Source organism: Xenopus laevis, chromosome 5S (assembly GCF_017654675.1).
Source record: "Xenopus laevis strain J_2021 chromosome 5S, Xenopus_laevis_v10.1, whole genome shotgun sequence".
Classification (NCBI taxonomy): Eukaryota; Metazoa; Chordata; class Amphibia; order Anura; family Pipidae; genus Xenopus; species Xenopus laevis.
In genome coordinates, this window is record NC_054380.1 from 93,174,963 (window position 1) to 93,240,575 (window position 65,613).

The 65,613-nt window shown below is 39.2% G+C and overlaps 1 protein-coding gene and 1 pseudogene across 2 annotated transcripts; both read left to right on the top strand.

Moving 5' to 3' along the window:
* Positions 1-32,127: 32,127 nt before the first annotated feature.
* On the top strand, positions 32,128-51,980 carry lrrc15.S (leucine rich repeat containing 15 S homeolog). 2 transcript variants are annotated; one of them, XM_018265670.2, is made up of 2 exons: positions 32,128-32,492; positions 47,965-51,980. In XM_018265670.2, the coding sequence occupies exon 2, from the start codon at positions 47,970-47,972 to the stop codon at positions 49,725-49,727; it is 1,758 nt and encodes a 585-aa protein (XP_018121159.1). In that variant the 5' UTR covers positions 32,128-32,492; positions 47,965-47,969; the 3' UTR covers positions 49,728-51,980. The 2 variants fall into 2 exon arrangements, with proteins under 2 accessions (XP_018121159.1, XP_041420762.1); XM_041564828.1 differs by lacking the exon at positions 32,128-32,492 and adding an exon at positions 34,321-34,495.
* Positions 51,981-59,077: 7,097 nt separating this feature from the next.
* On the top strand, positions 59,078-60,433 carry LOC121394116 (annotated as a pseudogene).
* The last annotated feature ends 5,180 nt before the right edge of the window (positions 60,434-65,613 follow it).

The following is a 65,613-nucleotide window of genomic DNA, read 5'->3' on the forward strand; positions in this document are numbered from 1 at the left end:
GGTGGAAAACAAAAGATACTAAGAGGGAAATATACTAAAGGGCGAAGTGGCTAGCGCTAGCGAAAATTTGCGTCATTTTGGCACTTCGCCGATTTATTAACGGGTGCTGGCGTAAATTCACTAGTGAAGTGGACATACTCTAGCACTACTACGCACCCTACGCGAAGTTGCGCTCTGGCAAAGGGACGTAACTATGCTAATTCACTAAGTTGCGGATTTTACTGAACCTTACCTCTTGCGCCAGACTTGACTTCGCCAGCTCAGACAAGGCGAAGTGCAATAGAGTAGATCTTCAAATATAGTTGAAATTTTTCTCTAAGTCCCAAAAAACGATGGCATTTACATTTTTCAGGGTGATAGGCTGAAAAAGATTGAAATTTTTTTTTTGGGAACCCTCCTTTGCCCTACATTTCCTAACATATGGCACCTAAACTATTCAGTGGGCACATGTGTAGGGCAATATAACAACTCTATTTTATTTAATGAATGTTCCCCAGGCTTGTGTAGTGTAATGTAGTTTATGCTGCATATACGTCCATTGTATTTTAACTTGGCGCCGTATGCAAATTAGGCATCTCTATCGTGACTTCGATTTGGTTGACGAATCAACGCTATTATTATTATTATTATTAACATGTATTTATATAGCGCCAACATATTGCGTAGCACTGTAAAGTAAATGTGATTATACAACTACATCACATGAATTACATACATAGAATATATGGAGTAACAAACATCACAATCAATACAGGTACAAAGAGGTGAGGAAAGCCCTATGCATAGGCATACAGTCTAAAGGGAAGGGAGTAATACACAAGGTGTGGGAGTGGGCAAGATCGAAGTAAGTGGGGGAAAAATGTGGTGTTGTATGTGGTGTTGCGTTTGGTAGTTAAGCAGAGTGAGGGTAGGCTTCTCGAAAGAAGTGCGTTTTCAGAGATTTTTTGAAAGCAGAAAGGTTGGGAGAAAGTCTGACAGACCGTGGGAGAGCGTTCCAGAGGAGGGGTGCAGCCCTTGCAAAGTCTTGAATGCGAGCATGTGAGGAGGTAATGAGAGAAAAGTTGAGTAGCAGGTCAGTAGAGGAGCGTAGTAAGCGAGTGGGTGAGTATATAGAGATGAGTTCAGAGATGTAGGGTGGAGCAGAGTTGTGAAGTGCTTTGAAAGTCAGTGTCATTAATTTGAATTTGATTCTGAAAGGTAACGGAAGCCAGTGCAGGGATTGACAGAATGGCGAGGCAGATGAGGAGCGGTTGCTGAGGTGTATGAGCCTCGCAGCAGTGTTCATTATGGACTGGAGAGGTGACAGTCTCTGGAGGGGGAGGCCAATTAAAAGAGAGTTACAGTAGTCTAGACGTGATATGATGAGAGAGTGAATAAGAATTTTGGCAGCGTCTTGGGTGATAAATGATCGTAGCGCAACTTTCACTACCTTTCGGCTTCCTGGGCGCAACTTCTGATTTTAATGAATTTGAGCAGCCCTGGGGAAACTACGCCTGGCGAAGTGCGGCGAAGCCATTGCTGGCGCATTTTCGGCGCTTAGTGAATTTGCCCCTAAATGTTAGTTGTTATCCTATAATCTTAGTCTGAAATTCAATTCTTCTTGTGGGAAGATTGAAAAGACTGTTCTATTTTTATCTTCTGACGCAGAGGCAACAAAAGGGTAATGTTTACTAAATTGGACCAGAAACTGTGAGATGCATTGTTGCCTGCATTCTTCAGGCAGATGTTGCATCTTCTGCCACTACTTCAGGGTCTTCAATGTTTTAACTTTGCTTTGTTTTTTCTATGTGTTTCTAGATAAACTGTGAGAGAAAGCGCAGGCAGAGAACAAACCCAAGTGTTGGATTGGGTCAATTTTAACCATTTCTGCAATATTTACATTATTCTTGTCTTTTGGAAGATACAACTGTTTAGAAAGAGGTTATGTCAATGCTTTTTAGCCAAGAGGTATTTTCGGACATATTCATATTGCGATCTGAAGGGTAATCTGAGATTTCCCCACGCAATGGGACGAATGTGCTATGGTGCGGCTGTTGTATTGTACATTCCAAAGATACTGGTTCATGCGTTTGACTGAGTTCCCATAATTTGAAACAGCGTCAAATGCACTAAAAGGCTATGTGGGCTGCTCCACTCTTAATGATATCGCAATAAAGTGATATAGAGCTTTAATGCAGATCTCACGGGTACAACCAGATATAGAATAAGAGAATCAGCCAGATCATGTGCTTAAAGTTGCATTGGGTTGAACCCTAACTGCACCTGTTTTTGCTGAAACCTGTATATTTTTATCTATTACTAGCAATTGCCATCATTCATACTACCGACCTCTCCAGTGCTGCTTACAAAAATCTGGTTTGTTGGAGTAGTGTTTGTGTAGTACTGTATGTATTCAGGGACAAGGAATGAGAACCAAAGTTACAATGTGTTGTATCTTTGAGCTGGTAGTTTGATAGCTGGATGACGCAAAGAACGTACATTCATCTTTAACAGCAGTTAATGATTGCAGTCGCATACCATTTAATTAATTCTGCTTTTTCCCCCTTCCATCATGTTACAGTCTAAGCAGTGAGACAGCAATGACAAGTCTGTAGTAAGAATTCGGCTTTATTCAACTACCAGGGAAAATCTTGTCTCTAGCACTGTATCATTAGTATATTAAATATCCCTATATCCACTCTGTATTTGAAATCTAATGTTCAACATTGCAGTTGCTCTAGAGTTGAAACTGTGAAGGGAGTTCAAATGTTGCTTTGTGCCTTGCATCTCCATCTGTTGTGCTTTGTTACCTGTCCCCTTGCCTGTAAGGAAATGGATGCTGCATCTTTAAAAAAAAACATTGCTGCTGTTAGGTACCCTACTGTTAAAGAAAGAGTATACACAATGAGCTGTAAATATAGCATTGGTACATAGCTGTGTAAATCATTTTGTGATTAAAGCCATTTTAAATAAAAATATCAATGAACAGATGCGGTGCTTGTTTTCTTTTTGGTTGGCTCAGTAGTTAAATATGGACTCACTAATTCTTAATTCCCTTCATGCAGTTAAGTGTGCAACCCCACAAATCACCAAATCCTAAATGTTATTCATCCTGTCATCGGAAAACATGTTTTTTTCCAAAACGCACCAGTTAATAGTGGTACTCCAGCAGAATTCTACACTGAAATCCATTTCTCAAAAAAGCAAACTGATTTTTTTATATTCAATTTTGAAATCTGACATGGGGCTAGATGTTTTGTCAATTTCCCAGCTGCCCCTGGTCATGTGACTTGTGCCTGCACTTTGGGAGAGAAATGCTTTCTGTGCTTTCTGGCAGGCTGCTGTTTTTCCTTCTCAATGTAACTGAAGGAGTCTCAGTGGGACATGGGTTTTTACTATTGAGTGTTGTTCTTAAATCTGCCTGGCAGCTGTTATCTTGTGATAGGGAGCTGTTATCTGGTTACCTTCCCATTGTTCTTTTGTTTGGCTGCTGGGGGGAAAGGGAGGGGGTGATATCACTCCAACTTGCAGTACAGCAGTAAAGAGTGATTGAAGTTTATCAGAGCACAAATCACATGACTTGGGGCAGCTGGGAAATTTACAATATGTCTAGCCCCATGTCAGATTTCAAAATTGAATATAAAAAAATCTGTTTGCTCTTTTGGGAAATGGATTTCAGCGCAGAATTCTGCTGGAGCAGCACTATTAACTGATTCATTTTGACATTTTTTTCCCCCATGACAGTATCCCTTTAAATTCAGTTCCAAAAACACATTCCATGTACAGGGATGCGCACTATATCTGTATATTTATGCAAATAAAAGGATTTGTCCCACTCTCAATGCATCAGGCCTCGTGCATGCATTTCATATGCAACAACTGTCATAATGGCTTTTAGGAATTTAGTTGCTTTAATTTTAATATGCAAAATGGTAAAATACAGCTATTTCATATGTGACACTGTTATGGTTAAAGGAGAAGGAAAGGTTAAAAATAAGTAGGCTTTATCAGAAAGTTCTATATAGATACACCAGTAAACCCTCAATTAATGCTGCTCTGAGTCTTCTGTCAAAATAAACACAGCATTTCTTTCCTTCTATTGTGTACACATGGGCTTCTGTATCAGACTTCCTGTTTTCATCTTAAACCACCAGGGCTAGGGCTTGAGCATGCTCAGTTTGCTCCTCTCTCCCTCCTTTCCCCCCCTATCTGCTGTAATCTGAGCCCAGAGCTATAAGTGAGCAGGGAGAGACTCAGGGAGAAAGCGATGTCACACCAAGCTAATAAGGCAGCTGCTATCCTAAACAGAGAGAGTTTCTATAGCTGTTTACTCTGGTATGGTAAAGCATTCTACATAATAAATGTAGCATTCACTTGCACTAAGAATCACTCAGATCATTGGTAGAATATCACTGCATAAAGAATAAAAGGAAACTTGGCTAAAAAATATTGTTGTATAATAGAAAATGTATTTCTCAGTAACTTTCCAATATACATTCATTCAAAATAGTCAGTATTTTTGAAGTTATCTGGTAATGTAATTGCTACTAAAAGCATATTGTCTGCATAGCTGTATCTGTCCACTGCATTCCTGTACTTTACTCCTATTTCCTCCTGTACACCAAAACCACAGGAAGGTTAACTGACCCGTGCGTGTGAAATGGAACTTAAACTGTGAGCTCCAGTAGAGCAGGGAAAGATGCGTATGATAAACAACCTCTGTAAAGCTTTTTTTTAAAACGTTGGTGCCAAAGAAAACTAAACTAAAAAAAAAAAAAAAAACTATATCATTATTAACTAAATAAGTTGCTTTACATTTATATTTCTTGTGACCTTCCCCTCAGCTTCCCTCCTGCTAATGCTTTCAGTGGGCCTGACATCTGCAGGGCCAAAAGTAGGGGTAGACAAGAACAAAGTTATTCTTCTTTCACATACCCTTGGCCTAGACCCTTGTTCCACCACTGGGACTCAGACGCACACTCCTCCCTCTCTCCCCCCCCCCGAGCCTGAGGCATTAATATAAGCCTAGAGACTGACTCTTTGGTTTGTTTGTCCATGAGGGACTTGTGCGTGGATTCTTCAGGTACTCTATTCAACTATGAGACAATAGGAGGTATGAAAGGTATTTTAGGAACAAATTTAAAGGAAAACTAAACTTAACTAAAGAAGTAAGCTAGAAATGTTGTAAATTATGTTTTGTGCTTCTGTACCAGCCCAAGGCAACCACAGCCCTTTAGCGGTAAAGATATGTGTCTCCAAAGATGCCCCAGTAGCTCCCCATCTTCTTTTCTGCTGATTAACTGCAAATGCTCTGTGCTGCTGTCACTTACTGAGCTTAGGGACCGACCCAAAATATACAGTACACATAGAAGGTCACATTATAAGGCTGATTAGTAATTAGTATGGATAATTACTACATGGCAGCACAGAAACCAGTACAACTAGCATCAGAATTGAATAATCAGCCCTGTAGCATCAGCTTATATTACAGACCAACCTCATCTTCTGCTTAATACTTTGTGACGACCCCTAAGCTCAGTTTTTCAATAGCTGCTCAGAGCCCACTGAGCATGTGAGTATCGCAGACACTTTCCAAGATGGTGAACCCCTGTGACAGGTTTGAAGTCCTGAATCATTGCTGCTATTAAGAAGCTGAAACTATAGGCTCGCGCAATAAGTTCACTATATAAAATATGCCATTTTTAGCCATGTTCAGGTTAAGGGTTTAGTTCTCCTTTAAAACTATCCTTTGTCAAAGGGTGGAGGGGGCTTGGTGGTGGTGCATGACCCAACCTGAAACCTGTGAGATGGGCGGGTTCAGCCAGGCCTCCACTTTCTTTTTGCCCTCCCACTGACTACATCAATGTGACTCTGTATCATTTGCTGCCACCTCTGTATTTATATACATTGCTTGTCCTTCTGTTCATGTCAGAGAGGGGTGGACTGGCTGCCAGTATATAAGCATTGACAGTAGTTGGGTTGGGAGAGGGATAACTTTTTTTTTACAGACATCTCACTACTTGGCAGCTTTGTACTAAATAGTATTTGTTTCTATCTTGTCCCATAGCCCTGCGGAAACCCCAACATGACAAAAATAATTCTAAAACCTTGTACCTTACACATTAGAAATATTCAAATAAAAATAAGTGGACATGCACGGGCGCCCCAGCCATGAGGCGGGTCAAGAAACTTGCCTGCGGGTTACCAGGGGTGACATTATGGTATTACAGTAGCAAATAAAGCAGCAGCACTCCGGTATTTTTGAAAAATTTGCAAAACTTTACTCAAATGCCATAGGCAACATTTTGGGCTACACAGGCCCTTTGTCAAGCCATTAGGCCCTTTGTCAAGCCAATGGCTTGACAAAGGGCCCGTGTAGCCTGAATTGTTGCCTATGGCATTTGAGTAAAGTTTTGCAAATTTTTCAAAAATACCGGAGTGCTGCTGCTTTATTTGCTACATGTATACTTTGCCCTGGCAGGGGGTACGGCTTGCACCCGGGGCTGCAAGGAGCCTAATCCGCTTTTGAAGCACACTTTAACTACATTATGGTATTACAATCCAATTCAATACAAAAATGCTAGTCAGTAATAACACCAGTAGCTACAGTACAGTACAGTTGTGCAACGGAGGATAGAAAAAGGTTCGAACTAGCTTTGTAGAAGTAGAGATACTTTGCTGCTAGGCAAACCTATGCCACGGCTGCGTAAATGTGGTCAAGCCTTAGTTAACCAAGTTCTGACTGCGACCCGCCTAGCCATATCTTCGCACTGGAAGAACTCTATGCCGCGGACTCTATCTGAGATAGTTACTAGAATTAATGCAAACAGAACCTTTGAAGCGGGTATTGCAATGCTATCTAACACTATGGATAAGTTCACTAATATTTGGGCCATATGGGATTTGAGAGATTTCGTTGCCAATGGGTCCCAAGGAATCCACCCCCCTTCTATTAGCGAGGCGTGAGAGGCTTGGTGTGCCGTTCTATACTTTTACTTAGTGAAGGTGATTTGGTACACTAGTACAGTCTGTCCCGGAAACAGAGTACCGCTTCTATTTTGACTTAACGCACATCTATTCATTCTGATGACCGCTGTGGTGAACTGGGTTTCTCCCCTGGTTTCGGTTATTTGCTTGTCTGTACCTTTATCTGTATCCATTGTATATGTTGCTCTACAGAAATGTAATGTTGCAATGTTTTATGTGACTTTTGTAAAACCAATAAAAATCTAAGTTACAAAAAAGAAGTAGAGATACTGGGGCACAATTACAGCCATATAAACATATAATTAATGTGTGCATGCTAAAGCAGTGTTTATTTATATTCTAATTAAATACCAGTATACGCCAATACCGAGTAGTAACCAAATAAAGAAAATGTGTGTTTTTTTTTTAATTGGGTGAGTAAGCTTAGCAAAAAGAATGTAATTGGTAAAAACAAAACTTCCTTCCAGAAACGAGCTTACAGGTAAGGATGAACATGTAGGGGTTTACTTTGAAGAGTATTTTTATTAACTACCTTCTTCTTCTGAATAGCTCTGAATATCCAATAAGCAGGTGTAAGATGACAATGATTTTAATATCATTGGCTTATGCTGTTTAGTACAACAAAGAATCCAAATATGTATAAAAAAATAAATAAAAGAATAGGCAGCATGTGTTTCCACAAACTCTATTTATTAAGTTAGATGTCACTGTATTGTCCTTTCCAAATGCTCTGTGGTGAAAATAAGCATTGGTGAAATGTGTCCAACCCCAGATCCCCCCCAAGGCCTTGGCCCATCTGGAGATTCCCTGGTTACGTTTCTACATACAGCCATTTGTAACTTATTATATTAGTGAAAAAAAAAATTCCCATTATTCCTTATAAATACCACATCCACTGTTGGGTGCATGAAGTCAGGACACATTTAAGTACAAATCCTGGCAGCATTCCAGACAATTCTCGTAAATAAAAGGAACTGGCTCAGGCAATAACAACAATGCTCCAGACTTCTTGGGGCAAATTCACTGAAGGGCAAAGAGGCTAACACTAGCGACATTTCACCAGAAATCCAATCCTCAGGGACATCACAAAGGTGACAATTCGCTAGCGGGCGGGACCGTCGCTAGCATTTGTTCGCAATCTATCGCCAGGTGACTTTTCGCTCTAGCGAATGGGCATAACTCTGCAAGTTCACTAAGATGCGAATTTTACAGAACGTTACCTCTTTCGTCAGAGTTTTCTTCACCACCTCTGACCAGACGAACTGCTTAAACTAAGCTAAATCTTCCTCAAACTGATGTCCGTTACATCATATCCTGTCTGCCAGAAATTCATTAAAGTTGTAAAAATGCTGATGCAAAAGTCCCAACTAAATTTTTTTGTGTTAAAATTTTTTCCCAGACATTTGATGGGCATGGAACATTCGTTTTAGGGTGGGCTTATCTTTATTCAGGTTTCTTGGACATTTGTTATAATAAGTGGCCACTTCAAGCATTTGCACCAACATCTCTAATAAAGACGTCCATATGACTCGCCCTATTCAAATTGACCTAAGCGTAAGAGTACTAACGAAGTTTTGCTAGGGAGACACGATCGTTAGCATCATTTCACTTTGAAGCACTGCCGAAGTAACGCTAGAAAAAAGTCGCCAGAGTTTGGCTCCCAGGACACAACTTCGCATTTTAGTGAATTAGCGTAAATGCTGGCGACAATTCTCCCTTTAGTGAATTTGCCCCGTTGTCTTTTATCAAACTTGAACAAACACCTGAATGTGTGAAAAGTTGTTATTGTTTGAGACCATATATTGTAAACAAAGGTGTTTTTTTTTTATTGTCTACAAGACTGGTTGGGAATGCTGCCCAGATTTGTACCACACCCACTAGTGTGCAATAGTTATTGTGATCTGTAAATGTAACCTGGTTCTGGGCCTCATGTGCTAAGCTGTACAAAGTGCAAACAACAGCCCAGTTTTACACATTCCTCCCACAATGCAGACACAAATATGTACAAAGTGGATGTGATATGGATGTTCACTTGCATACCCCTCAATTGTACATGATTTTTTCGGCAAGTGAACAAAATGGCACAAAAGGATTTCTTTTGAACTTGTTGCCATTTTAGGACCTGTACCCATGTCATCTCCCTCTCTATGCTACTTCTGTGTGAGCCTCTGGTTCCAAGACAGGGAATCTTCAGGACCAGGACTTCTTCAGTTGACCCGCACCCAACCCTAACCCACAATGGTTGGCCAAATTTCAAATGGAACCTGCCCAACCAGTGGTCCACCCGCACATCACTACTTGGATGCTAAGTGCCAGACAAATAATGAAGGTGATCTTCAAATCAAATCTAGTTTTGTTTTGTTCCTAGTGCTTTAGCATATGTACAGGAGAAGTTACATGTTTCGGTTTTACTTACATTTGCTGTCACAAGTAGCAAATTGAATTTGCCTAGATAATACTCTAGGAATATGTGCGTGCTGAATATCTGTTTATGTGAATGGTTGTAGGAGGCCTCAGCTTTAGACAACAACTGCTTTTCATTATAAGGTTTTTACAAGAGAGACATTTGAGGTTTAGTTTGGCATTGGGATCTTTCAGGGAGCAGACTGTGATTTCATGATATCCCTGTCCCTTTGCTGTGTTTAAGCAGGCAGGGATATATCTATCATCTGTGTTGTTACCAAGTTACTTGAAAACATGTGGATAGAAAACTTGGAGAATAAGAAACGGTGGTTTGTGAGCCCAGGAGAGGAAATCAAGAGCTACAGTATATAAACCTCAGTGTATATTTTATTTTTCAGAAATGAATATCATGCTTTTAAAAAGCTCTCTAACAGGCGCTGGCAACAATTTATTTCACAGTATTCCAGTAAAAAAAAAAAAAGCAATACCTAATGTGCCCATGGCCAGCTGGATATTGGACACAAGCTTATGATTGGGTTAAATCATGCCATATTACTGATAACCCCAACTGTCTGTTTTGCTTTTTAGAAGTTTACATTTTTGCATTCAGTAATCTTTCGTGATGGCAACAGAAAGTCTTTTCTAATAAAACAATCACATAAATAATTACAGTTTGCAATAGTTGTAAAACAACAAACAGAAGCTAAGCAATAAAAGAATGGACTCAGGAATACATGTATGACTTTTACATGGCAATTTGCTTGAACCGGCAGTGTAACGTGAAGCTTTATTAATGCACAAAGAAAGATTAAAATTGTCATATATTTTGGCTGGAAATAAAAGGACAAGGAAAGTAGTACCCCCCCCCCCCCAGTAAGTATCATGCTAACTGCCTTGGTTTCAGGGCCTATGCTCCTCTAAGCACTGTCCCAGTGTACGTTCCCAGTGAGCACTTTGCAGCAATTTTCATTCGCTTTCCAGCACCGCTTGCAGTTCTCCAGATACTGATCAGTTGCAAGGGACCTCTTGTAAGTCAAAGAAGATGGTGACATTGCTCCCATAGGAAAAGTATCCCAGACTGAGGCATTTTTCTGAGGATCATAGGTTCAGTGTCCCCCCAATGAGTTAAAGGAGATACAGTGCCTCGCAAAAGTCTTCACCTCCCTTGGCATTTTCATGTTTTGTTGCCTCACAACCTGGTATTAAAATGGATTGTTTGAGAGTTTGAACCATTTCATTTTTTTTTTTATTGTGAAGCTAACAACAAATAGGACAAAATAAAAGAAATCTTCAGCGTGCATAACTGTTCACCCCCCCTAAAGTCAGTACTTTACAGAGCCACCTTTTGTGGCATTAAAAGCTGCAAGTCGCTTTGGATAAATCTCTATGAGCTTGCCACATCTTGCCACTGGGATTTTTGCCCATTCCTCAAGGCAAAACTGCTCCAGCTCCTTCATGTTGGAAGGTTTTTGCTTGTGAACAGCAATCTTCAAGTCTGACCACAGATTCTCAATTGGATTGGAGGTCTGGACTTTGACTAGGCCATTCATACACATTTAAATGTTTCCCCTTAAACTCGAGTGTTGCTTTAGCAGTATGCTTCGGCTCATTATCCTGCTGGAAGGTGAACCTCTGTCCCAGTCTCAAATCATAGGCAGACTGACACAGGTTTTGCTCAAGAATATCCCTGTATTTAGCACTATCCATCTTTCCCTCGACTTGGACCAGTTTCCCAGTCACTGCTGCTGAAAAACATCCCCACAGCATGATGCAGCCACCACCATGTTTCACTGTGGCGATGGTGTTCTTGGGGTGATGGGATGTGTTGAGTTTGCACCAGACATAGCATTTTCCTTGGTGGCGGAAAAGTTAAATTTTAGTCTCATCTGACTAGAGCACCCACATGCCTTTTGGCAAACTCAAAACATGCCTTCTTATTATTAACTTTAAGTAATGGCTTTTTTCTGGCCACTCTTCCATAATGCCCAGCTCTATGGAATGTATGGCATATTGTGGTCCTATGGACAGATACTCCAGTCTCTGCTGTGGAACTCTGCAATTCCTTCAGGGTTACCTTTGGTCTCTGTGCTGCCTCTCTAATTAATGCCCTCCTTTTTGGTTTTGGTGGGCAGCCCTCTCTTGGCAGGTTTGTTGTGGTACCATGTCAGAAAAGGTGTGTTTATACTGACAGATCATGTGACACTTAGATTGCACACAGGTGGACTTCATTTCAGTAACTATGTGACTTTTGAAGGTAATTGGTTCCACCAGGATTTTTTAGGGGCTTCATGGCAAAGGGGGTGAATACATATGCACATGACAATTTTCGGTTTTTTATTTATATATATATATATATATTTTTTTTTCTCATTTCATCGCACCAGCTTAGACATTTTGTGCAGATCCATTGCATCAAATAAGATTAAGAAACATTTAAATTACAGGTTGGAATGTATAGTGCTGGTTTTACTTTAGGCTAAAAATAAATATCTTTAAAAATGGCCCCTTTATTACCACTTCCTGTAGATCTGCTACCTTTTTGAATTATGTGAATCCGGCCAAGGGGCGTGGAGGATGGCATTGGGGTCGGATGATGTTGGGGGGTGGGTAAGTGATGTCAGGGGAGGGGCTGGTGACATCAGGGGAGGGGTGGATGACATGGCGATCATCGATTGGCTGATGCTATGGCATTAACTACAATGTCCTGTCCAGATTTTCAAATTAGGGGCGGACCATCCATCCCTCCCCCTGCCGGATTCACAGAATTGAAAAGGTGGCAACCCTAGACAGGGAACATAGCAGATCTACAGGGAGTGGCAATAAAGGGGCCATTTTTGAAGATAATTTTATTTTTAGCCCAAAGTAAAACCAGCACCATATATTATTTATTATTGCTTACAAGATTAGGGTGATTCTATATTCCAAAAACTGGGATGTCCAGGTGGATACTGGACAGGTGGCAACCCTATCACTGCCCGTGTTTCAAATGGTGGGCGAGTCCTAATGGTCCCTGTTAGAAACACAGTAGGAGGGAAATAGCCAGTCACAGCCCTGCAGTCACACAAGCAAAGACAGGCTTCAGTTCCCTACCAGGTCGACCTAGCTGCTGATTGGTTCCTCGGCTACATTGCAGTGTGCTGAGTGCTGCCACTGGAAAAGGAAGCAGAAGGAAGTGGAACAGATGGGCGGGACTAGTAGGATTTTTGTAGAATTTTTTAATACATCAAAACACTACTTTTTGAAACACCTTTCTCCTTTATTTAACATAGTATAATGAACTGGCACATTCTTGTTTTTTCATACAATATGTTTCCTTTAAATGTGTCATTTGAGTCACTGACATATTTTTTTGTATGCGGAGAGGAGGGGCACTACTAAGTCATGTGGTTCCCTGCCCTCCCTGTCCCTGCTACTGTGCCCTTTGTATCTGCCTTATGGTAACCCTTGGAGTGCCCAAGGCTTCCAAATACATGCAAACTTGTTTTCTGTGCATTATAACATGTCTGTTTTTTATTAACTCCTTTTGACAATTCCTGAAACATTATTTTATCACCCTGTGATGGGAAATTGTACTAATGTCTTAGATACGTTCCACTTCTCCTAATTGATAGAACATTTGGTTGTCTGTTTTATATATATATGTATATCTGTATGACAATGAAATTAGGCCTTTTCAATGGGGGTAAATGACACATTTATGGAGCAGAATAAGGTGAGGTTAAAAGACCACTGTGATTGGATTTTTATGAAATGTTGATGTGACGGTAATGGAAGGTAGTGAATAATTATTTTCCAAGAAACATGAATCAGGAAGTTAAATACAAAGCTAAATCTGTATTGGGAAATAGATATTAGCAATGTGTGTTTCTAATTCTGGGAGCAGTGTGATTATTTCCTTTTGGTTGTGAAAGTGCCGTGAGTTCTGCTACAACATACTGTTCAAAACAATACTACGATATTGTGGGATGGCTCTTTTGAAAAGCAATACACAACATTCAAATTTTTAAGTGAATAAAAAAAGTGAAAAAAATGTTTTCTTGAGTATGTTTCTGTCACAAGGCAAATAACCTGCTTGTATATTTTTTGGGGAAAGGAAACCTGAGCACCCAAAGGAGACCCACACAGAAATGGGGAGTAATACAACCTGAAATGTTCTTGAAAATAGGGTCCTGATGGGAATGGGATCAGACCTACGACTTGATAGTTGAAAGTAGGCAGTACTACCTATTGTGTCACCTGCACATTACTTCTTACATATTTATGTATAGTATACCACATAAAATGTATTGTTTAAGGTTGTATAATAAGGAAGCTGCTTGTTTACACTTATTTGTAAGGAAAGAGCATGGGAATCTACTTTTTTTTTACAATACTCCCCTTGTCCAACCCACACTGCTGTTATCAAAATCAATAAGCCTTTTTTTCCTATCATTTTGGCTGCCCATGAAGGCAATTATAAACTGCTTTAAACCCCCCGTGCCAATCACTTTGTCAACCTCCCACTCTTTTCTCTTTGTGCCCTGGCCTAATCTTTTACTTTATTCCCCTTAAATCCAGTGAGCCATTAGGCAGCAGAATGATGGTTAAAGTGCATTGAACCCCATCATTCTTGCAATATTTAGTGCAGTTCCCAAGGGCTCCATTGGCTGCCTAAAGAAACCAACACAATGTCTAACCCAAAGCACAAGTTCAATATGCCATGTGGAGAAGTTGTTTTCTAACCAATATTTCTTTAATAAAGATGAAACAGTGCATGCTGGAAAGTGTTGTCTCACAAGCAAGTGAAACCTCTCATTTACCCAGTGCAACACTTCCATATCTGGTCAAAAAAAGGCTAAAATGCAAATATTTGATGGGAATCTGCTGTTGCTGGAAAAATACCAATGATAAAGTCTTGACCGAATAATTTACAGGAAAAGTTTAAGAAAATATATCATATAAAACACTGGCAACCAAGTTTTCCCAGCTTTTAAGTACGGGTGGAGACATGGTCTTAGCACTTATTTGTTTGCCAAGTGGGACTCAACTCAACCTCTTGTAACAGGAGCTGGCCACTGAGTCACTGTCATTTCAATCCGCACATGGAGCTGGAGTATTGCCATCCTGTCTGTATTCCAGTCCTGTTTCCTATTGCTGCTTTGTGCTCCCAGTAACAGCACAATTCTCACTCTTGTGAAACAGGAATAACACATGCTTTCTGGAATTCTTTTAATAACAGGTTATCTCTGAAACCCCGGTATTTTTTGGTATGAGTCCTGCATGAGCAACCAGACTGCTTACGGCTATTTGCTAAGCTGATAAGTTTCCTATTTTTCCTGATGTTGGGAAATTCCAGCAAGAGAATGTTCTGTCCCCTGTGCAAGGTCTGAAATAAACACAAGCATGCCTTATTTAAATATTTGTGCATAGTCTATATAGTGCAATGTAATAAATGTTATTATTGGGAAAAATATGCAGTGTGTGAACAATTTTTCCCTTACCTGAATTTATTATAACCTTGCAAACTAATTAGCAAACCATCTAACATTGGGGAAAAAGTGTGCATTGTAGGTATAGACTTATTGCAGAAATATTTTTGTGCCAGAAATTGTGCTCCGTCTTTTATACAAAATCTTCATTTTTGTTATGCAAATTTTATTTCAGCATTTGTGTCTTAAGTTGTGCTATTTTTATGCTTCACAAAATTTTATATAATATGTATGGTAAAGAACATGGTACAAATGTAATCTAATTGTAATGATAAGCTTGATGTATACACAGCATAGAGTGCATTAATACTAGGATGCATCCCCTCCCCTGCACTTCATCTGATAGGTGCTACTCCTTATCAGGCCCAACATATTGCAGAGACACTCCTAATGTCCATTTCAGCGAACAGAATCGGTACGTGATAAGGGACTCTGCAAAGATAGTATGTGTTGGTCAAATGGAAAATGCTGCTTTAGCCACTTTAAATCACTTAGAGAAGGATTTTATTCCAATTTAAAGACATTTTAACCAATAACAATTGAAAATGATCAATTTGAATTAATTTAATCCTATTCAATTCTTCTTTAAATTGAAAGTTCTGATTAGGGTGCAGATTTATTTAAGTCCGATTCCGAATGATAAATTTGACTTCAAATTTTCAAATTGTTTCATTGGTCAAAGCTCACACAGTCAAATTTTAAACCACCAACTCAAATTTTAATTCGAATGGGAGATTAAGAGATTCAGTAGAATGAAAAGTCGAACTTTAACTAAAAAGTCGGAAATTTGAAGACAGAAGAGGCCAGAAGAGTATCGCTCTGTGGTGCTCACTGGTATAACCCCCGGCCGGTGCAGTTTTCTGCTGATAGGAGCACCGGTTCGGGGGTTCAGGTGAGTCAATACAATCACTTGGCTGTGCCTAACATTTGGCACCCCAAGGGTGCCAAGCCTTTCCTTCTCGATTAAAGCAACAAGCAGCATGATTTTTGTATTGAAAGTGCAACAGCAATAACATTTCCAGAAAAACATCTATAGTATAAGTGAAAAAGTACAATTCAATAAAGTACAAAGCCGGTACAGGTATGGATCCATTACCTGGAAATCCATTATCCAGAAAGCTCTGAATTATAGGAAGGTATTTGTCCTAGAGCCCATTTTAAGCAAATATTTATAACTGAAAAATTATGATGTTCCTTTTCATTATAATAAAACAGTAAAACATGGCAACTACGCTGCATTAATCCATATTGGTGGCAAAACAATCCTGTTGAGTTTATTTAATGTTTAAATGATTAATGTAGAGATCCAAATTACATAAATATCCATTATTTGGATCCTCGGGTCCCAAGCATTCTGTATAATATCCACCTACACCTATACAAGTTCAAGATTAAGCTGGAGTTCAATAGTTTTTTATTCTGATGACTTTTACACAAACTCCAAATGGCTGGCTAGAAATTGGGTCCCTCTTTTCACTGGAGTTGCCTAGAAAGTCTTGCTTGGACCTGGCAACAAGTGACAGCCATAGCTATGTAAGCCTTGATGGTCAGACTTTCCAAAGGATGATTATATCTTCAACAGAGGCTGCTTAAAGACTGGTTTATGGCTGAAGCATGACCAATTGACACACAAAGAAACTTCTGAGACCTGGAATGAGGCTTTCAATATGGCAACCTTACCATCTGATGTTCATCTGAATCCCTGACTATTTTCTTTATACAGTATATCTCTGATCATTGCCAGAGCTTTCATATCTCAGTTATTACATCTGGAGAGTGTGGCTAGACGCAAATATGCCAAAAATGTTATACTACATTTTATAAAAACCTGAGTCCATGCTTAATTAATAAAAACATTTTACTATGAAATACATACAGTTGTGCCATTAAGTTGCATGCTTATAATACTTGCTACTGAGAAAATATTCCATTATGGAGATTACGTGCCTTGAAAATGAAAAACGCTCCAAAACAAAGGTACTAGAGTTTGCAGCCCAGGTGCATTTTAAGGGAAAACATCTGGAAGGCTTTTCAGATCTCTCAGAGGGTGACAGGGAGGCCATACTTCATGCACTCTGCTTTATGAATCCCATACAAGTGTTTAGCAGCTGGCTCAGGAAAGGAGTAACTACTCCGTTTATTTAGCTGGGACCCATCTTATTTCACTTTTGCTCTGTTGCATTCAGCTTGGCAGTAATAATAATATATATTTTATGGTCAAAACGCTCAAATTCAATTTGTGAATTATCCAAACTTGATTCCAGTTTTAATTCGAAATCGAGTTTTGAGATTTATCACACTCTGGCCCTTTTAAAAAACTCGAATTTGACTATTCACCACCTAAAACCTGCTGAGTCCACGTATAAGTCAATAGGAGAGGTTTTCGGATTTGGACGTGTTAGTAGCCTTCCTGTCAAGTTTTTTCAAAAGAACTCGAATAGAGTTTAGTCAAATTCGATTCAAATTTGATTCAAGTTTTTGAGTCGGTAAAATTAGTCTGAGTTTAAGATATTCGATTTTTTTATTAAATTCAAATGTTATAGAGTTAAAAAAACTTACATGAATTTGAAATTCGACCTTTAATGAATGTGCTTCTAGGTGTTACCTCTGGGTTGCATTGAACACTAAAGCTAAAAGCAAGAGTACCATCTGAGGGTATTTGAAGTAAATGTAAAGATGTTTGTAACATCCAATCAGCGCCAGTCAAAAAGATTGTGCATCTATTCAATCAATAAAGAATTTCATATGTTTTTAAGAACCACTGGATTTGTAAGATGAAGTTCTTTATGGAATTAGCGTAGTTAATCCTTCCTAATAACAGTAAAGTGAGGGCCCACCTGGGAGGAAAGAGTCCATGTAACAATTGCTCTACTGGGAGCTGCAGGGAGTTGCTACTCCAAAAGTCAGCCTGGGTAGCAAAAATAATTCTAAGTAATTAAGAATTACATTTTCTAATCTAATTGTCTTTTCATTGTGGTCCACATAATTGTATGGGAACAACTGGCAAGAAAAGGTGACACACTTCAGGAGTGATGGGTGAATAAATTCAGCAGGCATGGATTTGTAGCAAATATGTTCTCGAAACTGCGGTGAAAATTTGCCGTCGGAAAATCTAATGCGACAAAAAAAAAAGCTAGGGATTCCGAACATTCTACAGACACATTCAAGAACCATAGCTGCTTTGTCTGTGGTCAATATTTTATTCACGGACTATGGGGTATATTTATCAAAGAGTGAAGTTAATAGTGAAATTCCACCACTAGAGTGAAATTCCGCCACTCTCCATTCATTTCTATGGGATTTTTATAGGCGTATTTATCAAAGGGTGAACTTTCACTTTCACCCATTGATAAATACGCCTTTCAAAATCCCATAGAAATGAATTGAGAGCTGCGGAATTTCACTCTAGTGGCAGAACTTCACTCTTTGATAAATTTACCCCTATAAGAGTGACCTTTTCACAACTTTGTTCTTATACAGATCATTGAATATTCATCTGTGTCAGGAAGTAGAAATGTTTTCCAAAATGAGACACACTTGCACTTTTTAAGCTTATTTTTCAGGTCCACCATCAGGAATCACAGGGCCCCATACTACTATGTTAGTAGGCCTCTCTATCCAGGTAGCCCCAATTATTAAGCCATTGGTTACCGGGGGAAGGGGGCTTGCTGGCAAGTAGGATTTTAAAACAAAAGGTCCTTGAATGCATGATCACTTCTCTGATCCACCAATCACTCCCCATTATGCTGAAAACCAACAAATAAATCCATCCAATGAGAATACTTTGATTAGTGCCCACTGCATGTTAGCTTGTAGTTACAGTATAAAACCACCAGTGCTGGACATGAACATGTTAATAGATGTGGAACTGGCATTTGCTGCCCACAATCTTAGAAATCATAGATTAATGACAGCAGTTATTTTATGTTTATTAAAAAAAAAAAAATATATAAAGAACAAATAAAAACTACAAACTGTGATTTTTTTTTTAAAGTGGATTCAGTTACAGGAATTATTTGAATTTTGCAACTTTTTACATTCAGCTTAGTAATAATTCTGCTTTCCTGTGATTTCATCGTTGTACCACATGATGCTTCCTGAGGGAATTATTGACTATCCAGAAATGGAGTGGGCCAACCGGAGGACTGAGTTTCTAAAGGACCTATTGTATCATTGCAATCACATATCTATCAGTTCCCCAACTGCACACATTAGGGCTCATTAAAGGGGAACTCCGGCTTCCAAACCAAAATTTGATAAAGAGGCATAACACAGAAACCCCTAATATACCATCACAGATACCTGTTTCTTCTAAAAGTATAAATAAATGTAATTTTCAATGCTGAAATCCAGCTGGTTAACAGTTCTTCTCTTTCTGCATCATTTGAAATCCTGGCAGGGGAGGAGGGACTAAACACTGATGTTACAAATTGCAGCAACCTCCACAGCTTACAGACAGCATGCAGGAACTACATGTAGGGGCCCCTATGGGTTAATCTGCCCTGCAGCTTTAAGGCCCCCACCTTTTTCTTAGAGTGATCTACCAGGAGAGGTGTGACAGCTTCCTGCTACACTGCACTATAGTGTGTGTAAGGAGTGGCCTCTTCCTCTTTGCCTCTGGATGCTGATCCAGCTGGATGTGCTCAGAGGGGCTGAGTACAGAAGGCCCAGAAGAAGGCATGTGTCCAAGTCGGGGACCAGGCAACCCCGTGCAGGAGTGATAGATTGGAGGTATCTCTCCCAGGCCATATTGTCTGTAGTACAGGAATCCCAGTGGAGAGGGAATCAGGAGAGATGATTGCCCTGAGGTTGATCCAGAGACCACTACCAGAATATGTCGCAGAGGTGAAGTGGGATACCTGTCAAGTCTGTCCCCTGGGAGTGTCAGCCTGTGTCACTCTAGGTGAGCCTGCCTGCAGATCTGTATGATCTCTCTATGTGCTGTTGCCTCAACTCCTGCGTGAGTAGAAACCTGATGTCAATTGCCTCGTGCATAGTTAAATAAACCAAGTCTTTTGTTATTGCACAGTAGCCTGTGGGAGTTGTAGTTACACTACACCACACCTTTAATCTTCCATATAGCGAAGGCCCTAACCTGAAGTGTTAGAGTCACGTGTAACCCATGCTCTAGTGCACTAGCTGGTGAATTAACCCCGTATGGCCCAAATAGGTGTTACATACATAACCCACAATGCATTGCACAGTGAAGTTCCGTTGCAGGCTGAGGACAAAGTAACAGTAGTCAGCCAGCTCAGCAAAGTAGTCAGACAGATCAGCAGAAGAGCAGAGGGCTAGGCTTCAGGAACTGTCAGAAACCATTAAAAACCATGATAATTTTTAATTGATGTATATTACAAAGTTGCCTGAAATTATGTTTACTTTTCAAAAAGCTTAAGTTATGTTTGTGTTGAGTTCCCCTTTAATGTCCAAAAGTGCAATTGACATGTTTTTTTTCCCCACAATGAAAGGTTTTCCACATCCTTGTGTGCGTAAAGTGTGTAAATTGTGCCTCACTGATTTTGCCACAATTTACTCAATTGCATATGCACTTAGGGTGCAGTTGCACTGAATATTTTCAAAGTCTGTCTTGTGGAATTTCTAGTGCTTGACATGCAAATGTGTGCCTTACTCTTTTGGTGCAACTGCACTGTGCCGATTAATTCAGGGAACTGTGGGAACCTGGGAGCTTGCTCTTGGTCAGGAGGTGGTGCCAGCTCCCTTGTGTCTATAGGCGCAGCAGCACCTGATTCAGAATAAAGGGAAGGAAAGACTGAGTGGCGTATGTGGAAGTGTGCGTTTTGACACCAGGGCTTTTAATGAAAGCGGTTTTACACACAACTGACTACAGGGAAAACAGATGATGTGGAGCTAAATTGACTGGTAAATCTGCATCCCTCTAAGGTGCTTCATGTCGAGTAGTACATTCATTTTGATGGCAGTGATTGAAGTGACTTACAGTGGAAGCTCAATTTTACATCCACTGATTTTAAGTTTCCCCTCATTTTACATTGTTCTTTTGTGGTCCCACCTATATATTATGCAGAATACATTTCCCTGATTTCCCCCCATTTTCCTGGATTTTACACCAGTTTTTCTGGGCCCCTGAAAAAATGCAAAATGGGGTTTTTAATGTATGTCTAACATCAGTTTTCAGTTTCTATTTACTGTTGGCATGTGCTTTATTATAAGCATGCAGAATCACAAGCGATTGGTTAAGTACGTAACCTTTATTGGAATTACATTGGGCAGGACATTCATACTGTATATTTACTGCATAACAGAACTTGTTCAATCTAACCCTCCAGTGGTAACATCTTCCAGGTCTGGACTGGGATTCAAAATAGGCCCTGACATTCCAAGTACATAGAGGACCAAACAGCCCTCACCAGCCCACTTAATAGTCACTTTCTATTGGATTTTACAGCATTTGCATTTGCCAGAACCCACAGATTGCCAGTCCAGGCCTGCAGAAGCAAGATTATATCACCCCATGTGTGTAATGACATGGCTTCATAATCTGAATCATGTTGTTGGACTGCTAATATAGTCAGTAGCAAATGGCATTTTAGCTGTTAGGTTGGTTTCTTGGGCGCTTAATGATGAAGACTTAATTGTAGTCTCAGCATATTCTCAGGCTATTTTGTCTCTGGCAGTCCAAACAAGATTTCATTTCTGGAAATGATGATTCTGAATTAGTCCAGCTGTTTGTTATTACTACAGAAGAGAGGGCCAAATCCCCAAGGCTTTAATATTAAAATCAAAGGCAGATTCTAGTGGTGAGAAAGAAATTGTGTCTGTGCAGCAGTGTTTGGTTGCTGTATATTCTACCCACATGCTGAACTGGAATAACAATGAATCTCTCCATTTTATAGTCACATAGAAACATCTAATAGGTACAGTTTATCTCTGAGGCTGTGCTCAATTTGCTGAATCAGGGGGTTGTTTAGATATTCAAATGGTTAGTTTGGGTCAAAAAAAGATAAAAGTCCTTCAAGTTCAACTCCTCGCAAAGCTCTCTCTCTCCCTCTCTCTCTCTCTCTCTCTCTATACACACACACACACGCTTACCTATACAGACCTAACAATACACTCATATATAGAAATGTATATACACATATCTGTGGCTTCAAATTATGCTCTTTTTCTGTTTTTTGTGTCAATTAAAGAAAAGTTATAAACAATACAATACAGGTATGGGACCATTTATCCAGAACGCTCGGGACCTGGGGCTTTCCGGTTAATGGATCTTTCCGTAATTTGGATCTTCATACCATGGGTCAAATCTACTAAAGCGCAAAGTGGCTAACACTAGCGAAAATTGAAGTGAAGTCATTTTGCCGATTTACTAATGGGTGCTGGAGTAAATTCGCTAGCGAAGTCGACCTACTCTAGCACTACTTTGCACCCTTACGCCAGGCAAAGTTGCGCTCTGGCGAAGGGACGTAACTACGCTAATTCACTAAGTTGTGGATTTTTGTGAACATGACCTCTTGCGCCAGACTTTACTTCGCCATCTCAGACGAGACGAAGTGCAATAGAGCAGATAGGGATGGTCCAAAAATTGTTGACATTTTTTCCCAAAAAAACACTGGCATCTTTATACTTTTTATTGGGTGATATACTTTTTTTTAGGGTACCCTCCTTCCCCCCTACATTTGATAACATATGGCACCTAAACTATACTGTGGGCACATGTGTAGGGCATTAGAATACATTTATTAAGGTTCCCTGGCCTGTAGTGTAATGTCTTTGTTGCTGCATATACGGCCATTGTACTTTAACTGCACGCCGTATGCAAATTTGCCTTCGCTAGCATAACTTCGAACCACTGATCATAAAATCGATAGCGGAACTTCACAAATGATCAGTAACTTGTGCGCAACTTCGGATCTTTGTGAATTTGTGCAGCCCTGATGAGTCTACACCTGGCAAAGTGCAGCGAAGTGCAGCAAAGCCACCGCTGGCGCAACTTCGAAGGTAAGTAAATTTGCCCCCATAAGTCTACTAGAAAATCACGTAAATATTGAATATACCCAAGGCTGGTTTTGTATACAATAAGGATTCATTGGATTGGATATCTTAGTTTGGATCAAGTACAAGCTGCTGTTTTATTATTACAGAGAAAAAGGAAATAATTTCTATAAATTTGGGTTATTTGAATAAAATGGAGTCTATGGGAGACATTCCGTAATTCGGAACTTTCTGGATAACGGGTTTCCGGATAACGGATCCTATACCGCTGATAATTTTTGAAACATTTATAACTTACAATCATTTTTGGAGGAAGTTTGTCCTGATTATATCGTGGCCCATAAATGTTTTCTCTGCAGCACTTATGAAGAGGAAGAGCAGGTCTGTATCTGCTGGGCCACAACTCCTGTTGGACTTGTTAAAGATAACTCAAAGGAAACATATCCACATACTTAAACTCCCTGTGTTAACAGAATGTTTAAAATACGCCCACATGACTCAAATATACGCTCATAAACAGACAGACTTGTGCTACAAAGCTAGCAGGCTACGTACAGAATGAAATTCTTTGTGCATGAACTGCAGTATATCATGTACACTATTATATGCTCATTACTAGGACACTCATTACTATTGGGACAGTTAGGTCAGTTTTAGGCTCATCCGCCACATAATAGGGCAAATGTACTTACCTCCGAAGTTGCGCCTGCGACAGTTTCACTGACATTGCAACTCTTCGCCAGTCAAAAATTCGCCTGGACAACGCTAATTCACGAAGATTCGAAGTTGCGCACAGGGTACTGAATGCTTGCGAAGTTGCACTACCGATAATACGATTAGCAGTTCGAAGTTACGCTATCGTTGGCTAATTTGCATACGGCGTGCAGTTAAAGTACAATGGACGTATATGTTGCAGCAAATATATTACACTACACAAGGCCAGGGAAGCTTAATAAAATTATATAAAGGTGTTATATTGCCCTACACATGAGCCCACTGTATAGTTTATGTGCCATATGTAAGGAAATGTAGGGGGGAAGCCGGGTACCCTAAAAAAAATTTACGCACTTTTGCAGGCTATCACCCTGAAAAAAGGAAAAGAAGGCAGCGTTTTTGTGAATTAGCAAAATGTTCAACTTTTTTTGAGGAAGTCCTGTCTACTCTATTGCACTTCATCTGGTCTGAGGTGGCGAAGTAAAGTCTGGCGCAAGAGGTAACGTTCAGTAAAATCCGCATCTTAGTGATTCACCAGAGCAAAAATTCGCCTGGCCTTAGAGTGCAAAGTAGCGCAAGAGTCTATCTCCTTCTCTAGCGAATTTACGCAGCGAAGTTCCGAAATGACGTCACGCTGGCGAATTTTCGCCAGCATAAGTCACTTTGCCCCAATGAATCCAGCCATGAATTTAATGATATATTTTACTGTACTAAATTCCGATTCACTAAGGTGGTTAATGGTTAAGTCCAAATGCAAAAAAACTCGAAAAATATGAGGTTTTTTTTACTACAAAATACGAATTTGTAGTGGAAATTCTTTTTGAGATTTATTATACCCCAAGGTTGGAAAAAGTCTGAATCCAAAAATCCTCCATCTCAGACCGGCTGAGGTTGTATTTAAGTCAATGGGACAGGTCCCTATCCTGTTTGGATGTTTTTGTGGTCTGTGCTGGAATTAGCCCCAAAATCTGATTATGTCGGGCAAAAATCCAAAAAAATTTGACTTCTCAGAAAAAAGGCCGGAAAATTGAGCAATTCGAGAAAAAATCCAAAAAAAAATCTTTCAATTCGGATTTATTTTATTTTTATATTAGCTTGATTTTATCGATTTTTTCCCTGATCCGATTAAATCATACTTAATAATAATAATAATTAAAGTCAATTGTGGATTCTAGTTTGCTCTGACTTTTTTAAATAAAGTTATCAGAAAAATTTGGATTTTGATAAATATAACCCCCTTAGTGTAGGTTGAGCTGCCGGTTGAATTTAATATACTCTTCCGTTGTATCTTGGAGTACAAACTATTATGATAAGGTAAATGCTATGAAGAAGTTACAATCAACAATTATTATAAGAACAAATTATAGGGTAGGTACAATATGCTTCAGTAGGAAGTGCTACAGGTTAAAAGCTGAGCTATTTCAAGTTAGATGGGATTGGACCGAACATGGTGATAGATTTTAGCATCTGTACAAGGGGATGCAATTCTAGCAAAAGGGAGCGCACAAAAGCAAAAAGATTATTGTATAAAGGCACAGGAGGAGGGGGAAATCAGAGAAAGTGAGAGACGGGAGGAGAGAAAATAGATCTGTGTAAGGATATAGAAATTTGGGTTGGGGGTTAATTTGATAGAGACTAAATATTATGCAGCAGATTAGGCTCTTGTTTGTTGCAGAGATGAGCAGAAACCCAGACAGTTCCCATTACAGCATAAGAAGTGGCTCCATTCGCTTATGCACTGAACATTGTAGAAAGGAAACTCTGATCATTTCCATGTCAGCACTTTGGAACTTTATCACAGACACTAAATTTCCATTCTAGTCAAATATGGTTCGAGAGATTTCAGGAAGCATTTTTATAGATAAGACATCCCGGATCCTCTCTTACATCTCAGAAAGACATTAGTGCCAATGTTTTTTTTTTTTATATAAACTTTTTTCTTTTAGAATGTATCCAAGGAGCTTGGGATTTGAATATCCTAAACAATGTTCTGTTTTGTTTAATCACTTTTAGTTAGTTTTATGTAGTTTATAATATGAATACACGGTCCACTCTATTTATTCCTGTAGACTAAGCAGCTGCAATGGGAATTATTTATAGTGTGTTTGCCATCTGGTTCCTCTTGGATAACTTGGTAATATAAGCTGTCTTTACACTGGTATAGGCAAATCTTAAATGATTTTATCGTAATAACAACCGTTTTCAGTACACCAACATAAAAAACATGGGAGGAATTAAACCCTAATAATGAATATGGTTTAAAAAGCCATATTTTATATACTGAGCTTATTGCAGCAGCATAAAGTTTCAGCTTCTTAATAGCAGCAATGATCCAGAACTTTAAACTTGTCACAGTGGGTCACCATCTTGTAAAATGTCTGTGACCCTCACATGCTCAACAGTAACACCAAAAAAATTAAGTGTTTTAAAGGATTGAGAATATGATGTTCTGTTGACCCACCATGGTAAAACAGGTGTGTTTTGCTTTATAAACACAACTATAGTTTATATAAACAAGCGGCTTTGTAGCCATGGGGGCAGCCATTCAAGCACAAGATATCTATCTGATATAGAAATATATCTGGCACATATCTATATAAGGTTGAAGTCACACAGAGCTTCTTAGTAGCTGCTATTTGTCACAACTATTAAATGCCAGAAATGCTCTGCCATAGACAACACTGAGATTGCCTCTTCTAAAACACACGTAGAGACAATTATAATAGTTTTCAGCATTGTCTATTTTTGTAGCCGTGACAAGTAGCTCCATGGGTCTTCAACCTAACACTCCCCACAGTGAAGTAAGGTGGTGGTGGTATGTTGCTTTGTGGCTATGGTTGCCACCCAGCTGGTTTTTCATCGGTCTAGCAGGTAAAATATGAGCCAGAGACGGGGCAGGTATTGCAATTTCAACAGCTATGTACTTGTCGGTAAATAGGCAAACCCCATTTTTTCTGCCTCTGGTCTGCCCCTGATCCACCCCAATTTTGCTCTATAATTCCCGTTCATCTCACCTATGACAGTTTGCCAGCTCCACCCCCAAATTGCATCATAACCTTGCCCTCGTCATGTCATGGCCCCCGTCCCTTCTTGGTTCCGCTCACCCTCCACTTCATGGGCTGGCAACATACCTCACAACATTTGAAAAGTAGAAAGAGGGACAAAAAGATCTGTCATTCGTAGTGTGACAAAAAAAATTGGCAATGCCCCACTCAGTAATTACCGTATCTATTTAACAAAATTTGGCAGGTTATGAAAGTTTGAACACATTTCTGGGGAATTAAGGGTCAAGTTTTGTGTTATTACAGTTTTACTAATGAAGGTTAATTGCCCTTTAAGCAGAAAGTCTCAGTTCTCCCAAGAGACCTGCTTACAATTTTATCTAAGTGCAGGTGCTAAGTATTCTAGGCTCTGTGCCAAAAAGCCTCTTATTTAATTACATTTCAGAAACTTTTCTGGTGTTAGTGCAGGAGATCAAAGAGAAACACAGGAAATTTTTGTATCAAAATTGGGAGTGTCCTGTGAAAAATCAGACAGTTCGGAAGTATGCTTTAAAGGTTGTAACCCTATGTGTGGCTGCTTTTCATTGTCAGGGACTGGCCATCTTGTTAAAGCAAACAGAAGACTGGATGATGCAAAAATACAAGGGAAATACTACAAAGGAACCTGTTGCCTCAAATCGAATGCATTTGCAAAAAAGTTCTCTTATCACCAGGGCAGTGATCTAAAATGCAAGATGGACCTCATATAATGACGGAGCCAAATCCCTGATTTAAACCCAATTGTAAATCTATGGCACAATTTGATGACTGAGGTGCAACCAGAGTCTTTTGACTTGCTAACACAGCACAATACCTTACTTAGCATTAAAGTAACAAGAAAGTCAACATTTTGGCTGGGTCATTAGCAATTCCCTTGCCTATAATCCCATAAAAGCAAAAAAACTCACATAGATGATATTACAGGACAGGTATGGAATCCGTTATTCAGAAACCTGTTATCCTAAAAGTTCCAAATTCTGGAAAGCCTGTCTCCATTTCCAAATGTTTAAAAATGATTTCCTTTTTGTCTGTAATAATAGAACAGTATCTTGTACTTGATCTCAACTAAGATATAATTAATCCTTATTCCAATCCTTATTGGAAGCAGAACCAGCCTATTGGGTTTATTTAATGTTTACTAGTAGACTTAAGGTATGAAGTTACGGAAAGATCTGTTATCCGGAAAACCCCAGGCCCGAGCATTCTGGATAACAGGTCCTATACCTGTATATCATAGCATGTCTTACTACCTACCACGATGTCAGGCAAAATCCTGGTGGGTCTTGGTCCTATGCCCCATTCCCCAACAATCCAATTACCATGGTACTGTTGGAAGGGGAAAGGAACCTTGACTGTAGTGACCAGGGAGATATTTGTGCATCGGATCTGTGGCAGTTGGGGGGGGGTCATAGAAGCTTACCAGTGGGCTCAACTACTTCAGTCCAAAACAGTAGTGTGAAACAATGGAAATCCTTGCTGCACTGCACTGAATATACGCACAAGGCACCTTTATTTCTATGTACCTCTACTTGAATTCTATGCTTGGTGATTTCTCTTGTACCTTCTGCTTTACTATAAGCTCTGAATCAAGTTAATTCTATTTCTTTTCTTTCTGTTATTTTTTTTCTGCAGAGTAGACGTTTTTACTTGTACTATTTATATGACTTCACTTATCCAGATGTGTTCTTATTCATTCCACATTTCATCCCAGGGAGACGTTTCTTGGACTTGTTTGAAAGAAGCATTTCTGCTTGGGACCACCTCTTAAAAGTTAACATGCAAAGTACAACCATGTATTACTGTATTTATATCTTCACTACAGCAGCCATTCCAAATCTTAGTCTTCAGAAAAATAATAAAGCCAGATAGTATCATCACACACTATTAGCAGCACTTCCAGTGCAGGATTCTGTTTTTTCTATACAAAGTCAAAGGTAAAGTGCCACACTCACACAACTCACTGTTTGTAGTCTCGGGTGCACGCTGAACTCCTCTCTGCATAGGTTCTTTACACGTGGATAAACAATTGCAGCAGCACTCCGATATGTGAAAAAAACTTTTTATTCGTGCAACAACGGCAACGTTTCGGACTATTCCAGTCCTTTATCAAGCCAAACAAAATGTGTAACATACGTGCTTTTAAAGGTGATTGCCAGGTGCTTAGAGGGAGGATCTACCAATTAATCACCAACTCCCAATTAAGAGACTCAATTCCCAGCAGTCTCTGTAAAGTGTCCATGAAAATTTGTGCAAAACAGCTCAATACATTTGTAATAGAATAGATTAAATAATCCATTGTGTTAATAATCATTTAGAATTATGTGAGAATTAAAAATTGTAATAAAAATCGTAATAAAAATCCCATATACTGTGAACATTTAAAAAAAACATTTTTGTGAAACACAATGTGTTACTGTAACATTATAATCCGTAGTGATGAGTTTTAAAATCTCGTGTGACTCACATATTTGCTCTGTCACTGGAGTTCTGGATGTCTACGTTTGTCAGGACACCAGCAATTTCCAGGATAGGAGCAATATACTTCTAAAATATAAGAAAAGTGAAAATACATGAGTATGAGCAGTTCAAAGCCAATAAAAGTTGCTTAATACTTGAAACATTGTCTAATACATCAAGAAACATTGTATACATAGTAAAAATACATTTTGTTACATTAAAAGCACGATACAAGAAAATACCATCTCAAATAAATAGTTCGGGAGTATATTCTCTGTTTAGTCCCCCAGGGGTCAACGTACCCAATCTTAATATCCATTTCATTTCCATTTTCTTTAACAGTTGCACTCTATTTCCCCCGCGTCTCAGAGGGCCCACACTATCAATCACTTGGTATCTTAGTTGGCTTACTGTATGTCGGGCTTCCACGAAGTGTGCCGGAATAGGCAAATGTGTATATTGGCATCTAATATTAGACTTATGTTGCTTAATCCTGTCTTTGACTTTTTGTGTTGTTTCTCCCACATATGCCAATCCACATGGGCACTTAATTAAATATATGACATATGTTGAATCACATGTATAGAAGTTGTTAACTTTAATCACCTTTCCCGTGTGTGGATGTGTAAAAGTTGTTCCTTTTGTAATATTATTACAATTAGCGCAATTAAGGCATGGGAATGTTCCCATTCTAGGAGTTCCCAAAAACCTTTGTATTCCTATCTTTGTAGGTCCCACATCTGCTTTTATGACCATATCTCTCAGATTTCTACCTCATTGGTATGCCATTAGGGGAACTTCTCTGAATGCTGGGACTTGTGGAGCACACGTCTGCAGAATGTGCCAGTGTTTTGTAATTATTTTACGTACATGATTACTGGCCACATTAAATTTGCTAACAAAAGCCAATCTCTGTGTCTCTTTTTTCTCTTTCTTTTCCATTAATTTATTCTTGGGCATATCTTTCACTTCCTGCATACAGGTATTAAGGAGTGTTTTTTCACTTCCTGCATACAGGATTCTGTTTTTTCTTTACTTGGTGATGGGGAGAATGTCATGAAGCTTCTTTCTAACTGATTCTAGCTGAATTTACTTGTATGCTGTAAATGTATAAATGGTACATTCCACAGTAATATTATTATCCACATCAGACATATTAGAAAATATGGCCATTGTTAACTATGTGTTCTACTCTACTTATGGCCCATAAGGTATAACTTGTAAGAATATGCAGTTCATAATAAGACTCAATGTGCAAATTGGGAAAAACTGGGACAAAGCACCATATTTTATGCCCATGATGCTCCTTACTACCTGGTACAATGTAATTAGTATGGTGTATTGTGGGCAGAAAATATGGTCTGCTCCGAGAATGGAGTGCTGCTCTACACCATTTGTTTTAACTGAAAGTTTTTAACGAACTTGAGGTTTCAAATACAAAGGTGTACAATATCACACATTAATCAATACATGTACATTGCCACATCATAGTAGGATTTTTCCCCTCCAAGGCATATTGGAGAGACTTTAGATGGTTTTTTTTTTTGCCTTCCTCTGAATCAGCTAGCAGTTAGGCAGGTTATATATATAGACAAGGTTGAACTTGATGGACGTGTGTCTTTTTTTCAACCTAACTTACTATGTTACTATAGTACTTTATACATGAAATGTACCCTTATATTATTGCGTTAGGCTTAGTATGGAGCCTCAAGGCGTTTTAGTGTAAGAAAACATAACATGACATGATGCTACAAAAAAGAAATTTTAATTACTTTAAAGCACTTTAATGTTTTGGTGGTACTGTTCTTTTAACAAATTGCTCCACGCAATTTAAACATTCCTTTCCCAGATTCACAACAAGCTGATAATTGCTACTTTATTTGATAAGTATTACACACACTTTTCATGGCAATACTATTAGGATCATTAAATCCAGAACAGATGGCAGGAAGTCACGCCTGAGTCAATGCTAACTATTAGCCCAATGCTTCTTAAACTTTTTTTCAGTGGATGATACTTAAGGTTTGTGTCCCAAAAAATTCAGATATGCACCTTGTTTTAATTGCAGTTTTTATTGCAGGAAGATATCTCACTGTGACTCCACATAAGGACCTTGTTTTCATACAACAATTAAAAAATAAAATATATATATATATACATATATAGGGATGGGACCTGTTATCCAGAATGCTTGGTACCTGGGTCTCTCCAGATAAGGGGTCTTCCTATAATTTGGATCTCCATACTTCCATTTCCAATAATGATTATAAGGATTAATTATATCTTAGTTGGGATCAAGTACAAGGTACAGGTATAGGATCCCTTATCCCTTATTAATTCTGTATATTAATCCAGAATGCTTGGTACCTGGGGCTCTCCGGATAAGGGGTCTTCCTATAATTTGGATCTCCTTACTTCCATTTCCAATAAGGATTAATTATATTTTAGTTGGGATCAAGTGCAAGGTACAGGTGGTATAGGACCCCTTATCCTGAAACCCGATATCCAGAAAGCTCCGAATTACGGAATGGCTGTCTCCCATAGACTCAATTTTATCCAAATAATCCAAATTTTTAAAAATGATTTCCATTTTCTCTGTAATAATAAAACAGTAGCTTGTACTTGATCCCAACTAAGATATAATTAATCCTTATTGGAAGCAAAACCAGCCTATTGGGTATATTTCATGTTTAACTGAATTTCTAGTAGACTTAAGGCATGAAAACCCAAATTAGGGAAAGATCCATTATCCAGAAAACCCCTGGTCCCGAGCATTCTGGATAACAGGTCCCATACCTGTACTGTTTTATTAATACAGAGAAGAAGGAAATATATATTTTTTTTAAATGTAAATTTTTTTTTTTAATGGAGTCTATGGGAGATGTATTTTCTTTAATATATACTGTATTTCTGTTGTTAAACTTTGGGGCATGCTCATTAAAAAGCATCACTACCTGCAAGCAAATGTCTTGCCCTCTGTACATCAGGTGAGTAGGCCAATAGCAGCAGCTTTTCACATCACTCAGTTAGCCAAGTAACAATTCTGGGTTCTGCTACAGCCCTGCCCCTTTTATTCCCCGAGTAGCACAGGATTTAATAACTCATTGATTGCATAAAGACTGATATGAACACTTTGTTCCCCAGTCTATTTCAGCTAATGAGAAAATGATAAAGTGGGTTAGAAAGCTAAGTTTCTCCTGGAAATTAACTTACTCATCAGGAAATCAACATTCCACTGCAAAGCAAGCATCAGTGAGGAGGGCAGTACTTACACCAAGAGTATAAATACTGTACAATAACATTCTTTAGGTTGTGTGCTTATGGAGAGACTGATGGAGCTCTAACCCATTGACACGTCCCCTTTGCTGATTCATTGATCTGCTTTTAAACACAGGGAAGGAAGCAAAATCTTTCCAGTCTCCAGCAGCAGAACAGAGACAGCACAGCTTTGGGATTGTACAAAACAACCAAGGTAGGTAACATCTGAATTTGTACTCACTTCAGCTCTCCAGACTTGACTAAATGGATAACAAAACACTTGCCTGTATTAATTGATTTATTCTGACTTGCAAGGAGCACACTGTAACATTCCTATGCTCCTTTTGTACAGGTATTGCTAAAAAAAAGTTAACCTTTCTGACCTTTATGAGTTCAGGTTATGTAAATTGTACCAAAAGCATTGTTTTAAGTGCCAAAGTGAATTGCTATAGGCTCTATAAGGATCCCTACAACATTAAAACAGAAATAATGTGAGGAAAAAGAGCAGAAACCAAGTGAAAATTACAATTCTAATTTTTAAATGGTCCTGGGTGCATTATTACTTTTATGATCACTAAAAATGATTTCGAGGTTTCATTTATTCTAAAACTGTAAAGGGCAGCTTAATACAATAGAAACATTATGGGTGTATAAAACTGATACTGTCCTGCTCCCCGGTCACTATAAATAAAACTAATATTATAATAATTGCTGTGTTTGTTGACCTTACATTAGAATTGGAGTTCTGTAAAATCTGGTTTCCCTGGGATGTTTCTGAATTTAGACAAAACGACATGTAGGTAAATGAACAGCAGTTTTATCTGTAACCACTGACTCATTGTTAATGGAATATCCAGAACAGACTGTTTGGCTCTTTGGAAGCCAAAACATTTAATAGCAGAAATATATGAAGTACACAGACTGTAGATGCAGCCCAGTTGCTGGACTGATTCCCATTTAGCTGATGCTACACTTTGGAATGGCACATAGGGAACAATATTAGGATCACATGAATATTTTCAATGCAGGATTTCCTATAAGTAATCATTGTTCAAGTTTTGTCTGTTGTCAGTGTGATACTGAGCCACAACAATGTGCAATATGTATATATAATGATCTACATCAGGGGCAGGCATAAATTAGTGCTTTTGTAGAACTACTTTTCCAAACACTCCCTGCCGGCACTACCACTGGAGCTGCAGCCCCTGATCTACACACTTGTAACTAACTGTTAAAGGCACACTAACCACAAAACTGTCATTTGTAAATCAATGCCTAGTATGTTAAGTTAATACATGTAAAAGGCAATGCTTTGTGTTTTTTCTGTGAGCAAACATAGAGGGCTGTGTCTGTCTAGCCTTTATCTTTTCTATTCTGTAGCTGGTGTTGCCATGTTCCAGTTAATAGTAGATCATGTGCCTTGACAGGAACAATGGCTAGCTACGAACATCTTTACACAATCATCTCTTAATTTGTTGTTTACATAAACACCATGGAAAATTAGAAAAGTGGATTTTGTATATTTGCAAATTAACTTGCACACAGACTGCAAACTCTAAATGCAGCTGAGGGATTGGCATTTTCTTCCATTCAGATTTCACTAGACTATTTTTTGCTTTATGGTGCAATGGGACTTTTTAAATGGAGTGGAAAATATTTTTCTGATAGCCAACAATTGAACTATTTCTAATCTTTTGATTCTGGCAGAAACATCAGGGTATTTAAGGTGATGCCTTCTGTGGCTGCTCTTGGTGTGCTCAAAGCAGCCAAAAGTGGGGCACATCAAGCAGTCTAATTTGGGAAACAATGGATTGGGCTTAAGTGTGATGTGTTTAATTGAATATATGCAGAGCATTTATATATGGTATTTGGACTGCTCACTGTAGATCTGGCCTCAGTTCCTTTTACAATTGCATGGAGGCATAGGAAGTATATTTGTGTGTGCCAATCTGTTAGACACTCCCCAGTGAATACAATAGCTAATGCTGGTCTGGGGTACCATTCTTGCCGCACCTCAGTTATTCTCAGATGCTCCAGAGATACTCTATGCTGTCCAAGATAGTGAAGTAAAAATCATAATTTAAACTTAAAAGTTATAATCTTTACTATGCTGCGCATATGAGGATCTCTGGGACATGGGCACAGATGGCGGAGGGATAAAAAGTACCCTGGGCTTGCACTCCTGTCACCTGAAAATGCTCTGACCCAGGGTCTAAGGTAAGCAATTATATTCACTGAGGATGCGTGTGGGTGAATGTCAATCCAGGATGTGGTATCCTTGACAAACTGGTACTGTGGCAGCTAAATGGCAGGTGAGACTCAGTGTTTATAAATGTAAAGTCATGCATCTGGCATGTAAAAATATCCAAGCCACTTATACCCTTAATGGGACTGCACTAGGCAAATCCATAATGGAAAAGGACTTCAGAGTCCTTGTAGTCTCCAGAGCTCAAAATGATATTATTGATTTAGAGAGAGTGCAAAGAAGGGCAACTAAGCTGGTAAAGTGTATAGAAATTCTCAATTCTGATGCAAGACTGACCAAGTTGGGGTAGTTTATGCCTGAGAAGGGGTGCTTAAATGAGGGATATAATTATGTATATGTATAAGGGGACCACCATATGATAAACTCTCTAATGCTTTATTAACCAATGGGTCCTTACAGCAGACTCTATGGGAATCTCTAAAAGATTCCATCTCAATAATTGGGAAGGGTTTTTTTTCACTATTAGGGCAACAAAGTTGTGAAATTCTCTCCCTGTATCAGGTGTACTGGCTGATACATTAGATAGCATTAAAGGGGGTCACCTTCGGACAATTGAATGAATTTAAACAGCACATGTAAAAAGATTTTTGTAAATTATCTTTATTATTGTAAATGTTTCGTTTAGAAGCTACACACCATATAAGCTGTGGATTTGCTCTGCTCTGTGTTGCAAGTTGTCGCCATCATTAACTTGCAGGTTGCTCAAAAAAGGGGTTCACACTGAACTGGTACTGCACATGTCTTCCCTCTTCTGCTTCATGTACTTATCTATGATACCATTAGCTGACAGGATTCAGCCAATTAGATCAATGAAATGCAATACTAAAGATAACAATATGAAGATGGTCCTCTTTTTGCTGTTAAAACAGGCTTTACTCTGTTCTTCTGGGAAGGTTTTCCACTAGATGTTGGAACATCTTACTCAAGTAAGAGGTTGGCACTGATGTTGGGGATCCTCTCCCATTGCCCATCCAATTCATTCCACATGTTAGAAAGATTAGGACTCTGTGCAGGCCAATCAGGTTCTTCCACTCCCCTCTCTGCAAGTAAATGTGTTACAGACTTTGCTTTGTACATTTTGCAATATGATTCTGAAACAGGAAAGGGCCTACCCCAAAATAATTAGAAGGGGTGTCTGCATGCTGACGAGGTAGTGTATTAAACAAGGGAAATCATTGAATAATAGTATCCTTTTAAAGCCTGCTGTATCTGGAGCTCAGATCTTTCATTGCTTATTTTGTCTTAAATTAATATTTGGGGGCATTTGAGGCAACAACATATTTAGTTAATGCCTGAAATTGCTTTCATTCATCAAATTATAAGAAAGACCTGGCTGTATTTGTGTCTGACAGAACAGGGAGGTTGTTGCTGTTCCAAACAGAGGCTGAGGTTCAGTGCCTGTGGTGTGAGTAATATACAGAGGAATGTGCTTACTTACATGTTCCTAGAAAACTGGTAGAAAGCTCAGTGACTGCATTATGGGACCGGGGCAGTGGGGGACCTGGCAGGAGACAGATTTGAGATGGTTTATATTGTACCATCCCTGCTGCTTCATTTCTGGATAAACCTTCCCCCGGTTTCCATTGATAAGATGACAGCAGAGAAGCCTTGGCTCAAGTACTTTATAAAGGAGCAGTGTCAGCAAATCTAAATGAAACTGGACCCTTAGGATGGGAGGGCAGATGAGGATAAAAGGCAGCAGAGTCTTAAGGGTTTATCTTTTTTGGTCTGAATCTGCAGAAAGAACTATGGTGATTCTGCATTCTAATGGGCAGAAAGCTAGTCAAAGTGTCTCCAAATGTATCAGAACTACACTTCCCAACGCCCTCTCAACAACAAATTGTTCAACAGACGTTACATAAACCTAGCTTTGCTTGTCACTGGGTTACATCGTTGGCTGAGAAGACTTTCCTTTTATTGCTAAATAGCTATTGCTGAACTGCAACATTTAGTGTTCTTAATCGGATATTAAACCCAAGTATAATAGTTTGAATAACAAAAGCATATAGAGATAGATCTTAATTCACCAGGGGGCACAGAGTTACACATTTGGTGCACAAATATATTCATGTTCCATGTAACTTGCATAATTTTATTGTAGACTTATCTGTGAATCTCTGTACTTCCTTAGCTTGTTATCTCTTTGGGATACAAATGGGATCTGATCTCGCATCCAAAGTACATTGACAGATAAAATGTAGTTGTTTGTCCTTGACTGTCAGGCTATCTTGACAAGAACAAGCCAGCAAGCATTTAATTCCAAACTTTCTGGGACAAAGAAAGTGTCTAGAGCATCATCCATATGCTTGTCAGTGCTTTTTGATAAACATCCAGGATATAACTGGGAAGTCATAAGAGACTTTACAGCTGCAGTAGATCTGTAGACTAGAATTCCTGCTTCTTGTACATTTTATTACAACTGGTGGCAGTTTTCCGTCTGGCAGCTATTTTTGTGCTGCTTGGCACAGTCCATGTTCCTAATTCTAACCATTCAGCTCAGACAAACAAGGCAGATGCTCCAAGTGAATGGAAGTCTTGCCTACTTGTCCACTAAATCTTTTTAGTGTTTGAAATAAAGCTTTAATGTCAGGGAGAAAATGGACAGGGACATGTGGAGTCACAGCTCAGGGGACAATAGAAACCCTCTCACACTCCATCTGCAGCTTAGTCATCTTAATCGAATTAGTCCACTGGACCACTGCCTGGTAAATAGGGTATCCAAAGAAACATATTCAAATGATTAGTAATAGTACATTAAAACGTTACAGACAAACTAGTCTGGTGGCACACTTCCTAGGGTCCCATCCTGGAGTGATTATAAATGTATTTTTCAGGATAAGAAGATGATGGCTTACATAGTGTACAACAATAACAGAATGTAATATGACAATGCAAAAGGTTGTCAGACAATCCTATTCCCAACACATATCTACTGCAGCAGTGGGTGGGTATTGGGTACCAGTCTAGTGCTAATTAATATTGCTTCCCAAGTAATACATTTCAAGAAAGGAACAATTCTTGGTAAAACAATTAATCTTGGACTTGTGGACTCATGAGGCAAGGTGCTGAAGTATACTGTGGTAGCTCCTCTGGAACCAGGAAAGACACCTCTAACCATAAATTCACCTCCTCCATGCTTAACTGAAAATTAATTTGTTCACCTGGTCAATGGCATACAGTTTCAGACTGGGACACAAGGGTCCACTAGAGAACCTGATATCATGGTCCCACCAGCTGAAACCCTAAAACCTTTTCTTCCAATTGAGCATTTGGAGTGCATTTCTTGTTTCATGACCTTTCAGCTCTTCTGCATGGAGTCTTCTCTGTACCTTTGAAGTGGATACTTTGTTATGTTTTAATTTGTTGAGTTGTGCCTTGATATCTGGTGCAGGCAGTTTTATGTTCCAAATACTAGTGATGCTACTTTTGATCTTGATGTTGAGCCTAGTATGCCAAACCTTAAATAATCAGAATTTGATAGTATTAAAGTATAAGCCACATCAAAATATGGTCAATATCTAAATTGTTTAAAGGAGAAGGAAAGGCATTTTATACTTGGGCATGCAAAATGTTAGGTACCCCCAAGTGATTGTATTAACTTAACACCCTAGGTTGGTGCTCCTTTCAGGAGAGTTCTTCCAGTGAGCACCATGGAACGATACTCTTTCTGCTTCTTACTTCTTCAGATTTCCCGGGGGCAGGCACATGCGCAGTAGAAAGAAATAGCTGGCTTTTTTGTTAAAGTTCGGCTTTTCACTCTACTGCGTATGTGCAGCACTGAGAAGAAGAAGAAGCAAGTAGGAGGCTCGCTCCATGGTGCTCTCTGGAAGAACCCCGGGCCGGTGCAATTTTCTCCTGACAGGACCGGTTTGGGATGTCAGTTAATTTAATACAATCACATGGAGTGCACCCCCAAGTATAAAATACCTTTCCTTCTCCTTTAAGTGACAAACATTTATTGATAGAAATATACATATTACTATATTATATTTTGAAATTAAAAAGGAACATTGGTTACAATTCTATCAAAAATTCTAAAAAAAAAAATCAAGTTGGCATTCATGTACCAGGGGGTTAAATGCCTGGGTGCTTCTCTCCTTGTCTAGGAACTACTGTATGTCCGCATAGAATATAAGAACAAACAATAGATGGCACTGCCCAATTAGAACACCTAATCCATGTCAAAAGTCTAAACCTAGCTGCTCTAGCTTCTATTTATAATTTAAAAGAACATGGATGACTGTTTTGGAAGAGCTGAAGTAGCATGTGTTTTTACTTAGCTGCATCTCAACTTAGCCTTGCTTTGGCTCATTTAATAACACTCTCAGCAGAAAGACTTTGACTACAAATGTGCAGATCAAAGAAAGTTTTATAAACATACATATATTTTAGTAGGACAGAGAATCAAGCAATATCACTAGAAAAATAGCTAAACATTAACTTTGGTCCAAGAAAAACTCCTATAGACAGTCTGTTACTGCAAGAACATTTTTGTTTGCTGCTTCACAATGAAGTAAAATAATTTTTAGAAAAATATGGGGGCCCCCTTCTTAAAGGTTACTAGTGACAAAGTGAGGTTTGTGCATTAAGGTGCTGTCTGTGCCTCCCATGGTCTTACCTAACTGACAGGGAGATAACTTGCTGTACGTCATATATGCAGCTTGTGGAGCACATACAGTATATATTTTACTGTGTATAATAACAGTTTAAATTTTCATTCTATTGCAATACTGCCTGTCAGTCTTCCAGTAAGCTTTGTTCAGCATCAGTGAAGCATGTTTATCAAAGGGTGAAAATATAGTTATCCACAGTTCACCAGAAGAAAACTCCACAGCTCTTTATTTATTAGTTATGAAAAGGTGAACCCTATTTTCACCCAGTGTGAAAACCAATTACTTCAGTCCAACAGCAGAAAACCCACCTAAGAGAGAGAGCAGTATGTAACACGTGCTTTACTTGGAGAAGCAGGCGTACTGAATTAAAATAGTGTTACATTTGGAGTCCAACATGGTGCCTGAAGAAAATTATGAGATAGAGCAGGTAACCACTGTAGTGCTGGAAGTGATAGGAGGTCAGTTTAATGAGAGTGCTCACCCCACACTGGTGTTATCATGGGCACAATCTTGTGTAGGCAGTGGAAGCAAAGATTGAGAGAAGACAGCTGTTTGTTTTGTGTCCAGAAAGTTGAAGTATGACTGAAGTAATCTGGGAAATAACTGTGACAAAAATCTTTGGCTACTGCTATGCTCAGTGTGTGTGTTAGTAGATATGGGACTCTTCCAGTTCCTTTGGAGAGTTAGCCTTCGAGTGTACAATTTATCTGAAGGACTTTTGCAACAGAACCCATGGCCGGATTTGCATAGCAGACGTCCCTAGGCTTTCCGCCGTTCATTCCCCCGTCCCCGCCCCTTCATTTCTGCACATGTGCAAATTTTCAGCATCGAGTCCGGAGTACTGGTGATTGCTGCGCAGGAAATTTTTTCTCCTGCAAATTACCCAGTGCTTCCGAACCAATGCGGGTGTGGTTGGGAAGCATGCGCCCCCCCCTAAAATGCTGCCACCCTAGGCCTGGGCCTTTGTGGCCTTTCCACAAATCCGGGCCTGGCAGAGGCTGCGGATTGTGTGCTCCATCCTATCCCTCGTTGTTTAAAGTATTGCATTGGTCTGGCTGGTGTGACCTAACAAGGAAAGAGAGCAGCAACATGGGTGGATATCGTTAGAACAAAGCCCTTTTCATAATCTGTATTTGGATTTTTCTTGAGACCAGCAAGTTATTTTCTGCACAGATCATGTCAGATCATCTAGTGAGCCTGTTATGGCAAGTAATAATATGCACCAATCCAGTGTCTCTCCAGCAAATTCAGGCCCTGACTAATTTTGAGGGAGGGTTTACTTTTACTTTGACCATGCTTGTTGACCTCCAAGGATGATAAGGACTTCTTGGCCCTGCTTGGTTAGGGTGAGGCTATTGTGGAGGTACCATTCACTCTCTACCCCTGTAACAGGGGCAATCCTGGGGCTGCTGCTGCCAGATGCCGTCCCTCTCCCAATCTTGTGCTTAAAAATCTGTGTCGGGGTGGGTCAAAGGGGGGTAGCATTGCTAGCATTATGAGTGCAATAGCAAATATCTGGGTTAAAGGACAAGGAAAGTTAAACTAAAGAAGTAGGCTAAAAATGTTGTATATTATGTTTTGGGCTTCTGTACCAGCCCAAGGCATTAAAGATCTGTGTCTCCATAGATGCCCCAGTAGCTCCCCATCTTCTTTTCTGCTGATTCACTGCACATGCTCTGTGCTGCTGCTGCTGTCACTTACTGAGCTTAGGGACCCACTCACAATATACAGTACACATAGAATATAAATGTCACAGTATAAGGCTGATTAGTAATTAATATGGATCATTACGACATGGCAGCACAGACCAGGGCCGGTCTTACCAACTGCGGGGCCCAATTGGAACTATTTTGGTGGGGCCCTCTAAATGGAGTTTTGCAATGTGGCACAGGGTTCCAGGGCTGGATGACGAATAGTAACTGTTTTTCTCTCTGTCCATTGATAATTACTCACTACATTTCACTTGTTTATTTTTATTGAGTTCAACTGCATACACAGCACAGGAACTCATTTTCACAGTATATGCAACCAAAGAGTGCATTTTTAAAGAACTACCCTCCTATTGTATGGTAAATATGTATGGTAAATGTATGTATGTATGGTAAATAGTACAGGGGAATACCTATGCTGCCATAGTTTTATGGGATCTCTCTGTACAGACTATGAGCAAATTTAGGGGACTGTTCCTGCTGAATTGTGCTTAGTACAGGGAATACCTATGCTGCCATAGTTTTATGGGATCTCTTTGTACAGACTATGAGCAAACTTAGGGGGCTGTTCCTGCTGAATTGTGCTTAGTACAGGGAATACCTCTGCTACCGTCGTTTTATGGGATCTCTCTGTACAGACTATGAGCAAACTTAGGGGACTGTTCCTGCTGAATTGTGCTTAGTACAGGGGAATACCTATGCTGCCATAGTTTAATGGGATCTCTCTGTACAGACTATGAGCAAACTTAGGGGACTGTTCCTGCTGAATTGTGCTTAGTACAGGGAATACCTCTGCTACTGTAGTTTTATGGGATCTCTCTGTACAGACTATGAGCAAACTTAGGGGACTGTTCCTGCTGAATTGTGCTTAGTACAGGGGAATACCTATGCTGCCATAGTTTAATGGGATCTCTCTGTACAGACTATGAGCAAACTTAGGGGACTGTTCCTGCTGAATTGTGCTTAGTACAGGGAATACCTCTGCTACCGTAGTTTTATGGGATCTCTCTGTACAGACTATGAGCAAACTTAGGGGACTGTTCCTGCTGAATTGTGCTTAGTACAGGGAATACCTATGCTGCCATAGTTTTATGGGATCTCTCTGTACAGACTATGAACAAACTTAGGGGCTGTTACTGCTGAATTGTGCTTAGCGCAGAGAAATAACTATGCTGCCAAAGTTTTATGGGATCTCTCTGTACAGACTATGAGTAAACTTAGGGACTGTTCCTGCTGAATTGTGCTTAGTACAGGGAATACCTATGCTGTCATAGTTTTATGGGGCTCTATCTGTACAGACTATGAGCAAACTTAGGGGACTGTTCCTGCTGAATTGTGCTTAGTGCAGGGAATACCTATGCTGTCATAGTTTTATGGGATCTCTCTGTACAGACTATGAGCAAACTTAGGGAGCTGTTCCTGCTGAATTGTGCTTAGTACAGGGGAATACCTATGGGAGAAATATTGAATATATAGATAGTTAAACATTTCATTTAGCTGTTACTAAAGCACAAATCCCATCATTCTAAGAAAAAAGACACTGATGCAATTTGATTTATAAAGCCCAAAAAACATGTAGCAGAATAAACACATTTGCAATTCCATGTATAATACCCCAGAAATAAGAGCAGAATGAACACAGTGAGAATTGCATGTATAAATAACCCCCGAAATCACTTTAGGTGGCACAGTGGCAATTTCATGAATAAATATCGAAAAATGCATAACAAAAGAATGGCACAAATGCAATTTTTGCTAGCAAGGAAAGGGTTACAATTCACAAGGCAGTGTAATAAACGTGATTTGTAGCCTTACTGGGCCAGCATTCTTTCTGAACCGATAGTCTGGGGGGGGAGAGGATGAATCTGCAGCACCATCGTCTATCATCCATCATGCCTGTTAGCCGAGTTCAAACACAGTATAATGGCGCCTTTCTCCGCTGCCTGCAATTGGCTGCTGTCATCTGTAGGGCACGCAGGGCATGTAACGAACGCTCCCTCTCCCAGTCCCACCTCTCGCCGCACACCCCCTTAGCTACTATTTACAAAGCCAACGAACAGAGAAAAAAAAGAAAACAGATATTGCCCTTGTGGCGGGCATCAGAGCAGTTCGTCCGGTCAGTCTTACTGCGCGCATCTGGAAACATTGGTGAGGGAGAAAGGCAGCAAATCCTTGCTCTTGCTTTGATGCGGCTGTGCGGGGCCCCCATGGGCGCGGGGCCCGATTGGGCGCAATAGGTCCAATCGGCCTAAGACCGGCACTGGCACAGACACCAGTGCAATTAGCACCAGAATTTAATAATCAGTCCTGTAGCATTAGCTTATATTACCGGCCAACTTCATTTTCTGCTTGATAATTTGCGACGACCCCTAAGCTTAGCTGCTCAACAGCTACTCAGAGCCCACTGAGCATGTGAGTGTCGCAGACAGTTTCCAAGATTGTGACCCCCTGTGACAAGTTTGAAGTCCTGGATCATTGCTGCTATTGAGAAGCTGAAACTTTAGACTGGTGCAATAAGTTCAGTATATAAAACATGACATTTTTAGCCCTATTAATTTTTAGGGTTTAGTTTGCCTTTAAAACCGCCCCTTACAACTGGCCGATCGCTCCCGCCTAAGGCAAGGCACTGCCCGGTATAAATCTATGTCTGGGCAGATAATTTGACTTGCATATTGAAGGAGAACTTAAACCCCCATTGTGATATATCCCATAGCGACCATGCATGCAGAGTGAGCGCAGCGGAGCTCACTGACGCCTTCTTCTCTTTGGTAATCTTCGCGTCTTCTTCCGCCCCTTCGGCAATTTCCGTCTGTTTCGGTGCATGTGCAGTTGTCCCAAACTGGAAGGTTTCTCCAACTGCGCATACGCCAATACGGCGCTCACTTCACAAAAATTATCGCTGCGCTCACTCTGCATGTGCGGTTGCTATTTCTAGAGGGGTCAGAATTCAGGGTTAAGACTGTGCAGGGGGAGGCAGGGAGGGGGCGCAGTGGAGGAGGGCCAGTGGGGACTTATCACAATGGGGGGTTTAGTTTTCCTTTAAAGAAAAAGCTGTCACCAAACTGTATAACCAACCCAGACTGAAACAAGCAAATATACTGGAACTATATAAAGATTCAATTAAGTTAGAAAAAGTTTTATCACATGAAAACTCATGGATGATTCAATTCACAAAAAATCTCTCAGTTTTTTCTCACTGAATTGAATGCCCCTTCTATGAACTCATTTTTCTACTCTGTATCTAACAAATCAGTTGAGCATTCTCAGGGGAAAATTCACAAATCGCCGACAGCTTCACCGCACTTCGCCAGGCATAGTTTCGCCAGGGCTGCTCAAATTCACTAAAAACCGCTCAGGGTTGTGCTCAGGGAGGTGAAAGGTAGAGAAGTTGTGTTGCGTTAATTCGTCAAGCAAAGTGAAGTTATGCTAGCGATGCCTAATTTGCATACGGCGCCAAGTTAAAGTACAATGGACGTAAATGTAGCAGCAAATACATTACACTACACAAGCCTGGGAAACCTTCATAAAATAAAATTGTTATTTTGCCCTATACATGTGCCCACTGCATAGTTTAGGTGCCATATGTTAGGAAATGTAGGGGGGAAGGAGGGTACCCCCAAAAAAAATTAAGATCTTTTTCAGCCTATCACCCTTAAAAAAAAAAAAAAAAGACGCCAGCGTTTTTTGGGACTTAGAGAAAATGTCAACTTTTTATGAAGCAAGTCCTATCTACTTTGTTGCACTTTGCCTGGTCTGAGGTGGCGAAGACAAGTCTGGCGCAAGAGGTAACGGTCAGTAAAATCCCCAACTTAGTGAATTAGAGTAGTTACGTCTATTCGCCATAGTGCAACTTCTCCTGGCGTAAAGGTGTGAAGTAGCGCTAGAGTAGGTCTACTTCGCTAGCGAATTTACGCCAGCAACCGTTAGTAAATCGGCGAAGTGGCAAAATGACGTCATGCTGTCGAATTTTTGCTAGCTTTAGCAACTTTGCCCTTTAGTAAATTTGCCCCTCAGGGTGTACATAATAAAGCAAAGAAGATTAGCCAAACAACACAGGCTGGTGTAGCGGGGATCTCCCCTGCACGTTTATTTCGTCAAGTGATGTAACGTTTCGGGGGTGTGCCCGACCCCTCCAGCCAGCACCGGGCAACTATTACCAGGAGAGACCTAGGGGAAATTAGGTAATTTGTTTTGCTGTATGTACATAATAAAGACCTGGAGAAGAAAGAGTAATGGAATTGTTCTATACAGTAACTGATATGGATATTTGATTTAGAAGTGGTGAAAAATGCATCACATGACATAATAGACAATGCCAGGCTGATTATTAATTACAAAACGTCACTTTAGTTAGACTGAATAGAGAATGACATTTTCAAGGCAGTGTAGGTAATTTTTAAGAGTCTCCAGATACTACTAAATACTGTAAAGTTCAATACCTACCCTCTAAATACTAATCTACAACAAATGTTTGGTCAACAGTCATCAAGAGCCACATCCATATTTGATACTATAGCAACTGGATTGGACTAAGATAGCCAAACTACATACCTTTATTTCGTTTTTTGTGCTCTGGTAATGAATCCTGCAACTGTGTCAGTTACAGCTTTAGTTCAGCTAGATAAAACATAGCAGATGCTGTATAGATGTCATTTACACACCATCACCTACAATAAGTGTTGTAGATGTGAGATAAAATCTTATATTCTCTGTTTTTGTGTGTGTAAACGCTAAAGAATGATGACCCCTCCTTTTCTGCATGATCTAATAAGGCACCTGTGCGGTCATGGTCATAGTTTAGTGCATGTAATGCGATAAGTTTGGGGAACGGCCCAGTGGTCTCAAGAGATATGTACTGGATGACGCGATAGCAACATGGTTGTTTCTCTATCGATTAGCACATTGTTGGGTGGAGTATTTTGCTCATAATGTAAATGGTGTGTGTTGCTGTTGACTTCTTACACAAGCTAGTTTATTGTCATGTATCTAGTATAGGTCAATCTAAAAACAACTGGACTTGAAGACAATGAAGACATTTCACTAGTTTTATTGTCATGTATTTTTTCCAAAAAATATATAAAATTATTTAATAAAACTTAAGCTTAATGAGCCCCTGCTATTAGAGAAATCCATTTCCTTAATTATGGAATGGTTTCAGTCATCAAGTTGCATCCCATGATGTTGTACGGTGCCTCTTTAAATGAGTTCTTCCTGACCTCATCGCAAGCTCTGGTGTGGTCTAAACATTCTTTGTCCCACAGGAACTCCCAGTGCTGTTTTGGATTCCATATAAAAAGCCAGGGCAATATACAAGGCATTGTAACTGACAGCACACGTAAGCCCATTACGTTATGCTATTTTCTTTCGCTCTATCCCTCTTCCTTTATGTATACAGTATTTATTGTGCCCATCAAAATCCCACAAAGAAGAATTTTTAATGTTTTATGTGTTTACCAGTCTATGGTTTTTGCAAATCCCAAGGGTGAATAGCTGCGTCCAATTTACCACAACTATCCAAAATGATGTCAGGATTTGATCCTTCCCAGGCCCAATTGTGAGAGAAACAGTGAGAGACCAATTATCATACTGAAATAGGAGATTTAATGGACTTTGGTTTGGAAGCAGGGTTTGTAAATTTTAAAATGTAATAGAAGCCTGAAAAAGTAACCAAAGGAATATACATGAATATAGATCAGTGATCCCCAACCAGTAGCTCGTGAGCAACATGTTGCTCCCCAACCCCTTGGGTGTTGCTCCCAGTGGCTTCAAAGCAGGAGCTTATTTTTGAATTCCAGGTTTGGTTTAAAATTTTGGTTGCATAAAAACCAGTTGTATTGCCAAACAGAGCCTCCTGTAGGCTGCCAGTTCACATAGGGGCTGCCAAATAGCCAATCACAGCCCTTCATTGGCACCCTCGGGAACTATTTTAATGCTTATGTTGCTCCCCAACCCTTCTTACATTTGAATGAAAAGGTTGTGGATCCCTGATATAGATGAACATCACCTGGTAGTGTGGACAATTTGCCTTATAAAGTGCATTATGTTTACATGTGTATTCACAAAGATAATAACTGGCTAAAAATAATGTTTTAGTTGTTGATACTGATACGCTTTTAAATGAAAGTATGGACAGACCATTTTGTAGTTCATGATCTCCTGTAGAGTCTTTGCTCTCATCTAAATCATATTCTATACAAACCAGTTGTGAAACAACTGCTACTATCAAAGAACCAAGGATATAGTAGGCACTTACATATAGTAGTTGATCCTTGCCTGGGTGCAGTCCAGAAACCCATGTTGATACCAATAGAAGGAGGAATTAAACCTATGTTTTTTTTTAATTGTATGTGCTTACTTCAGTTTATGTTTCCTTAGGTGTATACTCAATGCTGTAATGTACTGTTATTCACGCGAGTCCTTGCATTTTCCCACAACTGATCTGTTTAATAGTGCATTTTGTGCTTGTATTTTCACTTTGATAAGGAATGAAACCTATAGTCTCCCCACCATTTTGCCTGCTAAGAACTGTGCAGCGTTTTTCTACCTTTTATTGGTATCTATATCTATCTATATCTTTCTGACTCTACAGTATATACACACTACTTTTTAGTGGCTAGGCTTCCCAGTGATGGAATGTCCCTTTCCCTTCTATTTTGTTTGTTTGTTTTGTATACCCATATGCTTTTATCACAAAAACAGGAAGCAATATATAAACATAACAATTTACAGTAAGCTTTGAATAAATATTGGCACAGAGATTATTATCAACAACACATTTATAACAAACCAGCAAGAGGTCATTTCTTCTTTGATGTCTATTAACCACACACACACAAGACAGACTATAGTACATTTTCCCTCATTTCAGTAATATTTGATATTTTTGTTTAACTTTTGATTGTAAGAAAAGGTTACCCTGGCAAGGCTTAGAGGAAAGACTGTGCCCTCATATGTTGTGTAAATATTATACCTTATTAACAAAATAGTCTCTATGCTCTCTAGGCAATTTTTAGGCTTTCCCAACATGACTCTTTATGAGAATTTGGGCCCACACTTACACAAGCATAACTGGTACATTTGCATCTTTTTGTTTTCCAGGCATCATGAAGTGGAATTCATTCATCATTTTCTCTTCATTTGCAATAACTTTGGTTTATGGGCAGTGTCCAAGTGAATGTATATGCCCTAGGCCTGGCCAGGTGGATTGTTCTGGACCAGACGTATTAGCGATTCCGCATAACATTCCTCAGAACATCAGAACCCTGCAGATAGTCAACACTGAAGTTACAGAGCTACCAAATGGCATTCTTCAGAACATGACTGCTTTATTGATTTTAAGGATTGAAAAAAATGAACTGTCTACCGTGGGATCCACAGCATTTCACAACCTAATATCTCTCCGATATCTCAGTCTGGCAAACAATAAACTCCAAGAATTGCATGGCAATTTGTTTAAAGACTTGGCAAAACTGGAGACACTTATTTTGTCTAACAACCAAATCAACCAGATCCATCCTTCACTGTTTACAGCTTTAAGTAATGTGAAAGATCTTCAGATGCTTGGAAACAACCTGGAGTCCATACCAGTAGGAGCTTTTGACCAGATGAGTGGGCTCCTTAAACTAAATTTAGCTAAAAACACTATCAAAAACTTACCTCCCCAAGCTTTGGACAATCTTGCTAAACTTCAAACCCTCCGACTGTATGAAAATCAGCTCCAAGGTATTCCAGCAGGATTCCTAAAGAAACTTATCAGCCTTCAGGAAGTTGCGTTACATAGCAATAAATTCAAAGAACTCTCTGCAGATACCTTCTCTGGCAATCCATATTTGCAGAAAGTTTTCTTATCAAATAATGAGGTTGAAACACTGCCACAGGGTATATTTCTGAATTTACCTGAGCTCACTAAGCTAACGCTATATGGAAATGCACTGAGAGAGCTTACCACAGGAGTATTTGGTCCTATGCCAAAGCTAAAAGAACTCTGGCTTTATGACAACCAACTTGAAAAACTTACAGATAATGTATTTAGTAACCTTACAGAGACAGTGTTGCTAGTTATAAGTAAGAACATGATCCAGTCCATCTCCACTCATGCTTTTTGCGGACTGGAAGAACTTCAGGAGCTTTCACTGCACACCAATATTCTTACAACTTTGGATCAAGATGTTCTCAAATGTTTACCTAAGCTGCAGAATATTTCCCTTCATAGCAACAAGATTGAATATCTCCCAGACGGCCTCTTTAAAAACATGGACACTGTAATGAACATACAGCTGCAAAACAACTCATTGGAGAATATTCCAGATGGCTTTTTTGACTCGTTGGTACAGCTACATGAAGTGAAACTTTATGAAAATCCATGGAAATGTGACCACAATCTCCTCTCTTTAAAAAACTGGATATCTGAAAACATGAATAAACTTGGCAACCTTAGTCAATTAGTCTGCACCAATCTGCCTTTCAATGGTATCCCAATTTCTGAACTAAGTGAGCAGCAATTAACATTTCAGGATTTTACAGAGGAGCCAGACTTGTTCCAGTCCACATCCAACTATGACACAAGTAGTCCTGAAAAACATCATACTGCCACTCCCCCCAGACTTACAGGCACAACCGCGAGTAGTGATTTAGATGATGTTTTTATGGTGGATGAAACTCTTGTGCCAGATGATGACACAAAAGACCATGGTAGAGGTAACATGGCGGGAGGCGTTATAATTGCAATAATAATTTTGTGCTGCATAGCACTTGTGGCTGCTGCAATTGCTTGCATACTATTCAACAGAAGGAAGAAAAGCCACGTGGTTCGTATGAGAATGAAACAACAGAATGAATCAAATAAAAATGGTGAATGCTAACAATACATTGCTAATGTGCTGTTTCCTTAAGGAAACAAATTGTTTTTGTATGATAGGAAACAAATGAACTATTCAACTAGGAAATTTGTATTTTTCTGTGTTTTACAATTGCTGATAGTGGGTTCTGGGTCGTGTGACAGCAAGGGTATTGTATATTTTGTTGAAAAAGAAGTCCAAGATGGCCATGGAAGAATGAAATGTATAAGGGTATTTTATTGCATATGCCCCTGAAATTCTTTTTAGAGTTTTGAGCATAAACTTATGCATATTAAGCAATAATCAAAGGGACCATAATAGGTGCTAATCAGCTTAGTCTTGATGCCATGCTATTGCTCATTTACCAGTTTTTAATATTGCCCAAAATAATGTCCAAAATAATAATTGCAATAAGTCATAAAATATGTTAATGGAATAAAAAATAGAATTTCATAGTGTAACCATGTTCTCTACACAGTGAATTTTAATTATGCATTTTGCTGATACTTTTTTGGCACCAGATAACTGCTTTTTCATTAAGACGGTTTATTGCAGTCACTGCTCACATAAAAGCATTTTTTTTTCCTTTTTTCATGGGAGTTGAGAGTTCACAAAGCAAGCAGAGGAAAAATTGTTCGCATTAGACATTTTTTCACCCATGAACTACATATATGAGTATATTTCTAAATCTAGCGTTAAGAAGCTTGGTGCTAATGAACTTAACGTAGAAAGCTATTTTATTAGTAGAAATGATAACTCTGGGAAGTGTGAATTGTGGAAATGATACATACATATTTATATTGTACTTTGCATTTATTTATAATATATTCATTGGCGTCAAGGCATTGTTAGATATATATTTGCTACAAAATAAGGGCTTCTTCTGATTTCTGTGCAATTAACATTTATAACAATCCTTTGGATTAATGTAATACACTGCAATGTTTCCTGGGTCTATTGGCCCATTTTAACTGCCCGGTAAATGCCAGTAAATGTAAGTCATTGGTTGCTATAAGTGGCTAGACTTTTAGCAACTTGTATTACATTTCCCCCAATGTGTATACATATTTTCAATACTATATAAACCTTCTATAGCCCATCAATTGCATATGACTGTATAATTTTTATGAAAAACTCATGTACCAGTTTTGTGCAATCCCTTAATAAATTAACTATAGCAAGAACAGCAATGGATGTATGAAGCCATGCCACTTTGCAGCCAATGTTACCTCTGAGCCATGTTCAAGCATTAGTATACAAAATTTGAGATCAGCACACAAGAATTTTTGTTAGGACCACATACTTTTACATGAACCACCCACTTTCTTGGAACAATGGTTTTTAAAGGTGTGCAGGGATCCTGGGTTTTGCAGTTTAAGAACAGCTGGTTGGATATCTCTGAACCAGACAGTATCAGAAAAAAGTCTAAACTGTAACCTCAGGCGGTTGTGCAGTCGGGTGGGGGGGGGGCTAGGGGCACACAGTTTTTAAATTTTGCCCTGAGGGTTTGTATTTAAATATACAGTTATGTAATGTGCAATGGGTAATGTACATCAGCTCTGTGCAAACTGTTTTAGACTTGACTAGAAACAAATCCATATTCTGATACTATTACTCATGCTGGGATGCTACATGGTAGTGATTTTGTTTTATTATAAAGAGGAAATGATTAAACCCCAAATCCCTAAATGCTAGCCATCAGAGACACTACATTCTCAGGCTACACAAAAGTCTTGCATTGATCCACTTTTATTTAAAGACAATTGAGGCTATACCCATAAAGAATGAAAGATGGCGTTCGTACTAAACAAATAAAGCATAGAATCTGGGGCTGTGGGCACACCAGTCATAGGGCAGAGGAGCATTTCCTACCACAGGAATTCCATGGAATGTAAGAACAATTGAAGTAGAAATCAATTGGAGGAGTCAAGCTGGCACAGTAGGGGAGCAGGTTTCGGAGGAAAAATCTAACTTAAAAATGATGGCATGGCAACCACTAATAATAAGCTTACATTTTTCTACATAAAGATCTATAAATATTGTTGGGGTTTCAAAAGGGGTTCATTACTGAGAAAGTACCTTTTATACTACTTTTTACACCTGCATACAAGGTAAAACTGTTTAAATAAAATTTTACACATCCCTTTGCTAAATATGTATTTTGTGGAATAAATAACGTTTTCTATGTTTTTTCTACATTTATGTAAATATTGTGCAGCTACTGAATTTATTCAGTTATGTATTGTTACCTTGTTTTTAAATAAATTTTTAATATTCTACTGGTCAAATTATTTTAACCATTATTCAAGAAAGAGATCCCCAAGCATGCAAATTATCGATGTGCACGACAACACGACAACCAGCACCTGACCCTAACTTTCCTGCTCCCACACCACACGCCACCTACAAGGAATCTCGATATATAGACCTGCATTTCCCCCCCCATCTCTGATGTTATGAAGGAGATGGGGTGGGCAGGCACATGCCTATAAATAGAGGCTACCAAAGGCTGAAGCTGGGCAGAGGAGAATCGCAGGCGGGTAGGGTAAAATGGAGAGCTCAGCCTGATTTATGGGGCTTATATGGGGCTGATCTGATTGTATGGGAAATAGGTCATCTGGGCAAGGACCACATCAACGAGCCTGAAGGTGGCATATTCAGGGATGATCCTCTCATCTGGTGATCTTCCCCTCATATACCCACCTTAAGATGGGTGTTATCAGGTTGATCTAGTCAAGGGACACTGTCACTGCTTATGGTAAGCATCTGCACATGTATTTTTGGCTTCCAGTAGCAATCAGAAGTCACAGCTCAAAAGCTTTACTGCCATCTCAAGCGAGGAATCAAAGTCTGAAAGTAGAAGAAAGACATATGTGACACAGGATGTGGAAACCATAACCAAACTGCCATTGTGCTGTTTGCAGTTCTATTTTTGTCTATTTTCCATCCCTATAACAGATTTCTTAAAGTTTTACTAAATAAAATCCATATGACTAGATTTATGTCAAATATTTTTGATGGGTGTTTCAGTAAAAGAACAGAAATTATAGTGTTCACTAATGTTCACTGATCATAATGTATGAAATGTGGGGTCTGCTTTCTCTCAACTTACACAACTGACAGTTGTTTATAGGACAAGCCTGTACCTATGCAACAGAGCCTTATGTATCCTTCTATATAGGCTATTATAAAACCCAGGTTGTTGTCCCTACTAAACTGCAGGCTGGGCAGTGATACCTTCCCAAATGCATATGGAATAAAGAAAATGGAAAGTAAATAGACATTCAGCTCTTAATGGAGCAATGGCTAAAGTGATGATTGCATCTTAGAAAATTATCAGCTAAGGACAACTGTGGATGAAAACCCTGCTCCTTGACATGATGTCCATTAATTGGTTAAATGTGTGGAGAGAAGGGAGAAAGGGGAGTCAACTCTGCTTAGCAGAAAAGCTTTGACTTAGCCAGGTGAACATTTCAAAAGTAAATCTTAGTCTGCTGGATAGTTGAAATGTCCTCCAACTAAAATACAGCAATGTATAATTTACACTGTACTGTTATTTTATATGCACTGCAGTAGAAATACGCTGGCACTCAAGGCAAGTGAAATGCAGGGTTACCCACAAAAATAAATAGCATGGGGTAACCTTCTGCCTTCACAAGAAATAAAGACTTTTTCTAATTACTTTTTATTTTCTATGTGTCATTTTTCACATTCTAAAACGGCTCTGGAAGGGAGGGGGGTCGTCGACCCTGTAAACTGTTCTAAATTGATGCATTTAGTTGATACATTTCTTATCTTTGTCCCTGCTGAGGAGAATTCCTGAGGGCAAGGCCAGACATGGCGTTTTACGTATATAATGAAAAATGACATTGACAAAAGCAAAAAAAAATATATATATATATATAAAAACTGCATCCTACATCCATAATTTTGAGAATGTACCCTTAAAAATGGATCAATTGTGGAAAGTGGTGTACCTAATTAAAACCTCTAGGCTCCAATCTAAATTGCTACAAATTGTAATAAAAACGCCACCCTGAACCACCCAAATTTATTCACCCAACCTAAAAGTATTGGAACCAGTTGGGCTACACCACACCACTGTGGCAGCCTGTTCAATATGTTTTTTTTTTTTTTTTTTTACAGAACTTGTATAACAACAATTAGCAAGCAAAACAATGAATGTAAACAAGCAAAATGCAAAAATGTTAACATTTAATGGTAACCAGCAAACTGACTTACGCAGAACATCTGACCAACACCTCACCCATCCTGTTTAATGTATTAGTCAGTTAAGATTTCTGGGTTTTTTTCACCATCTGCACTTCTCCATTTATAAACACATTTCCTTTTAAATGTAGTTGCCAGGAATTTGATAATAGCTCTCTCCTATTTGTATGTATATGTTATACAGGTATGGGACCTGTTATCCAGAATTGGGACCTGGGGTCTTTCTGTAATTTGGATCACCATACCTTGTCTACTAAAAAAAATACTATTTTATTAATACAGAGAAAAAGAAAATGCTTTTTAAAAATCTAAATTATTTAATTAAAATGGAGTCTATGGGAAATGGTTCTAGTAACCATTCTGGCTTTCTGGATTAAAGGTTTCTGGATAACGGATCTCATACATGTACATAGAAGACCTATGGGCTTATTTATCAAAAATCGAATTTGTGAGGTTTTCACGTTTTTTTCTACTTCGAATAAACTTACAGTTGAAAAAAAACTCTATTCTTTGCTTATTTATGAAAAAATTCAAATATATAAAAGTCAGTTGAATACAATCATGAAAAAAAACTCGAATACTTGGAATTTGTGAGTTTACAAGCTCAAAAAAACTTGAAAAACTCAAAAATCTCAAATTAAAAAAATCTTTTGCAGATGCCCTATATTATCTGATTACTGGGTTAAAGTAAGAGGAATTAATAAAGAAGCTTGGAGATTCCCAATGACCCATAACAAATACTTCATGCATCATACACCCAGACCAATACATTGTTACCTATTATGTCCTTATACCTTAAAAGTGGAGAAAACCTCACCCCCCGGCTGCATAAGATTTATGAAATAGATCGATATGATAGCTTTAAAGCATCAACTGCACAGCAGGGCTGTATTTAGGTCCGATGCCGCCCTAGACATCGGACCTAGGGCGGCATCGCCCTAAGACAATATAACAGGCAAGAAAACTTCATCTTGGTATGTAGTTGCCAATTTCTCTCATCTGTATTCTTTTTGAAACAAATAAAGTTGAATTTAAAAAAAATGGCTTCATGACTTCTACATGAACTTGCATGCTTTTAGATGCCGAATTTTTTTTTTTTTAACAATTCTTTATTATCATGAAACCATAAGAATTGCAAAGAAAGTTACAGACATATCCATGTGTACAAAGATATACCATAAGCATTGAACAAATGTAAAAGAAGGATACAATGTCAGCAAGTAATAAAGAAAAAATGAAATAAAAACAAGTAAAAAAAGAAAAACCTGGCTTGGTGTTGTCATTTCCAATAGATGAAATCTAAATGTCCTGTATTGACCAGAATCAGATAGAGGTATAGATATGTACTTAGTTTCTGTTCGTACCCCAAAACCTTGTGCACGCAAACTCCAAAAACATAGCTAGGGGAGATGAGTTAAGCCTTCAGGAGGGAGTTACCACTGGTACTGCGTCCACCCACAAATCCCAGATTTTGTTAAATTTACCCGGGCATCCCCGTCTCATATAAGTAAGCTTGTAGAGAGTTACGGATTTATCAATTAATTGTTCCCACTCTTTATGTGTCGGGCCTACCCGCGATTTCCACCTCATTGCAACAGCCTTTTTAGCATACATACAAAGTATGGACACCAGAGTCCGCTGAGCCCGTACAGGGAGCACATCCTCTAGTTGGTTGAGCAATAAAACCTTAGGGTCGTTCGGCAAAGGAATATCAGTTCTCTCGTGAATCGTATGTATAATCGCTTCCCAGAACTTCCGTATGGAAGGGCAATCCCACACCATGTGGAAGAAGCCTGCAGGCGAAAAAGCGCACCTAGGGCACACCGGACTAACATTGGAGTGCATTTTGTGTAATCTCTGGGGCGTAAGGTATGTCCGGTGTAGGTAGTTTAATTGTGTCATTTTATCTTTAGCACTTACTATCCCCTCATAAAGCAGATCCAAGGTCTCATCCCAGTTTTCAGATGTTAAGGTCGGGATGTCCTGTTGCCATTTGCTGAGCACCCTATCTAAAGTGGAATTGCACTGATGAGTCAGATTCTTATAGAGGAGCGATAGAGGTTTGGCCAACTCTTTAGTGTGCACTACCTGTTCTAGACTATTCGGAGTGGTATCTATACAGGAAGTCAGGAATTGAGAGTAGATGCCGAATTTTAACATTTGAGTTTTGTGTGCTTAATAAATACCAAACATTCGAGTTTTTGAAAATATAATTCGAATTGTGAGTTTTTGTGCAAAAAAAATAGAATAGGCTTTTGATAAACATTATTAACATGGTTATATCATATGATCCAGCATTTTGGTTGCCCTAAGGCAAATTAATCAGGGACATAAACAGCAGTTAAACAACATAGCAAGCCCCCATGCAATTTCTTCATTCGTTAAATAATTAATTACACGTAATTAACTCAGCCTTCCATAAGAGTTTAGCTCTAAATTACGGAACACAACAGTACAACAGGAAATGAAGGTAAAGTTGCTCAGGGTTGGGTGGAGTTTAGCTATTGGAAGAGGATGTAATGCATGGAGTCGTACACAGCCACACCTCTGACCCCTGCACTCTAAACTCGATTCATAATCTATCTAATCTTTGTTTTTTTCTCCTATTTCAGATTGAGTGGCTGCACCCACAGTTACAGTAGGTTCACAGCATATAAATGGACTATCCAATTTAAACAAAACAACTCACCATTGCAGTCCATATAATGTAGTTATTTCCTGTATATTTGCATTAAGCATAACATTACAATAACACAGATGTTTTCTAAGAAAATATATGGGCAAAAGAAACAGTGTGGATCAGTATAAAAAAAACTCATCTTTATGTTTTGTGTACATAAACTGATCCGCTGGGCAAGCTGCAGCCCATACTACACTGGGAAGCTAGAGACTGTCCTTAGGCTAATGTCACAGTTTAAAAATTGCTTGTGCAGGAACTGCAGCACCCTTTTCAGTGTATGGTGCGTGTCTTCTACTATCTTCTTAGCTTGAATCTCAGGCTACTCAAGCTATATATAGAAGTGGAAAACCCTTAAGCAGTGCTTCGCAACCTTTATCCCTCAAAGCACAGTAGGCATGTGTATGGATAGACTGTAAGCTCTTTAGGCCACATAGTTCCTTCGAGCCTTGTCACATATTCTCAACACTTGCTTATTTACTGGATTTATATCTGTGCAAGGTTGTGTGTTTTAGTATACAGTTTTTATAAACACAGGATATTTAAACTGTTGAGAGTCGTGAATAGAGTCGTGAATAATAATAATGACATAATAATGTGATACTACTTACAGTTTATATTACTAGCAACTCAGACAAGCATACCACAGCAAGGCCACGGTATTCACAAAGTGATATTCTGATCTGGTTGCTATTGATTACTACTTCAGATATGCTTAAAAAATGGAACACTGCACTAAACTGCTGTTTACTTTATTATAATATCATGGCTTACCCAATGTTTCAGGTCACAGTACCGAAAGAGGTAAATTTACACCTGAATTGTTAGTCTACCCATTATAGACATTTACTGAAACACTTCATTAAGAAAGGTTGATTGAGGATGAGGCTGAATGAGAAATACTGAATAGTTAAAAGCTCTTAGGAGAGTGCAAGAAGTGTGCAATGGTACAGAGAAAGAAATCAGCAGGTAGAATATACTAGTCAGCTGTTTGAAAACAAACATCTGATTGGTTGCTATGGAATACTAGATGTAGGCTAACGGACTCCTGCTGCACAAATATGGCAGCCCCCTCATACAGGAACATGGGGGATCAGACAGGTAATGTAAAAGCATCATGCAAATACTTTATGGCAAAGTTAGAAGTAGCTTGCAAAGCCAATATTATAATAGATGTAAAAAAAAAGTTTAATTTCAGGTGTCAGTATCTCTTTAAGTTACATATAAAGTTAAAGCAAAACTCATACTATTTACGTATCTTCAACAAAAATTTGCCTTACGTAACTTATGTAGAAGCTTATGGAACGTATCGAGCAAAGACAGTGTAGAGAAGTGTGACCGTCCACTGCCACCAATGAACTGACTGACTTATTAGCACATTAATCATTTTAACTATTTCTATGAACTATTTATTATAGTAATATCATATATTTTTATGATGGCATCTGTTTATTGAATGATATCAGCGTCTCCAACATGAACTTTTCAGTTTATTAAACAATACAAGCATCTCATGCATGAACTTTTCAATGGAATGAGTAAATCAACTGTTTATATTTGTATCTATTTACTGAATTATATGAGCATCTCCTAAAAATGCATCTAATAAGTTTCGTCCCTGCAAAACCTACCTACCTGCTAGTTGATCATTTGTGTAGCACACACAGAGAACATGGCCAAAAATGTTGGTACTGCATGCTTGTGTTCATGGGGGCCCCATATAAATAGCATAGTTTCTGAAGTCAGCCCTGCCCAAAGAATTTAAAATTTACATGAGAATGAACACCCCTACATCAAGAATATAATTATTTATTCAATTCCTTTTTTGACATGCCTTACCAGAACATTTACTGCATGTGCTTGGCAACGCAACACTCAGAAATACCAGACCTTTCCTTCAATCCACTGTTGCTTGTCAAAATGCCCATGTTCCATTAGCCTTAATTAGCTTTAAAAAAAAACAATAATATAAGCTCATATTAATTCTTCAATATATTTTACTTATATGTACTTCTGAGTTAAAGGGGACTTGTCACCCTAACAAATAATTCTAAATCCTTTTTTATGATGTTAGACAAGTAAAATAAACTTCACTTATGCTATATAAATTATTTCAATCGTTACCATTTTATGGACACTGTTATTAAGGTCAGCTTTTGACCATGCCAAAATCTTGTATATGCACCAAAATTGGCCACCTGATGCCCATGCACTTGTTACAAAATTAGTTGTAGATGGAGGGGGAATGTGGTGAGTGCAGTGACATCTATTAGGATTTGCAGAATGGAAAGTGAAAGTAATTGCCTGCCCCGCCTCTATGCCTTATTTATAACCGGTATGGTTATATTAATTTATATGGATGTATGGATGCTTTAATAAGAAAAAATAATTTGGGTCTCATGTTTAATTTTAAAAGGATTTTGTTATACAGATTTTTATATCTGGGTGACAGATCCCCTTTAAGAATATGACATGGAAAAGAAGGTCCTGCGATATGTTTATTTCCAAGCTGTGTAACATCCCATGGAGTATTCTTATCCTCTCCAGGTGGATTACGGTTCATTCATGGTTTGCTTGGAGTTGCCCTGATTCTTGCGATTGTTTAAGAAGGGTGAAGGTTTTTTTTGTACCATTTCTGCAATCAAAGAGGTTCCCAGTAACATTTCAGTTGGTGTAACTGAGCTTGTGTTTTTGGAAACTCGTATAGGCGTCATAGATAACACCACTTTTATAGGAAAGGATCGGTTAAAGAAATTGGTTTTTATATAGATGAAAAAGCACTAAATTGACAGACCTGGAAATAACAGCCAACCCCTTATGAGAGATATAGGCAGGTACATTTGATGAACTACCAGGACTTCTAAAACCGACAATCACCTTTAATGATATAAAGGGGCTTCCATGTGAGCTTCTTCAACTGACACACAATTTACAAATCCTCACTGTGCAAGGAAATAACATTTCAGCTCTCTGTAGTCAGCGCCGGATTTCAATAAGGGGCGCCCCTAGGCCACGTGATCCGACCAGGCGGCCCACCTCCCCCCACGCGTCCCCATAATGCGGCTGGGCGGCATGCCGCCCCTATTTTTTTGCCGCCCTAGGCCCGGGCCTATGCGGCCTTGCCGTAAATCCGGGCCTGTGTGTAGTGGAATGTATTCCGCCACCAAAAACCTAGTGGAACTCAATCTCTACTCCAATGAAATCATGCAGCTTCCTGTGGACCTATTCAAACCTCTGCAAAAAACTCAGGGTTCTGAAACTCAACAGCAATAAGCTATCCAAGCTCCCGGCAGGCATATTCAATTGCTTAAAAGAACTTTCTGAGCTATATTTAAATGGAAATGGCTTAACCACAATTCCAAAACATACTTTTGAGAAATTAACTTCTTTAAAGAAACTGATTCTTATGTCAAACTCCATAAAAATCCTCTCTGATGGCATTTTTTCCACAATGGTTAACCTTACCATACTGAGACTAGATGGGAATCAGCTTGAAAATGTTCCTGTTGGAATTTTTAATGAAACAACCAGTTTGCATATGCTATCAATAACTGAAAACAGACCACAGGCCATTCCAAAAGGCATATTTTCTAGACTTCACAATGTTAAAAAATTTGACTTGTCTAGCAACCTTTTGGAAAAGCTACAAAATGATCCTTTAAGTGGACTTCACTAACTCACTCACCTTCACCTTAAAGAAACAGTAACACCAGTTTGCAATCTTATTATCACTATTACCAGATTATTTTTAGCCAAGTCCCAGAGTACTGCTATTAACATACTTGCATCAGCCCTTGCGTTAATAAATCTTTTTGTTTATTGAATTACCTGTAACTTGTTTGATAAAAAGCCCAGAGAACAGACCCCAAACATTGCCTTGTCTGTATCTACAATTGGAGCCATTAAATCACTTTTAAAGTACTAATTTCTGCTGTTTGATATGCTGCAGTAAAAATTGCGTTTGATATATTATGCGACCCATGGCAGGTTGGGTCTACTCACTGATTATCACCCCTCCCACAAAAGTTTTTTTACAAGTTCGGCACTCCATACTTGATCGGTACTGCATGACCTGTAACTTATTTTTTATGTTTATGCACAGGTAAAGGAACTCCTTTCTGTATATAACTGTATGCACTGCTAATGTGTATTTTCTTAAGGTGGCCATACACGGGCCGATAAAAGCTGCCGACAGACCGAGTCGGCAGCTTATTGGCCCGTGTATGGGGGCCCCCGACGGGCTTCCCCGATCGAGATCTGGCCGAAAGTCGGCCAGATCTCGATCGGATGGGATTAAAAATCCCGTCGGATCGCGGCCGCATCTGTTCGTTGATGCGGTCCCGCGATCCGACCGCCCGTTTGGCGAACGCTAGGATCCGATCGTTGGGCCCTAGGGCCCACGATCGGATCAGCCCGATATTGCCCACCTCAAGGTGGGCATATCGGAGGGAGATCCGCTCGTTTGGCGACATTGCCAAACGAGCGGATCTATCCGTGTATGGCCACCTTTACTCAGGCTGAGGATTCTATGATTTTCTGTGGCAACAATCTTTTGTAAAACAGCAAGCCATTTTTATAATCTCCCTTCATATACTCTATTTTTGGAGTAAACAATAAAAACAAAATCTTTTTTCTTTGAAGAAGAATCTGTGACTTATGCCTTAATGAAAACTGTCAATTTCCATTTGCAGAAAATTCTGTCTTTCTTCTGATATGGTTGCTATGGTATGTACAGTAAATATACGTATAGTGTGATCACAATAGCAAGTTGCAGTACTAGTAATATGCTTGGCTTGCAGAAACCTTCTCAATAAAACAAATATGTGCTCACATTACAGCTAACCAATTTTCTACTTGGCCAGATATTCCATGGCTAGGTCTGTCAGGAAGAATTTTTTTCCTTTAATATTGACTGCCAAGAGCCCTATAATGTAATGCTATTGCTACAATTAAACTGCAGGCAATCTTGTGTTAAATGTAAAGGACGAAAGAACATTTTAACCATAAAAATGAAATATCATAAACTTACTCTATATCAACCTTAGAGTGGGGGTGGCCTGGGCCTCCCAAAACTTTCCTTTTATTATAGGGCTGCCCAACTAGCACAGGTTCTTACCCTCGACTCTTTTGAGGACAGTCCTCATTGGTTTCTTGGAAGCCACCTTCACCCAGCCTTAATCTCCTACTGCACTAATCTGGTGCCCTGTAGGGAAGAGACCCAAACAGGCTAGTAGGTGCCTTCAACATACCTTGAAACTTTGGGATATTTCAAATAAAAAATTACATTTGGGGTCCCTTCATAGTCCTACAGCACCTATACTCCAGACTCCACAGTTTATCCCGGGGCTTCAAGCTCCACAATATAAGTGGTGGTCTGATCAGGGCATTTGGACAGTAGGGCAGCTATGTTCATCTTTGGATCCCCTTTCCTTACAACAGCTTACAGATAAGCTCTCTATCCCACATGTGGAAAGATTTAGCTTACAACGAATACATCACTTTATTCACTCTCAATGGTTTCACATAAAGAACAAAGATAATCCTGAAACATTCTTTGAAAGATGGTGCATTCACTCCCCTAGGCTATTTAAATCAGTATTGTGTCTATATAACAAGTTTTTTTACTACCCACAGCCCTGGAGGTTACCTTATATGTTAGCTTGGCATGAAGACCTTTCCAGAGAATTATCCCCTGAGGATTGGGATCAAGTTTGGAGCCTTATTGGGTAAAAAAACCAGAGCAACTTACCAATGCCCAGTTCGGTTTATTTTCCTTTATAATGATGGCTTCTAAGAGCTAGGGGCCTGCAAACAAAAACAAATTCCAATAGACCCAGTAAAATCCAGAGTTGGCTGGATGTTATGTCCCAAAAAAATGACTAGCATTTTGCTCGACACCCATCAGAAATTACTATTAATCTGGAGCCCCTCCATTGAGTATAGATATGGGCCTGGGACGCCTAGCATTCTTTTTTCATTGTAGTCGCTTTTTTTTCCCAACTTTGAGTCATTGTAGATGAGGTATTTTATTATTTTATTTATTTTTCCTTTTTTGGTTTAATAATGGTTATTTAACCTTAATGCTTAATTTATCAATCTTACAATTTGCTTATGTTGTGAAAGCACCAGGTAGTACAGGCTATTTGCTTAGAACAAATTGTGTGACAATTTGCAACTGTTTTCATAATATAAAGCATATTATTGCTGACATATATATATCAGCGATCTCTTATGTAAATAATTGTCTGTACACAAATGCTGTTGAAAACAATAAAAATGTATTGAAGTAAAAAAAAAAATCAAATATCATAATAAAATTAATTAAAACAGGTCATCACCCTAAAATATTTTGGGGATAAAATATAAAGATATGGACCCATCTTAACTTGAACCTTGTGGTTTTGATACAGTTATACAGTATAAACGTTAGAGGCTGCATGGTATTTTTAATAAAAAGAAGAAGAAAGAATGCCAGTGCACGTTTTGCCTTTAAAAAGAATTATTACAAAAAATTAGGGTCAAAATATGTAAGCTCACATGCCACATCTTGGCCTCTCATTGTACGTGAGTCCTACACTGTGAGTATTCTAAGTCACATTGGTTACTAGGGGACTTAATTTAAAATGCACTTGAATGCTCACAGATAGTGTAGGAGTCACGTACAATGAGGTGCCTTGACAGACCTTGCCAGAGCACTGCACAGGTAAATCTAGAAGAGGGAGAAAGGAGGTTCTCTCCTTTGACTACAAAGTGGATTGATTGATGCAGACGCTACTACTTGTGCTAGGTGACAGCCTGCTTGGATTTCCTATCATTGAGACACTACAGATTCAGGACCAACAGCAGGGCTGCTGAATGGCTCTCATGGTGGAGTTGCAGAGTAGCAGAGTTTGGGGCCATCCTCTCTGTAGGTAGAGACAGCCTAATACTCAGTGGTGGATATAATGACATAGTGCTGAATTGCTGATCTCAAGTCTTCACTAAGGAACGGCAGAGCATAGAAGCAATCTCTTATGGAATTCTGGCTTTGAATAATGCCTTGAGGTGAGGCTGGCAAGGTCCTATTTATTCGATAAAATGTGAATAAATTCCTGGGCCATTTTACCCCATTTCTGGCTCCTGGTGTTTCATTAATTTCCAAATTAGTAAGAAACACCAGGAGCCAGAATTATCGGGGGGAATTAGTAAGGGAAGGGATAGAAAGAAGTAGGAAAAAGAAAAGGCACTTCTTTAAACATTACTTAAACCATATTACTCAAAACGTGAGCCTATTGCAAACAGCTTATGTTGTACTGACATTTGCCCCTTGATTATTTAGCATTTGTGTACACATTTCTAGTACTTGAGTACGTCTCCACACTTTCCATAAAGCCGTATTTTGGGTTGACCGTTTGATGTCATAATCTAACAATTCTTCCATAGTCATGCTATACTGTGCATCTTTGAGAACCTGTGCTACTGATGGTGCTGTTATTGTTTTCCATAATCTTGCTATTGAAGCTCTCGCTGCGAACAACATATGGTGCAGCACATGGTTTTTGGGACCATACGAGCTCCTCAAGATCCATAGGGAGTACAGCCTGCTTCTCAATGTCAACCCAGTGTTTATCAGGCTTAGTTATTGTCCAGTATAATATTGCCTCCAACATTATTGCCTTGTGGTACTCCCTGAGATCTGGCAACCCTAAGCCCCCTGAAATTCTTGGTCTATATAAAGTATCTTTGGCAATGCGTCACCTCTTGTTATCCCAAATACAATCCAGTATCTACCTCTGTAGTGACAAAAAAAAATTTCTGGGGGGCTGGTGTTTTATTAAGGTATGTAACAATGGGGTTGAGTGGAATGGCTGAAAGCGAAGGGTCAATTGAGAAGTCCCCTTGTCAAGTGAATAGGTGAAAACAGATGGAGGTCAAGACAAAAGGTGACAACAGTATGGCACTAACAAATAAGAATGTTGCCTGGTTGCGTTCACTTCTTGATAAACGGAAATAGTTTCATTTGTAATGTGATCAAATGTCACTTTGTCTTGTAAAAAATTGTCTTAGTGCTTGTTCAAGTTCTTTATGTGCTGGTTCCACCCGAAGGGCAGTTTGAGTACTACATCATTTTCTTCAAATGCTATACTTACTGGTACATATATTTATTTTTATTTGCACAGTTTTGTGCTGACTGTGTGTTGCTGCCAAAAGGTCAGCTTGGACCTTAAAGGAGAACGAATGGCAAATTACACTTGAGGGTCGAAAGTTAGGCACCCCCATTTGATTATATTTACTTACCTGACACCCCGAGCCAGAGCTTCTATCAGCAGAAAACTGCTCCGGCCCGGGGTTCTTCCAGCAAGCATCACAGAGTGATCCTCTTGCTTCTTCTTTCTTCTCGTGGCTGCGCATGCACAGTAGAGAGAAAAGCCAAACTTTAATGAAAAAGCTATTTCATTCTATTGCACATGCATCTGCCCCGGAGATTTGAAAACAGAAGAAGAAGGAAGTGGATTGCTCCGTGGTGCTCGCTGGAAGAACCCAGGGCCAGTGCAGTTTTCTGCTGATAGGAGCACCAGTTTGGGGTGTCAGGTAAGTAAATATAATCACTTGGGGGTGCCTAACTTTTGGAACCCAAATGTAAATTGCCTTTCCTTCTCCTCTAACACATTTCCTTCCCCCCAGGACCCGTCTTAAAATACTTGTAACACTTTCGACACCCCTTTGTCTTTGTTACATTCCACGTGTGGCGCTTACCTGATGACACGGGACAAACCTGAGCCACTCCGCAGTGGTATTGGGAGAGACTGGGTACCTGGTACTTACTAGCGCAGTGCCTCCACCTAGTGGGATCCGGGAATGACCTACAGTTGGCCCCACTAGGAATACAGTAATAACACACACACACTATTGGTTAAATTAAATAACAGTTTATTTAAAATAAATGGGCACCTAATACATCAGCACTCCTAACAGGTGGCAATAGGGCCTCACTAACTAACTTGCTAGCGCAATCTGTCTAGC

Bases quoted from the DNA above. Each gene is read 5' to 3' on its own strand.
- lrrc15.S (XM_018265670.2), top strand. From the start codon at position 47,970: ATGAAGTGGAATTCATTCATCATTTTCTCTTCATTTGCAATAACTTTG.